Here is a 59,984-nt window from a genome sequence, read left to right on the forward strand (position 1 = left end):
AAGGACTCTATATTGTAGATTTCTATATCCGTCTTAATAATTGTATATAAAGACCATAGTTCAAGCGTCGCACTCTAAACATGTTTATATCGTTTTGTAGTGGGGCTCAATGAATTACTTAATCTGAATAATCCAACGGCCAAATTAAAATTGATGATCATATGTGGCCCACTCAATAGGAGTCTTATAGGATGGCCTAGAGCTAGTCTGAGCTATATATGAACGTACCTTGTTCGTCCAGCTTGCCCAAGGCAAATCGAGATCTTGTTGCATCTTCTGCCCAAACAGACCCTTAACAGGAATATAGAAGAATCTAGGAAAAAACTACATTAAATCGCAAAAAAAGATAGTACAAGGAAGTTTAATGGCCTCCACCGAGTTGGCTTCTTTTTCACACAACAACGTGTAAGTCACGTGCAGTAAGGGGTGGCATTTTGGCAATGGGCCGGGTTTGGTCTGGGCCAGGCCAAGCCTTACACTATATGGCCTGAGGCCCAACCTATCATGGGACAGAGCCCAGACAATGACACGGCCCAGTTTGAAAGTTTCTAGAATCCCCATTTCTCATGGGAGTGTTCCTAATCCATCTGTTGATCAAGTGGACAAAGAAATATACATTTAGAGAAAAGAAACCCCCAATGTCGTGCTAAAATTACTCGAGCCGAAATCAAACCCGGCCCAATGCCAGACCCGACTTGATGCCCGGTTGCCGCCTTAACAGTAATGCATGTGAATAGCTGGCGTGAGTTTCCTACATGATAAGGCAGCATGGACAACAATCGCATGCACATGCGTCAATCTGAACTGTTCAAATCATAGGCCACAGTTTGGTGGGAGCATAGGCTATTTTTCTTATTCTCCCCTCTATTAGATGGTCAACAATCAAGCTGTGAGGACCGTTTGATCATTTTGATCCATCTGCGATGAAGCCCAGGATTTGCACGATCTTGGATCACACACATGTATGTATGCTAATTATACTGTGGATGTACTGCTAATGCTCCTTTAGGTGTACCAAACTCACACCCTGATCTACGTCATGGTGGAAACATTACAATTAGGTCGCATATTCGCAATTGGGTTTCATAAAAGAAGTGAGCTTGTTCGAATCGGATAAGTCCTCTCTCTTTATAATTTCTATTTTCATAGTGAAAATCTGTTACTTTGTGCCGTGGTTTTTTACCAAAAGAGTTTTTCCACGTTAAATCTTTATGCTCTCTTATAATTGTTTGGTGCTCTTGGATTGATATCCTAAATCCATATCTGTGTGATTTCGTGGCCCAAATCCCAACAATATTTGCAATTTGTTTTCATTAAAGAAGTGGGCCCCAGTTGATCGGACGCAATGACTAATGTACATTTTGATAGTCCCTCAGGTTTGATGCACTGACTCTTTTGGAGATGTTGAGAGGAAAAAGATTAATGTTCGTAGGGGACTCGATTCAGAGAACTCAATGGGAATCCATGGTATGTCTCCTTCAATCCGTCATCCCTGATGGAAAGAAATCCGTCCACAGAAATCCCCCAATGAAAATCTTCAGAGCTGAGGTAAGTCTCCGCCGTTGGATTCAGATAACATTTTTTATATGGTCCTTTCTAATGCTATAGATGGTCCACAGGAAATAAATAGGCAATACCATCTTCATCACAGATGTTTATCTTCTGGATTTCTTGGTATGGCTTCTGGCCTTTGGGATGATAATTTCAAATCCCCGGTTTGTTTTTCAGGATTACGACGCCTCCATCGAGTTCTACTGGGCTCCTTTTATAGTACAGTCCAATTCAGACAACACCAGGAATCACACCGTCCATAAAAGGCTCGTCAAGCTTGATTCCATATCCAAACATAGCGACCGTTGGAAAGGAGTCGATGTGATGGTGTTCGACAGCTATGTATGGTGGATGTACAAGCCTATCATCAACGCAACGTATGTGCCTTTACACATTGTATTACCCACAACGTTTCTGATTTGACTTAAATGTGATAAACAATATCTGGATATGTCGATAAAGAATCTCTACCGTCCAATCAGTGACCATGACATTTGATAAAAAACCCAATCAATGGGCCACCTCTGGGATATCCCAATGCAGAACATTTTTTCACAACTTTCGCTAACCAACCAAATGCCAGTTACTGATAGGATAACTAAAGATAATCCAAACAGAGCAATTTTAGGACTATAGTCCATACATGAGATTGCCTATAAAATAAATGGTCTGATTCGTCAATCATGCGCACTGATGGTAGACCAAAAGATATAGAAGCTTATAATGCACTAAAAATACTTACTTTGCATTACTAAGTCTTTGCTTAAATATCATTTTACAGAACTGGGCGTCTTCACAATGTCCAAGAATACAATGTTACTACTGCTTACAGATTAGCATTGAAGACATGGGCCAATTGGTTAGAATCCAATATCAATCCTACCACACAAAAGGTGTTCTTCATGAGTATGTCTCCAACACATCTGTGGTGAGTTTCTTTAGAATTGGAACTTGGTCTGAAATTTTTCAATGATGGCGGGCTTCTTTAACGGTAATTTTGTATGAACAGGAGTTGGGAATGGAAGACTGGAAGTGATGAAAACTGTTTCAATGAATTCTATCCGATCTGGGGATCGTCGTATTGGGGGACCGGTTCTAATAGAGATATAATGGGAATATTGAGAGATGCATTGAAAGAGCTGAAGATTAACGTTACTCTTCTCAACATCACTCAACTATCCGAATTTCGAAAGGACGCGCACACATCAGTTTACACGGAGCGGAGAGGAAAGCTCTTGACCAAGGAACAGAAATCTGATCCGAAGAATTATGCGGATTGCATACATTGGTGTTTGCCTGGAGTCCCTGATACATGGAATGAGATATTGTATGCATTTTTGTTGTATGATTATCCTCAATTTAGTTGATCATGAGTCTTTGGAATCTAACCAGAGGAGAGAGATTTTCAGCGTTTTTGTTGCAATTTGCCCACCTGCATGCAATTATGCCAATCTAGACCGTTCAAATAGTGGATCCCATAATGAATGGAGCATATCTTATGTAGAGCAGTTGCAAACACTTTCATGGCAAAGATAGACCAGAGAAGGCTCAATCGGAGGTAGAAATGAGTCAGACGGTCAAAATCTTAAAATAGTCATATCTCAGCAAAGTGGAATGAGTTTTTAGCCGTATCATATGTGATCTTGGATATGAGCTACTGTAGCTAACCAACCCTGCTATGCCAGCACACACGATTTGCCAGATTCCATCGGAACAATGGTCAAAATTCCATTTTATTTTATTTTTACTATAAATAGTAATTTTTAACTTTTGATGGTTAAGCCAAATTTCACGCTTTTTATTTTTAGCCAAAAACCATAAAATCTAATAGGAATCATGACTGTTTATAAATATTAAGTTTACTTAAGTTCTATTTTTAGGGAGTTTGAGTCTAAAATTTTGTCCTAAATTAGACTCATTATTATTTAATGATTGTAATTTTTTTTATCATCAATAAATTTAATTTTGAATTTATTAGAAATTATTTCTATTTTATCCCCCCTGGCTTCGAGGAAACTCGGTGGGGAATCTGGAAGTAGTTATTCATGAGAAAAACGGTGATAGGCCTCATCGCATCCTTACCTGTGCCAATATCCCAAAATCATGATGATTGTTACTGCTGAACACATCTTTCCAAGCGCCCGTTTGCCGTTACCACCTGAATAGTCAGGATCGTCCAATCAGTTTAATTTTCGGGCCATGCTCCTCTACATTAGGACCTGCAATTTGTACGGTTCAGATTGTATACATGCTGATCAAATGGATGTTGAAAATGTGAAAAATCAAATGTCAAAATAAAGAAAGTTTTGAGTCACCACTACTATGTGACTTTCTTTAAGATGGTATGCGTCTTCGGACAATTCATTCCAACCGTAAGGTATTACAGATCTGCTGCTTCCTCATGCGTGTGGAGCTCTTCCCATCCACAAGCAGGCACACGTGACAATATGGAACATACCTACAGATCTGTGCTTCCCATCCGACAGCAAATTGGTCAGATCTTCTGCGGAAAAAAATCTGGCCATTTCATTACTCATTTGGCCCACAATGTGCAGACTAAATTGACCATTTAAATTATTTTTCTAGCCGTCCACTTGGTTTGTCAATTGTGTTGGGGGTCTTGCACAAAACCTTAGGATCTAGCCTCGCAAAACAAATCAGAATTATGATATAATAAAGCAATGAAATAAATGAAACCATAAATCACACCACACAAGAGATTTTTACGTGGAAATCCCTCAAAGAGGTAAAAACCACGGGACCTCGTCCAAATCAACAACCACTATGAAGTAGAACGTTACAACCTTCTTCACTCACGCAAGAGTGGATAAACAATAAAAGAATAAAAGAAAAACGGAGAGATCTCACCGATTACGAGGACGTGCAAGCGCTGAGATATAGTAGATCACCTCTACGAGCATAACCTTCATTCCACAAGCTTCCTCTCTCTCTCTCTTTCTCTTTCTCTCTCTCTCTCACACACCTTTGATAGCCCTAAACCTTTTAACTAACCCTTGTAAAGCTTTAGGAAACCCTCTTACATTATCTGTAAAGCCCCAGGTACCTCCTATTTATAGTTTAGGAAACTCCCTTTCACACCCTGTCGCGAAAGGCCTCGGATTTCCACAGTCCGCACAAGATCCGGACTCAAATCTGCATAAGTTCAACTGGTCGAGCCGAGTCCTTGACCGGTCAAGCACCCCGGAGAAAAATATTGGATGGCTGCTGGACTTTGAGTCGAGCGCCACCCACAATCAGTCGAGCAGCCCACTTGACCAGTCGAGCAGCGCGGTGAATTACTCCGCTTTTTCACCCGTTGCTCCATCTCTCCTCTGAACTGATGAGGAAAAATCCCATCAAATCTCCCATTTTTGACTCAGGAGGGATTCACCTTCTTCAAGTCAGCCTGGTTTCTACAAACCTCAAACTTGCCCTTAAGCAAAGCCTTGATAATCATGCCTGACCCATTATTGTCCGTATGGACTTTCTCAAGCTGTAACACCTTCTGTTCCAAGATATCCCCGATCCAGTGATACCGAATCTCTATGTGCTTCGACTTGGAATGCTAACTTAGATTCTTGCTCAAGTGTATAGTACTTTGACTATAGCAATAGACCACATGTTGCTCCTGCTTCAGGATAAGTTCCTATAGGAACCTATTCATTCAAAGTATTTCTTTACATATTTCTATGACTGCAATATACTCGGCCTCTGTCGTCGACAATGATACGACCTTCTATTGCTTGCTCTGCCAAGAGACCTCTCCCCCTGCAAACGTGAACATGAACCCCGATATAAACTTTCTGGAGTCTATGTCACCTGTCATATCTGCATCTGTGTAGCCCTCTAACACGGGTTTTCCGTCACTATAGCATAGGCTCAACTTGGATGAGCCTCTTAGATACCGCAGTATCCATTTCATCGTTGCCCAATGCTCTTTGTCAGGATTGGCAAGATACCGGCTGATAATAGCAACCACATATACTATATATGGGCGTGTACACACCATGGCATACATCAAACTTCTTCCTGCTGACGTATAGGGTATCTTCTACATCTCTTTCACTTCTACCTTCATCCTGAGACACTGCCTGTCGCTCAATCTGAAGTAATGATCTAGTGGAGTACTGACCAGCTTCACTGCATTCATATTAAACCGCTCTAGGACTTTCTTAATATACCACTCTTGTGACAGTCAAAGCTTCCTGCTGCTTCTGTCACGGGTTATCTCCATTCCTAAGATCTGTTTAGCTAGGCCCAAGTCTTTCATCACAGACGACTTGCTCAACTCCTGTTTCAGTCTGTCGATCTTCTTGATGTCTTTTCCCATGATGAGCATGTCATCAACATATAATAGTAGAACTAAGAAATTACCATTTGAGAACTTACGCGTGAACATATAGTGGTCCGACTCCGTTCTGTCATACCCATACTGTAACATTAACGAGTCGAATTCTTATACCATTGTCATGGAGCTTGTTTTAGCCCATACAAGCTCTTCCTCAGCCTACACACCATATGCTCATTGCCCTTGACTTCGAACCCCTCTGGTTGATACATGTAGATCTCTTCTTCCAGGTCACCATGGAGAAAAGAAGTTTTAACATCTAACTGCTCTATCTCCAGATCCATGCTAGCCGCCAACCCAAGCAACACCTGTATGGATGTCATCTTCACCACTGGTGAGAATATCTCCTCGAAGTCTATACCTTTTTTCTAACCGAACCCTTTCACCACAAGTCTGGCCTTGAACCTTGTCTGTGAATTCTTCTGCTTAACCTTCTTTCTGAACACCCACTTATTGCTCAAAGCTTTCTTGCCCTTAGGCAATTTCACCATATCATAGGTATGGTTCTTATGCAAGAATTTTATCTCCTTTTGCATAGATTTCAACCACTCCTCCTTATACTCGTTAGCTAGGGCCTCAGAATAATCTTCTGGCTCTCCCCCATCAGTCAACATAATGTACTCATGAGGCGAGTACCTCTTGGACGGCTGTCTATCCCTAGATGACCTCCTCACCTGTGGCTCAACAGGTGGATGAAGTGAGGGCTACTCCCCTGGTCCAAGTTCTGAAGGAACTCCCTCATCTTCTGCACCTTGTTGTACTCCCCCGTCATCAGGCACCACGGGAGGAATAATCGGATCTATGTCCTCTAGCTCACCTGAACTAGGCTAGTTCTTCTCTGGCTTACTAATGTCTTTTGTACACTGATCTTCAAAGAAAATCATATCTCTACTCCTGAAGAGCTTCTTCTCGGTCGGATCTCACAATCTGTTACCAAACTTTTCATCACCGTACCCCAAGAACACACACTACCTGATCTTTATATCGAGTTTGGACCTCTCGTCCTTTAATACGTGAACAGATGCCCTGCATCCAAAAACCCTGAGATGACTGTACGATGGATCCTATCCAGTCCACACATTCTCAGGTACTCCATTCAACGAGATTGATGGAGACCTGTTTATCAAATACACCGTCGTATGCATTGCTTCTCCCCAGAATGTCTTGAGCAATTTCGCATGGGATAACATGCATCTGATTCTCTCAACAATGGTGTGATTCATTTGCTCAGCTACACCATTATGCTGAGGGGGTCTTAGGAACCGTCTGTTCATACCGTATACTCAGGGACTTACAATACTCGTGGAAGTCACCGATGTATTCACCACCATTGTTAGTGCGAATGCACTTCAATGATCTACCTGTCTCTCTCGACCATAGCATGAAACAATTTAAACACACCAAAGACCTCGTCCTTAGATTTCAAAGCATAAACTCAAACCCTCCTAGATGCATCAATTATAAAAGTGACAAAATACAATGCCCCACCCAAGGTTTTTGTCCTCATAAAACTACAAACATCAGAATAAACCAAATCTAATGCATGCACTTTATTAACATGAGAAGCAGATTTAACAAATAAAACTCTACGTTGTTTCCCTGATAAACAATCAATACATGTTTTGAGAGATATACCTGTCACGTCTGGAAAGAGCCGCTTCCTCGCTAGTAGATGAAGCCCTTTTTCACTCATGTGGCCTAGACGTCTGTGCCACATGTTAATAGTTAAATCTTCTGCTGCGTTCAACCCACTCTTGTACACACTGACACTTACCTTGTAAAGGATGCAACACTTCTTTCCTTTGGTTGCAATCAACGAACCCTTGATGAGCTTCCAGCGCCCACCAGCAAACCAGCTTTCATAGCCATCATCATCCAACCTTCCTGTCGACATCAAGTTGAGGCAAAGGTCTGGGATATGCCTCACATCCCTAAGAACCAATGTACAACCCACATCGGTCTTCACACAAATATCACCGACTCCTACAATCTTTGATATACCAGAATTTTCCATCTTCACGGTCCCAAAGTCACCTGAAGTGTAGCTTATGAAGAAATCCCTACGTGGAGTCGCATAAAACGAGGCTCCCGAGTCTATCACCCAGTAGGTATCCTGACTCGTAGCCATAAGACATACATCGTGGTCTGCTGAAAGAATAACTACAACGTCGCCATCTAAAGCGACCACAATAGAATCTGATTCATCTTCCTTCTCCTTTCTTTTTCCTTTATTGTCATTTTTATTCTTATGACATTCATACTATTCTTACAACATTCATACTTATAGTGGCCCTTCTTGCCACAATTCTAGCATTCAACATCCTTCCTGGTAATCGACTTGCCTCTTGATTTATCTCGGGCCTTCCCGCCCTTCCTATTCTTTCCTCTCCCCCATTCTTGTGTTATAAGGGCCTCTTACTGAGTAGACTCCTAAGACTTTCTCATTGTATCCTCATTGAAGAGATAACTGGTTATATGTTTTATGGATATCTTTCCGACTGGCGTGGAGTTACTTAGAGACACCATCAATATCTCCCAACTGTCAGGCAATGAACTAAGCAATAGTAAAGCCTGCAATTCATCATCCAAGACCATCTTCATAGCGGAGAGCTGGTTCACTATATTGCTAACCTTATTCATGTGCTCGGCCATAGAATCACCATCTTTGAACTTGAGATTCACAAGTCGTCTTATCAGGAAGATTATTATTGATTGTCTTCCTCTCATACAGCCCTTTCAATTTCAGTCATAAGCTAGTAGCTGAGGTCTCCGGAGACACATGGTGAAACACAGAATCATCCAGCCATTGTTTAATAAACCCCACCGCCTTCTGGTCCAACCTTTCCCAATCATCATCAGACATATCTTTGAATTTTGCTGATATGCCTAAAATTAGAGAATATAAGTCCTTGCAATAAAGCAAGTCTTCCATCTTAGTCTTTTATATGGTTCAGTTAGAACCATTGAGGCTGATCATCCTTGATGAGCCACCTTCCGTAATTCAAAACCGATTCTACCCGTTCAATGAACTTAGCTCTAATACCACTTTGTTGGGGGCCTTACACAAAACCTTACGATCTAGCCTCCCAAAACAAACCAGAATTATGGGATAATAAAGCAATGAAATAAATCAAAGCATAAACCATACCATACAAGAGTTTTTTTACATGAAAAACCCTCAAAGAGGTAAAAACCACGGGACCTCATCCAGATCAATAATTCACTTTGAAGTAGAACGTTACAACATTCTTCACTCACACAGGAGTGGATAAACAATAAGAGAATTTTTTTTAAAAATGAAGAGATCTCACCGATTACAAGGACATGGAAGCACTGAGATATAGTAGATCACCTATACGAGCATAACCTCCATTCCACAAGTTTCCTCCCTCTCTCTCTTTCTCTCTCACACACACCTTTGATAGCCCTAAGCCCTTTAACAAACCCTTGTAAAGCTTTAAGAAATCCTCTTGCATTACCTAGAAAGCCCTAAGTACCTCCTATTTATAGTTTAGGAAACTCCCTTTCACACCCTGTCACGAAAGGCCCCGGATTTCCGCAATCTGCACAAGATCCGGATTCAAATTTGCGTAAGTTCGACTGGTCGAGCCGAGTCCTCAACAGGTCGAGTAGCCCACTCGACCGGTCGAACACCCTGGAGAAAAATATTAGATGGTAGCTAGACTTTGAGTCGAGCCCCATTCGACCGGTCGAGCGCCACCCATGACTGATCGAGCACCACCCACGACCAGTCGAGCAGCGTAGTGAATTACTCCGATTTTTCACCCACTGCTCCATCTCTCCTCTGAACTGAGGCGGAAAAACTCCATCAAATTGGGGCTCATCTAACGTGTTAAATGGCTGAATATTTATGCTACAAGATCTAAACAATGTATCCCACATGATGGAAGATCTAATCGAGTACATAGTCTGCATGAGGACGAGCAGGGGTCACATGTGTGTGGAATTAGCAAACCTAAAACGATCGTTTCACAGGAAACATCCGACAGTAGAGGAGCACCCAATACTTGGAGATTATACTCTCTTCATGATAAATCATAAAATAATAGGAAAAATCATAAACCTCGTTGTTCGGACGGTCCTAGACTTTCTCTGTTTTCCACTGTTACTTTGAAAGCCACTGATCTGATGGCTACGATCATCCAAACTAAAGTACATTTTGAATCATCTACCTTCCACAACAAGGCAACTACCTCATTTTCACCTTGGATAACAAAAATAAGCTTGATCCAGGTCTGAGGTGGGCCACACAAAGGTCACAATGAAAAATCACAACTAAAACCTCTAAATTCATGAGGCGTGACCCATCTAAGTTTGGATCGAAATGAGTTTTACGATAAACTGTTCACAAAACGATGGCCCTAAGAAGGTTAGCAAGGAGTTATCCCCATCCCAACTGTTCAGTGTAGTGTTGCCCACCTAAGTTTTTGGATATGCCTGATTAGTGGGTCACGTCTTAACATGAGGTGCTGCAATTGATGGGTGGAGTAGATTTTGTACACAAGTGACGATGGGCTCACATAGCTCACGAGTTGCATGCTTCCTTTACCGTAGAGATTCATGTTGGGAATAATTTTTTTCTCATTTTTAGAAAAATAGGTTTAATGAAGAAATTGATGTAGAGCAGGTCGCTGACAGTTCATGGCCAAGATTGATCAGAAAAGGCCCGGTTGATGATAGAAGTGATTCGGACCGTCAGACCTTAAATCGGGCATATCTTGCAAACCGCAACGAGTTATTGGACGTAAAATATATGATTTTGGAGTAGAACGAGCTACTTTAGCCACCCCAACCTGGCACGGCACAAGCCAGATTTATGAAATACTACAAGATCGACAATCGTTTCTTTATTTTAATTCTGTTTTTACTATAAATAGTAAGTTTTAGTTTAATTATACATCTTCATCCATTGGGCTTTATGAGTTGCGCCCAACGAGAAGTGCTTAGAATAATTAGAAGAACAGCTTGGTGAAGCCAAATAGGACACTTACTATTTTTGGCCGAAAATCTTGCACACTAGTAGACATCACAACCATCCATAATTAGTTAGTTTACTATTTATAGTAAGTTGCGAATTACGGGAGTTTTAGTTGTAGTTTAATTCTGATTTTTCTCCCATTGCGTGGTATCCCTATTTCAAGGCTTGTGAACTCGTTTTTTAATTCATCAATCAATTTACAAATTTATTAGAATTTACTTTTATTTCTTTGCTTTCTTTCCTTGTGGATTCAAAAAGTCTCTGTGACGAGTCCAAAGAAATTTCGTGGATTTAGAGTAGTTATCCCTGAGGAAGACGGTGATCAACCTCATTACGTTCATCCCAGTATCATAATTACAACCATATATTTGTTGGACCATCATAGATTGCTTATTGACGTAGGGATGAACGTGATGAGGATAACTACTCCGAATCCACGGAGCTTCTCTAGACTCCTCACAGAAACTTCTCGAACCCACGAGGAAAGAAAGCAGAAAATAAAAATAAATTCTAAGAAATTCAAAATTGATTAATTGATCAATAAAAACGAGTTCACAACCCTTTGAATAGGGGTACCAAGCAATGGGAAAGAAATCAGAATCAAACTACAACTCAAACTCCTAGAATCCACGACTTACTATAAATAGTAAACTTACTATTTATAGACGGTCATGATGTCTACTAGTGCGCAAGGTTTTCGGCCAAAAATAGTAAGTGTCCTATTTGGCTTCACCAAACCGTTCTCCTAATTATTCTAAGCTCTTTTCACGTTGGGCGCAACTCCTAAAGCCCGACGGATGAAGAATTATAATCAAACTAAAACTTACTATTTGTAGTACAAATACCGTCGATCCAGGCGTTTTTCACAATTCCGGGCTAAGTAACCCGGCATGGCCATTCTACCCCAAAATTCTACCCCAAAATCATATATTTTACGTCAGATAACTTATTCCGGATTGCAAGATACGCCCGATTTAAGGTTCGATGGTCTGGATCACTTCTGTCGTCGATCAGGCCTTTTCTGATCCATCTTGGCCATGTAACTGTCCGCGACCCGCTCTACATCACTTATGGTCCAAATGATCGCTTCAAACAATGGAAAGGGACGGCTTTGCAAAAAGAAACTAGGCCAACTCATGGTTGGGTCAGACCTTCCCATGGCCATGATTTCTGAAATGGTAGCCCATGAAATGTGGATGCATCTAACGGACATGTTGTCTGAGTGGGCGTCCAAGTGCCTCATGGTACCTACCAGACCCGTTACAGGCCACCGCCTAGTGAACTGTACCAGGCACATCCAGGCTGTTGAAATGCAACAGATTTTGGGCCCAATACCAAGCCTCACGGACGGGTGAATCTCATCCACATTAAGTCGTTGCCACCGTGCAAGCAAAACTAGTACTCCTAATGTAATCTATAAATACACTTGATGGGCCACTTGGTTATTGAAAAGATTCCATTCCGACAACTTTGTCCACACATAATGCAGTGCTTAAAGCTTGTCAATAAAACAAGTCGGAATTCAAGTTTTGAAAAAATTTAGGACATTGTAACCAGGTTAGAATCTATAGATGTTAAGTGTGCTTTTGTGAATTATGTATAAAATAGTGAAGTTTATAAACTCTTAAACTTAGAATCTAATGTAATCACAGAATCTAAATGTATAGAGTTCTTTGAGAATATGTTATCTAAATAGACAAAGGATACTACTCCTAGTGGTGATCATATATAAAGAACTCAACAAAATGTTGATGTTTTTAATGAAAAAAGTAGAAGTCAGAGAGTAAGAGTAGAAAAGATTATTAGTCCTGATTAGATAAACTCTCAGCGTATCGTGTTTCATTTTGTCTCAAGGGTGGTAGAGAAAATGTTATTAGAAAGATATTTATAGTTTTAACTGTAGGAAGTAACCCTAAAACATTTGATGATGTGATGTCTTCAAGATATCTTGTCTTTTGGAATGAGGCCACCAACGATAAGATGGAGCCAATTACATCAAACCAACCATGAAAACTAGTAGATCTACTTACTAAGTTCCAAAGGTATAAGATGCAATTGGGTATTTACCAGATGGAGTTAATTGTATCAAACCAACCAAGTGGAAACTAGTAGAAACAATAATGATTGAATTCCCACCATTAAAAACTTCCTAAGGCCCATTGTAATATTTATTTTACATCCAACTTGTTGATTAGGTTACATAGACCAAGAAGAGAAGAAAACATAAATACCAGTTTGATCCAAAACTTTTGTAACCCCCAATAAGTTTTTAACAATGGGCATTCAATCACCAATGTTTCCTATGGTGTGGTCCACTTGAGATTTGGATCCCCCTCATGTCTGGGCTCATGCCCTAAAATGAGTTGGCAAAATGAATGGACGGCATGGGTAAAACACATACACCATGGGAGTCCACGGAGCTTTTCTAGGAGCACGTGCTACAAATGTTTTGTTGCGATGCATTCCTATCCGTTTTTAACAATTGGATGATGGACATGCACCCTTGATTTTTAAGGGTCCCATTACGATGTGTCTGAAATTTACTCCAACCATTTGATGTGTAATCACACAATATGTATAAGACCAATAAATTAGGTTGACATCTAATTCAAGTTTGCCACACTAAAAGAAATAATTAGGAGAAAGACATCTACCCTTGATTTTTATAGAGCCCACTCACAATGATGATATGAAATCCACTCCAGCAATTACATGCCACACCAAAATATAGGCCCAAAGGTCAATAATAAGGTTAATACGTGATTCAAGTGGGCCACGCTAAGGGTTATCGTTTGGAGGATAAGAATTGCCCTTTAAACTCTTTTCAATCATGAGATCCATCTAAATCATAGATGAGTTTGATTCTTGGGCCTTAGAATTACATGGGTGAAGCACCCAATGAATGAGGTAGATTTCATATAAACATTATGGTTGGGCCTACCTGAGTGGCCCATACGTTTTTACTTTCCTTCTTTTGTTTATTACCTCATTTATTATCAATAATAGCATTAATTACCAAAGTGGTCGTATGATCCAACCGGTTAGACTAAAGAGTCCCTATGTGTATGGTCATTAACTCATTCTTCAATAGGCATGCGGTCAAAATTTTCTCCTCTCATTGCTTGTGAGCTCACCTTTCACATCCTATTGCTCTATGATTGGGGTTCTTTTCACCTTTCCAACCTCTCAATATTACTTCACTATTGGTCACTCAAGAGTACTTAGCTTTGTAAGGTGGTCCTCGATGATTCACATGTTATTTCACATGTTAAGGTCTCTTGATACACGTTGATTGAGCTTTGAGAGTAACCAATTGTTTAACATGCTATCAAAGCTGAAGGTACTGTGTTCGAATCTTAAGAGCTTATGGTGTGAGTATACCTCTACCCTTGTCCGCTATATTCCCGTGCAGAGTTCCACCCAGCACTTGTGGGGAGTGTTAAAGTCCATTGATATACATAGATACACTAACAGCTCAAGCTTTTAGATAATGTGGTTTGTTTGACATGGTATCAGAGCCGCTCTACAACTTGTGTTAGAGCACAAGCTAGTGATGTGTTAGGCTATTGGACTCTAGCCATCAAGGGTGCATCACTCCACCACTTTGGTAAACAACACAACTATTGTATTGCTCTCCCACAATTCTGCTTTCTTAGTTTAGGTTGCACCTGTTTCGCATGCTCAGCTGCAATAGAAATCTTTTGTTTTTTTTTACACATGCAACCCCTCATAATACCTTACATATGCGGAAGCGCGGATTAGTCATTGCCCGCATAATACCTTTAAGGTATTTTTATATATCTAAGCCTTCTTTTTCTCATCTCATTTTAGGATGTGATCTCAAACCTGAAAGAATATCCAAATCTCAAGTGGACCATACCACTAGAAATAGTGATGAATGACCGTTAAAAACTTCTCATGGGCCACAAAAGTTTTGGATCAATGTGTTCTTTGTATTTTCCTTCATCTATGTCTTCTTGGCATTATCAACGGGTTGGATGGGAAATAAAAATTATCAGGCTATTTTGAATTTTTTATGGTGAGCAACTCAATCACTACTCTTTCCCCATGGCATGGTCTGCCTGAGATTTAGATCTGTTTAGATTTTGAGAAAATGCCCTAAAATGGGCTGGATAAACAGATGGATGGCGTGGATGCACAAAACATCATCAAGGTGGCCCCTACGGCAAGGGTAACACCCACTATCGTAACACCTTAGTGGATGGGTGCTTAGCTGTTACCCGAGTAACACCTCAGTGGGTGGGTGCTGCCCTTAACCGTGGAGCTAAATGCGACTAATGTTTTGTATATCCACTCTCTCACCCTTTTTTTCCTCATCATTTCACGGCCTTATTAAAAAATTAAGCAAATCCAAATCTCAAGTGGGTCATTTGTAGGCCACATGAGACTTTGGAATCAAGCTGATATTTGTATTTTCCTTGCATCAAGGTCTTTTAAAACCGGGTTGGAGGGCAAATAAACATAACAGATTCTTTTACAGTGAATCATAGGAAGTTCTTAATGGCAAGCGTCCAATCACCGTTATTTTCTGTTAAGTAGGTCATCTGAGATTTGAAGCGCTTAATTTTTTGAGCTGCATCTTAAAATGAGTTGGAAAAAGCGTGATATTTAACACATCATCAGGGTAGCTTCTACGGCAAGGGCAACACCCACTAAGGAGTCGTTTAGATGCGGAAAGTCCCGAAGTTGTGAAGGGATTGTAGGTTATTTGATTAGTGGGGCTGTTTGGATGCATGTATTTTTCTGTAAAGAAATTATACATTATAGCTGTAATCTAAATCTAAAACATGATAAAAAGCCATATAGTCTTTACCGTTAAAAAGACATTATACACGTTACAACACAATTGTTAATATATACTCATAATATGTGGGGTCCACCTAATATGTATGGTATATTCAATCTATCCAACATGTACTTCCCTCGATGCTCCGTGGCTTCAAAAAAACAGCTCATCGATTATCAAATGGACCATATAAGGGAAGGATGGGACGTCCACCATTAAAAACCTCTAGATTGCATTTGGGGCCTATTGTGATGGGTGGAAGACATCCAATCCATTTTGTGTGTGCATGCTTTAATACTTTATTAGGGCTCTAAAAAAACCAAGTAAATTTTATGTGATTTCTAGATTTTGAAAGGTTCACCACCCAAGCTCTATGATATAAAAATTTATTTTATTCATTATAAACAATTCACAGGCTAACCAAAAACACTATCTGTTTACCAATAAACAGATTACCACTTAAAATGCAAACAAAATAGCATGTAAACTGATTACACCTAAAATATTTTTCACAAGTAATGTATTTAAAATTTTAAAAATTACTGGCATCCAAACTACCCGAGCAACACCTAATCAGTGAAGTTTTGAACTGCTCCACTAAAGTTTTGAACCACTCCATGGACGGGGATTGTATACTGAAAGTGTACTAAGTGAACTCTGTGGGGGCAACCATGATATATGTATCTCATCCACTCCATCCATCCGTTTTTTCCAGCTCAATTTAAGGATGAGCCCAAAATTGAAGCAGATCTAAAGCTCAAGTGTACTACACTATAGGAAGTTGTGGGAACCAAAAGCCTGCTGTTGAGAACTCCTAGAAAGCCACATAATTTTTGGATCAAGCTGATATTTGTGTTTTCTGCTCATCCATGTCTCCGTGGCATTATGAACAGGTTGAATAACAAATAAACATCACTGTGGACCCTACGTAAGTTTCAATAGCAGACATTACTATCCTCACTGTTTCGTGTGGCGTGCTATACTTGAGCCTTGGATATGATTCAATTTTGGTTCATGCCCTAAAATGATGGATGGACGGCGTGGATAAGCTACATACATCACGATGGCCCCACAAAATTTACTCAGTATGCAGCGTACTTAGTCAGTACACAACCCACGTCCGCACTGAGTTAGGAGTGTACATTGAGTCAAACCGAGTCGAGTTGGCCTCAGCTCGACTCGGCTCGGCTCAATCCTCAAGCCTAACTGGCCAGCTTGGCTCAATTCGGTCAGCAGCTCAGGCCAATTCGAGCTGAGTTCTCCATTGTAGCATTTTCACAAACACCTTGACTGCACCTTCAAAATCTCACTGTATTTGAGACAACAGCAATAGTTCTATAGGTATTTTATCAAACACTTTCTAAGCAACATAAAAATCAAGAAAAAAGGGTATTGGTTTCATATACATACCTTCCTTGTCCCCAGCCACACTTCTTTAAGTCATTTCACCAAACACTTGGTGAGCAACATCAATATCAAAGTAATTAAGTCATCGAACTGGTTTGATCTAAGTTTGATTTAAGCTGGGTTCGATCCGAGTCAAGTCGAGCTGGGGCCAGCTCGAACTTTACTTGAACTCATTTTCGAGCTCGAAAAATCAGCTCAACCTGACTAGAACTTAGCTTCGAGTAGACTAGAATCGAGCTTTTTCGAGTCGAGCGAGCTAACCGAGCTAGCTCGGTTCGTGTGCACCCCAGTGAGTAGGACAGAATGGGCCTCATCTAAAATGGCATGATTTAATTACAGAATGTTTGTGCAGCCCACTGTATGGGAAGCTCAGATCTTGCACACGCATCACCATGCTTCTGCGGGTGGATGTGCAGGGCTCTCGCACGCGTGTGGAATTAGCAAGCTCATCCTTCGTCGTTGCAGCGAATGAGTCGAACGAGCGGGCCAGGAAGCATGGCGAGTAGTTGCCTTGGCTGCGCGGCGTGTAAGGCTCTCCCGCTCTCCCCTTTTATGTTCTCATTTCCTCTCCTTCGCCTCAAAAAATCGATGGCCGTGCTCCGCAGCCCTACCGCTCTCCGTGCTGTCTCCTCATCAAACCCTAGCCAGCCTTCTTTGGTCGTCTTCTCAGGTCCGTATCTCTCTCCGTGCATTGGGTATTGGACCCTTCATTTTTCTGGAATCATCTGCAAATCCATACCAATCTCCTCTCTCGACATTTTCTTCTGGATTCCATGTAATGGTTCCTTTCTTTGATGTTATGTTCTGAGTAGACGTGCTTTCGAACGATAGAAGTTAGTACATTGGAGTTCTGAATCTTATGAGCTGAACAATGAATGCAGGAATTGGAATCTATAAATGTCAAAAACATGGGTTTAGGAAACATCCTCCAATGTGGTCCTGTGGGGCCTGTTGAGAAATTCTTCTCAGGGATTTCGATCCAAAAGCACCCTGAACTAGGAATTGTTGATTATATAACTGATGCAAACCCAAAAGGGAAAACAAATAAATCAATAAGAAAATAAAGAGATTGTGGAAAAGATCCAACAATCCTCTAGCCAGATGCTAGAGATCACAAATGCAAGACTTTGAGCAAGCTCAACAGTCCTCTAGCCTAGAACTAGAGATCACTTTCCCTCCCTTCAACAACCACCGTAGAGAAAAGAAGAAATTTCATAAAGAGAATATTGATTAAGTTGTCTTGTTCCATAGGACATAGGTCCTATTTATAATCAACCTTACAATCTGTAATAAAAGATATGAAATCTAAAAATCTATGAAATTGGAAAGCACCTAAGTAACAAAGCATTTTGTAGTTAAGAAAATGCCTGAAATAAGAAGATACTTAGATAAGAAAATATTTAAAATTATTCCCTGCCTTAAAAAAAAAGCTATGAAAGAAAGAGCAGATTTCCTAATTTAGAAATTTGAAAAAAATGGAAAGTGATGATGGCTAAAAAAAAAGAAGGAAAGTGGGCATTTTCTTGTGCGGAGCGTGCTTGTGTGAGATGCGGGCCTTTTCTTCAAATCTTGACCAATTGGCACGTGTGGCCATTTGGTTGCGTCAATAACTTATACCTACTAGCAACCAAATGAACTGGAATGTATGTATTGATGGTTTTTTTTCCCCCTTTATTCTTCCAAAGATTGAAGGTGTCTGTTTGTTATTCCTAGTAATTTAGGTCGATGAGTGTGGTTTGTATTGAGTTTTTTCCGGTGCAAGGTAGTGGATCACAACATTGTAAATCGATTCGGGAATTATTGGTTTGGAAGCCTTGTCAATTTTAATTATTTTCTCCTTGTTGTTAGGGCTGTCAATGTGTCTGAAGGCTCAAATGGCCGGGTCTGTCATGACTGTGCTTTGAAATGCATGCTATGTATGCTGTGCTAGAGCTGCCATAGATTCAGTGTTTCATAAATAAATGGGTTGTGCTGAGGCCTAGGTTTTGACCATTTCTCTATTGAGGCCAATGTTTTTGGATTCGCCAACTTGTGCTGAGTCGCAACTCGCCCCAGTCGGGGTTGAATTGGCCCAAATCGCTCGAGTCAAAGGTGACTTTTTCTTTGGGGGGGGAGGTGTTGACTTATGGTGTCAAACTGGATTGTCCGATCCAGTTTGAGTCCAAGTTGTAGGAGTCGTGTCCCATCCAACTCGTCTGTGTCTCCAATCCTTGATTGAGGCCTGGCATGTGCCCATGTTTAGGTCATTTCTGTGACGATCATGGGCCATGTTTAGGCCTGAATTTTAGGCAAGCAGGATGGATCCTGGTCTAATTTGTAAAAGAAAAGGTCTGGCCAAGCTTACAGAGAACCTGATCAGAACCAGCTTGTAGATATCCCTACTTGAAGGCATAGCAGCCTGCTGAAGTTCAAGTCTCGTGGTCAGGGAGGAGCATTATCAGAATTCGAGCATTGAGGAAAATGTGCCTTCTAAATTAACTTTGAAAACAGGCTTTCAGTTATAAATGGCTTAAATTACACGACAAAAGAACTGTAAAAAGGCTCGTTCCTGTAAAATTCGCAGTATAAGTTACAAAGAAAAATAAAAAATAAAAAATCCTCCAACACTATTCTCTGGAGAGTTCAAGGCACCCATTCCTAGGATGCCTATTGAAAGGTAAAACCTCTTCTTCCCTGCATCTTTGTTAAAGATGTCATCAAATCAGTCTTCGCTTCTACCTTTCATCATTGTCATCTTCTAAGCCCTAGCCCAATTAATTGGAGTCAGCTACTCTTCACTTATTCTTCCAAAAGGAAAAAAAAAAGAAGAAGAAGAAGAAGAAGAAAAAAAGAAAAAAAAAAAAAAAAGAGGAAAAAACTCTTCACTTCTACCTTAAAAAATTACTAAGTCTTCACTTCTAATATTAAGCATACCACTCTCTTTCCTCATTATCCATTTCACACAAAGTCACAATGCACCTTTGTTTACTTGGCCCTTCTGTGGAATACATAGACTGCCCTTTGAGCGCATTTGCATTATGATTTGTCATAGGCTCTCTAGTAGACTTTTTTATTTCACCAGGTAGCAAGTTGAACTAGGCAGGCTCAGATACAATAGTAGCCAAAAATCTTACGCTTACCTTCACAATAATGTAGATCATCATCATCTCTGCGGTGCTACCTTGTCACAACTATTTGAGGTCAGCTTTAACCTTTATGGATCCTGCTTTGCCAATCTTCTGAAATGAGTTGTCACGATTGTTTGGCAAACATTCAACGAGGAGCTGCCGACCTGACGTAAAGGGTCCTCCTCCTTTACCCAAGTTTACATGCTGATGCTAGCGACTTTTTCTTTACACAAATTTACATGCTAGAGACTATTCTTTTCCACTTCCATAAGACCGAACTATCTCAAATAAATACACACTTGATCTAGCCTATTTCGCATCTGTAAAAGCTTTGCCAGTAAAGTTGCCTTTGATTGAGATAAATATGCCCTCCCAGTGTATTCGATGTGATGTTAGAGTCTATGCATAGGCTTGAGAAGAGGCTTTCTTGGTTCATCCTCAGGCTTGTAACAACCCCAACGATATAGTCACTGTTAAGCTGTGCTGTGGCGATATACATTCCACCTATCATCATCTGGACACAGCAATACTATCAACTGGATGGTGATAAGCCCAATTGAGTGGCTAACAGGATTCTACGATAAAGGCGATTCACCATTGCCTCTCCTTGTCTAAATACAGATAACATCCGAGGAATTGAAACTTGGTTTTGGAGAGCAACTCGCATGATGATTGAAACTACTCAGACTGGCTGTTGGTACGATTGGGAGTAAAAAAGTACATGTTATGGGTGGTGGCTTGTTTTTATTCTCCATCAAAACTGAGTGTACTTGGTCTTGGCGGCTTGTTTCGCTGTTCACAAAGCTGACTTGACTCATTTTTGGCTGAGTTTTGATTCCTTGTCAGATCATAAATTTCCACCATAAACGAAATTTTGAGGTGAAAATCCTAGCAAAAATGATGTTTGGCATCTCTTTAATGACATGGCATTTTATGCCTTCACCGTAGAGTTCTATGTGCATTTTCTTGAGTAAAGTTTGATTTCTTTGATAAAAAGGAGCTCAGAGCTTCTGTTTGGTGCCTTGGTATTGTTTTTAGGTGGAACTGCATTTAATGGTGTTGTGGAAGAATTAAAAAAGTTTACAACTCGTGTCGCACATGTTCTCCCTGTTTCTGATGATGGTGGAAGTACGGCGGAGATCGTTCGTGTCCTAGGTAGGAGAAGTAAATTGCGTTGCATGTAAGATTTAATTCTTATCAATTTTGTGAAGGTTTGTTTCTCTCAAGATAAAAGTAGAGGTAAATCAATAGGTATGCTACAGGTGGTCCTGCAGTTGGAGACATACGATCGAGATGTTTGAGATTGTCAGATGAAAGCACTGCTGAAGCTCTTGCTGTACGGAGGTTGCTTGGTCACCGTTTACCTCTCGATTCTCTACTAGCGAAATCAGAATGGTAAACAAAACCTGATCATATAATGGCTTCTTTATCAGCCAAGAAATGCAGTTTGTCATAGTTCAATAGTGTTAATACATATGCACACACATGCACTTTTTTTTTTTTTTTAGGGTAGATAACTTTTAACATTTTGGGGGTATTCTTTATTGACATTTTATCTTTGTAATGGATTTTTTTTTTCTTATTTCTTTTATTGTTTTTTATATATGTAACATAGACAGACATTTGTTTTCATTATATGTTTGTTGAGAGCATATCTGTTCCCTATGTAATTACTAATTTACAGGATCAGTAAGTGATACATGCATATTAGTTTAATGTTCGCAGCTGCATTGGATGGAATTGGGTATCGGAATTTCTAGTAGCTCATTATTTCTTCTAAATTCTCTTTAGTTCATATAATAAGCATCATGGTTTATTATTTTCTGAAGTTGCTGATTTTCTGGTATTACAGTGGTAGGGTGTTGAATGTTTTTGTGTTGAGTGCTGACTTCAGAATTTGACAGGTATAACATTGTTGAAGGAGAACATTCTCTATGGAAAGGTGTATCAGGACCTTATAGGGAAACAATTCGTGCTTTTCTGGTTTATTTTCAAAACCAGGTATTCAATTTTGCCTTAAATATTTCTTTCAGCAGTGTATTATAATTCACTATCCCTTTGTCCATCTCTCTGTTTGTCTCTCTCATCTATATTGTGCACACATTCATGAGCATATGCTGTTAGCTTTGGGTAAGCGACTAATAACCACATGATTGGTTTATATAAGCAGTCAATTGAGTGGAAAGGGGCACCATAAATGGATGCGTTTCTACTGCTTCTGCAGACCAATCACCACACATTTGTGGGATTAGCAAAATTCATGTTAGTCATCCACGTTAACTATTTTTAGATTTAGAAAGGTTGACAATTGACTTAAGGTTCAGGCTTCAAACAGTATCTGCTTGGAGTTAGTCACATCTCTAACTGAGTAGACCAACTTGATATTGATAGAAAAGGTAGGTTAGCTTGATGTTTGATATTTTCATAAACTATTAATAAAAAAAGGACTGCAAAATGGAAATGGGAAGGAGGCATGGAGCTAATGGTATCTGAGGAGCTAGGTTTGAAGTGCTTAATCAATAGAGCCCTGCCTTGTGACATATTACATGAAATATAGTCACAAGATGTTGAAAGTAGCCTTTGGCCAGATTAGTCATGAAATCCCTCAATGATGAACCTTGACGGCTGACACTGTGCAATATGACAAGCTAGTTTCCTAGTAGTCGTCCAAAATTGTTTTCTCTGGAATTTTATGGGTGAGAATCCAATAGAGTTCCATCATCACTTCCTCTCATTCCCTTGTTTATGTTAGTTTGAGTGCATGTCCAACCACAACCTTTTGTTTGAATTATGTCATGGTCCAAACAGTTATCAACTTATACAAAACTTCAAAATACTGAATCCAACTAATGTGGAATAGCTTTCTTCTCAATCCTATAGTCATTGCTAACAGTTGGATATTATTTCCAAACATTTGGGCAGATCTTTTGTTATTTGTATGGGTAACTCAATTGGCAAGTTTACCTTCATCAATCGTGTGGCGGCTACTGCTATTGGTACTTGGACAATCCCTCAGTAACATGGTTTTGATTTCTAAGAAGTGCGTTGGAAATAAAAACTTAATTTGGGGAGGGGGATTTTGTTTATGTTTGGTGGATTTCTTTCTGATAACAGTTATTTTGTTTTTGGTTTATTACTTGGGATCAATAACTCACTGAATCATGCATTCGAGCACATGTAATCTTGATGCAGGGACATGTGATGACCTAACCCTAGATGCATGTATTATCAGGTTAAAGAATATTCAAATAAATACACCAATTAACTAACTATTTTCAATCAAAGAGATTAGGTAAATCTCAATACAAAGATGACGTTATTTCGTCAAGATCATGCCTCTTAACATAAGATCACGTAAACAGTAAAAAAAGACCTAGAGATATGAGGATATCCCAGATCTAGCATAAGTCAGTCCACGATTAAGCTTGGATCTGATTCTACTGACTAACCATCCCTTTTTTCCGTTCGAACTAGAAAAGGGTGAAGGATGAGTGGTTCGAGATGAAGAAGGGATAGGTCATTTTGTCATCAAAAGAAAAGGAGGTGGACGATTCTTACCTTTTCCTGCACCTCAAAGATTTTAGAAAAAGGGAAACCTGAAATCAGGGTGGAATCCTCAACATCGAAGGGCCAATCTTGAAACCTTAATCTCTTGAATAAAGAGGAAAAAAAAGAAATGAATTTCTATTCATTCAATAATAATAAAATTAGGGTTTCTCACAACGTATATATAAGCTATGAAAAAAAGTAAAAGTGCACTAAAGCCCCCCTGGAAACAAGAAAAATAATAAAAAGACGAAAAATAAAGAAAGTTACAATAAAGTCCCTGAAACAAGAAAAAGAACAAAAAAGTCTAAAACTAAAATACCAGTGTAGTAGGGTGTGAAATCCGACCCATGGATCTATGGTTGGGATGAACATCCGCGTGGTACTGTGTGAAATCCGAACCATGGATCTATGGTCGGGGTGCGGTCATGCCGCTCTTGCACTCGTAGCGCGTTAGAAAGTGGGTCCGATAGACCCATCGCCCATCCACATCAACTCCTCCGCTCTGGTACTCCGTCGGCGACGCCTCCTCCTCTAGTACACTCTAAAGGGTGCACCACTGATGTCCACAACAAATCTACTCCCAGGAATGTTCTCGTATGTTCCTTTTACCATGTTTTGTTCCCACTTTGAATGAACTTGCGCTTCGACTCCAACTCCCTCATTTATTTCCCTTCATAGCAGATGATACTTGCTACATCTGGAGATGGATGCTTCCCATTGTTTGAAGTCTCGGTATCACTACAAGTTTCGCTGGACGGGGATACAAAAACAATATCGATATCGCCAATAATTGGAAATGTAGTGAAATATTAGGGAAACATGGGGGAAATGGTGGAAAATTTCAATGAAACTTCAGGAGATGCTAAAATACACATGTTGCATATTTAGGAATTAAAATAATAATAATAATAAATAAATAAATAATAAATTGCAAAAAGAATGCATACAAAATAAGTTTCCATTTGATGGAGGCCTAAAAGTATGTGTTGTCGTAAGAAACCAGTCCAACCATAACATCCATCTCATCTATCCATCCAACCATCCCATCTTTCCATCCGCCCATCCATCCAAATATCCATCGATGTTTTAGAATATCAGCAACACATGATATTTTGGCGAGAAATCATTGACACTTGGAAAGGAAACGAAAGACTGTGGTTGCGATAACGCCCATGTTGCGATAACGATAATATCGCGTTATGATCAATATTATCGTCAACAATTTGAACACCGCATACAACCATGTGCCCATAAAAAAGTTTGAAATGGATTATTTTCTTTACTAAACAGATTTTTTGATATGCAATATCGATGCATTGGCAATATTATTGAAATATTGTCGATACATTGGCAATACAAACGGCATGTAGAATTTACACTATAAATTTTTTTGGCGATATTGATACATTGGTGACACAAGCGACGCCCAAAATTTACATAGTAAAAAATATTGTTGATCCATTGGTGATACTTACTGATACATCGCTGATTCCTAGAATTTCTGAGACTAGCAGTGTTATCGGTATCGCTACCAGTGTTATCAGTATCGGCAAGCTGAAGATACGGATAATATCAGGGATATTTCGATAATATTGGGGATACTCCGAAGTCCAAACAATGATGCTTACATTTCCTGCACCCGAATTTGCTGCAACTTCTTTTCACATATTATAGAACTATAAGCAGGACTCCCCATTATTATTGTTGTTGTTGTTGTTGTTGTTGTCGATGTTGTTTGGTGATGAAAGCTTTATTAAAAGAACTGGAGGCAAATATAAGGCTAACGCATTACAACAATTGATAACTGACCAAAGAGAGAGCTGGCCCCTGGACACGGATGAGAAAGGAGGCCCGAAGATTCTGCCTAAGAGCAAACAAGGCATTTGACTCATAACTATAAGATTCTGCCTATATTACAAGTGCAACCATTCCTTTCTTTCCAAATAGACCATAAGATAACCACAAAACAAAATCCCCAAATAAGATTCCACTTCACATCGGCATTGTCGTCGTCATCATCATTATTTTGAAGATTAGGACTCTACATTATTTTGAAGCTGTTGTGTTTAGATGACGTTACTGAAGTGGTTTGTTAGCTACAGTAAACTCTATCAAAATATTTTATCCTTCCTAACTTTCATGGAATCTTCTTGAATCTTTGAATAAATTAGAGTTTCTATAATTTAAAAAGGTTCTGGGCTCCAACCCATGGCTCAGTGGTAGACAGAGTGTGTTTCAACATTGAATTCATGGGTTTGAGTCCATTTTACCTTTCAAAAAAGAAAAAGAAAAAAAAAAAAAAAAAATGGGGAAAAAAGAAGAAGAAGAGGTTCCTATTGTATAATGAATCTTTCAGGAGATTATTCATGCAATACGAGTTCTTCTCCTCCGTTCGTCTATGATGGTGCAAGATATATTTGTTCAAGTGGCATGCCATCCGATGAGTATGCCCTATTTAATTGTTTATGATGATTGATTTCCAATATTTATTATTACAATTCATCTGTTCTACAGATCCTGCGGCGTTCAAGTGAATCTTTTTCTTTCAGCAATGGGAGGTATTCTTTGTGTGGCATATAAAAGCATTCTTACCATTTTGCTCTTTCTGTAACTAACATGCCTAACTTTGAGTGGTAATGATCTCACCATATTGTATTTTGGAGAAGATGATTTGGAGTAAGTTTATGATGATTATGTTTTGTTTAGTCTTCCTCGTAAGCATATGCGTCGAGTCTTAAACAGATTCTATTGCTCTCTTCTTTTTTTCCATAAAAGGGATGGCCTCAAGCTTTCTTAAATATTGGCACTGTTTGATTTTATCCATATACAAATCTAAGAAATATCAGTGTGGTATTACTTTATTCTGACTATGAATACTATACTTAAATATCAGTGTTGTATTACTTTACTCTGATTATGAATACTATACTTAGTTTCATGATCCTTTTGACCACTCTGAATCGCACATCGGACTTGCTGCTCCAGCTTTTGAGCAGTTTATACTAGGTAACATTTTGACACAGACACTTTCCTGCAAGCACACCCAAATCCATTGCCCTCAAATCTGTCACCGCTTTGCTTCATGATCTGTGCAAATATAATGCTAGCATTGTACGGTAAATCATTGAGGTCCACATCTGTTCTGTTCAAGTATGTAATAATCCTGGTATAAGTTGAAAGAGTTTAAGCAGACATTGGTTTTTCCCCTTGTGGGAGAACCTTTACAATTGAGTATAGGATAGTTGATTTTAAACATTCAGTGAATTAAGTTAATCTCAATAGGTAATAAGATAAGGGAAAGTAAACTCGGATGGTTTGGCTCATCAGCAACGTAGACCAAGAACTGTGCCGATGCTGAAGGCTCTAAAAGGGAAAGGGAAGGCCAAAAAGATGTGGATGGAGGTTATAAGAAAAGACTTGATGACCTATGGGCTAACTGGAAGGTCTGGCCATTGATAGAGTGGAAATGGCGGAACCGTATTCATGTAGCCGAGCCCAATTAATTGGGTTAAGGATTAGATGATGATGGTGAAATAAGTTCATAATATCTGGGATCCTGTTAGAGTTGACATCTTTCAAACGAAACAAATTAACAGAAAACACGTTAAGCATGAACATGTAAACCACTGCTGTTGGATATGGCTAGGCACTCAGTCCGCTCTATGCAGATAGTTGGGAATGTCCTAGAAAGGGTTCATGAGAAATGGATATTTGATTGACTTTGTTTGCCCCCTCATTTTTTCTGTGTTTTCCTTTTGTAATCAATATTTTGAGTGTTTTTTGTCCCGTTTTTCGTTATTTAAGCACAAGTGGTCTTAACAGGCTGGGTTTGTTGCTATAGCCAAACTGACCTCAATAATGCTTGCAGCATTGGAAATTTCTTTTTTGCAGGGGCACGCATATTCTTCCAGTCTTTAGATGCTGCAATATTTTTGTTTTCACGTGTTTCAGATATTCCCACAGAGAGTCTTGTTCTCCCTGTGATTTCAACCAATGACAGACTCACGCTAGGTTGCGAATTATGGGTATAATTTCCAATTGATATTATTGCTCTTTATTAATTCCTTACGGATACATCCTTTAAAAAAACATTAATTGTCATTCTTCAATAGATTGATTTTCTCCACCTAATGGTATTGAGCCATCATCATTGTTAACCATAGCTACATAAAATGAATGATGGCGCTGTGTATGGTTCAATCTGCATAGTTCTTCTACATATTCGTTGATTTCTGTTTTTCCCTGTCAATGTCAATTATATGGTGAACCAGAAGTGATGAGTTGTGTCCCAATCGTGTGGATGATGGCCTAGACATGGGAATAAGTGATAGGCGTTAGTTGGAATCAGTATTCTCTATGAGTTGCCCCAGGAAATAAGTCCAGCCTATTAAGTTGGAACTTGGAAGCAGTAGTCTCTATGAGTTGCCCAGGGTCATGCTACAGCTTGTATTTTTATTATTTACTAGATGCGAGTCATCTACCTTTCCCTGAAACAATTACAGCACATCCATATTGTGTTGATGCACGCTATAGATCTCCAGTTGCATGAATGTAGGGGTTTACCTAATCTCACATAAGATAAACAAGCCTGTTGTTATACAGTCACAGGGGCTAAGTTGAACTCTGTTTGTGGGTCTGATTTTTGAGCAGTTTGGCTGCGGGAAAGCAGCATTCACTTAGCAAAAGTGGAAGGAAAGGACTGGAAGTTTGAATGTGGTTTCATGGAGAGAGATCGATCGATTGATCGAGGGAGATTGAGATCTTTGGAAGTAGTAATTATTATTATTATCATTATTACGGTTTTACTTTATGTGGTAGAGCTTTTGAAGTCAGAAAGTGTACATTGTCTAATTGATGTTGGTGTTTCATCCTGATATCTTTTAGCTCACTAAGTTCAAGGTTGGCTAGTGTACTGTATAAGGCATCATACTCTCTTGCCACAACTTGGAGCAGGAATATTCTTTCTTTTCTTTTTCTTTTTCTTTTTTCTCGGTTTCCTCCTGTTCACATGTGCCATTCATGTTTTATGTCTTTCTTATATGTTTGCATAACTCTTCAATCTAATGCTATCTTTGTGTATTGGTAATATTACTGTTTAAGGCATACTTCCAGGTTCAGGAAGTACATGTATTTGAACATACTTGTCGTATACCCCCATCAGGAACCTGTTCTTTGTTGGTTTGAGATTTTCTCTAATAGTAATCAATTCACTTACAGGATGGAACTATAATACGTGGTCAAAATGAAATTTCTCATCCAACTACTGGTACCATGGAACCCATAAATAAGGTATATGTGCAAAGTGCTTCTCTTTATAGCACACCGATTTAGGGGTTTAATTGGGATTAGTACTGTTTAAGTATTGTTATGTGGAATGCTTTCATATGTGAAGTTTGATCATCGATAATTTTTAGCTATTTGAAGAAACTAAGAACATTATTATGATGCTGCAATGCAGAAAATAGTCCAGTTTGTCTTGATGGGTGGAAAATTGTTGGCCCTACAAGGTGGAATGAATAAAGAGCAGCCCGTGATTGTGCTGGTAAACCCATGTGGGCAACCATCACTAAATATTGATTTGATTGGACAAGTGCTGCTGAGAAATACCATTTGCTTCTTGTAAGTAAACCCCGGGGTAGGCAAAATTTGGGGTCGACTTCACAAAGTACGAGGGAGAACACATATGCTCTAGCTGGGTTCATGGGCATGTCAAAATGCAATAGAGGTTAATCATATTGTTTGAAACTTGAGAAAGTGCTCTGGTCCAGGTCAAGTCAGAACTCAGTTGATAAGCCTCTCTCTCCCAAGTCGAGACTCAATTGATCTACCATATTCATCTAAGGCATGAGGTTAATCATTTTTTTTTTAAGAATTGGAAGACAACCAAGGAAGTAATTTGAGACGGCTTAAACAAAGTGTGAATATGCTTCACTTTTGATTTCTTTTGATGCCGGACATGGAAATTAAACATGATATGCAAAAAAATAAAAAAAAAATAAAAAAATCAGGCTTTATATCACACTAGTTCAGAAACAGTTACACAATATTTAACATCCCACACAAAAGTTCAAGCACTCAATCAAGGGGAATCTTATGCGAATCCAGGCCTACACAAGCTAGGGCTAGATCAATCAAAATTATAGACCAAACAGTAATCAGAGGAGGGTAAATTCATCCACACATGCACATAAATAATTCCTCAATCTAATAGATTCACAAATTTCAATTCAGGGAACCCTAAAGTTGAAGAAAGGGCATAAAATTGGGGATTTGAATAATTTAGGGTTGGGGTTAGGGATTTTAGGTGAAAGAGGAGTGAAAGAGAGAAGAGAGACGAACCAGAGAAGCACCGTATGCTTGTACAGCAGCAATGGCCCAGACGCACGTGTGTGTGATCCCGCCCGCATATGTGTGGGGCCCACGAACCCAAAATCTCCCTCCTTGAGGCTGGTCGGCCAGGGATGGGCTACAAAACCCCCGAATTTCGGCCCGTCCGATGCACGGTTTGTGTGCAGTGCTCCGCCAAAGTTTTAGCCCCCCTACAGGGCCAGATTTCGAAAATCTGCTGTAGAGAGAAAAACGGCTGCAATAGAGGTTGGAATTAAAGCGTAGATGACTGTAGGAAGAGGTGAATATGGAAGGTAGGAGATTGGGCGATTTGGGATAAGTGTGGCTTCGCACCACGGTAATTAGCCTTTTAAGGAATTGAGGGTTTCACACCCAATTGGATTTCCACAACTCAGAAATTTAGAGGAGTAGAAAAAAACGAAGAAATTTTATTAATATTCAATAAGAATAAAAAAAACTACAAGGGGTGCCTATTTATAATAAAATCTTATACCCCAAAACTCGCGTCATGTGCGTACCCTATTACTTGAAGACGAAGTAATCAAAACTAACAACTAATCAAAGCAATTTAAAACGTCCATGATATTCTTAATAACAATAATAAGCAAAACCTAAAGTACGAGATTATTTAGAATAGTAGGGCACGATCATGAGAACCCATAGTGGGATTCACATGCCGATTGGGTCCACTCCAACAAACCAAAACGCAATCCTCTAACTAGGAGGCCCTCCCTGGACGTCGTCATCGATCCAAATTAATGGTGGGGCCATCCTCCTTGCGTACATGCGTAGGGGGCGTGTGTGTGCGCGTAATGTCCCCATCATCTTTTCTGGATGAAACACAAAATATATCAGGCCAAGAATAGTTGGACATAGAAATTGCATGATTTATCTTTCAGAACTTTTGAGTTGCTAAGGTAAGGAATAAAGGGGCTAGATCTTGAGATTTGGGACTAACTAGTCAGAGATTTAAGTCATAAGTTGTGTTGCAACGCTAGCATGGGAGAGGAAAAAAAAAAGATATAGTAGTAGATGGAGGGAAAAAGTAGGTTCACTTATTCTCCACTAATGAGATAAAATGTCAGCAAATTTTTTTGAAGAGTTCAGCGAATTTTTATTTTTTTTAAATTTCGATAAAAGAAAACTCTGCAATTTTTATAAAATACTTGAAGGTTCATCTAATAAACAAATTAAAAGGTTCACCTAATAAATGATGATTCAGTGATTCTCTAAAATGTTTGAAGGAGCAAATAATTAAAAGAAAAGGTTCACCTAATACTTTTGTGAGTGCTAAATTTCATTTTAATGAACGGCGTGAATTTTATTATAAAAAAGAGCAAAACAAACAGAAAGCAACAACGCTGGCGCCAAACCACTGAGAAACAAACACCACGGCACTCCATATACAAAAGACAACTGCATATTATTAGATTACTTGATGTTGTTACAATAATGAATATATGTATAGAACTAGATGTGATAATAACAACCTAATGGGCCTTGTCTGTACCAAGGTTGGCCCACCTTATCATGTGCCTACAAATCAACCCTAGGACATGCTCATGGGCTATCAAGACAAGTCAAGCTTAGTCTGAGTTGGCTTGGCGCTCAAACTCAAGTTCCTGTTTATAATTGTCATTTTGACATCATAAAATATTATTTGTGGTCATATTTGTTATTTTTGTTATTACGACGTGTGTTATTTCTGTTTTTTTGTCTTTTGGTCTTCTTGTATTATAAATTTTCTAATAACTTGAAAAGAGGCTAAGTTGGAACCGTGGTGTCATCAAACATTTGAATTGACATTTCTAATTTGCCACGTGATTATGTACTTTGGAAGGATATAGAATTGGCATTACTTTTCTTGTTATTGTTACTTTCAAACTTCAGTCTTTGAAGAAATTTTATTCATTTTGGGCTGAAGTGACTGGGTTCATTGATTAGATAAGATAGTGGATTATTACATATATTTGTTGATTCATTCAATACAAAAATATATTTGTTGGTTTATATTGTGGGACAGTGGGTGAGCTTTTGGGGACATAATTTTGCTCATTTGTTCGTAGTGGATTATTATGAACAGGAATGCTCTGCAGCTCCAACACTGCCCTCAAGAATAAAGCGGGTATTCTACATGTCAAGCGAGGGTAGAAACTTGTTGCATGAGGTGAATGAGGCATCTTGTTTTGCTTACACTGTGTGTGGGTGTGCGCGCACTCGCGCGTGTTAATGCTTGTTTATTTCCCTGCAAAATCAAATTGCTTTTTTGTTGGCATTCCTCATATCTGCAATCCCTTATCTTCTACTTTGTAGGTCTTCCCCATGGCTAACCCTACAGTCCTCGAGCAGTTGAGTGAAGTGGATTGCATTGTCTATGCTATGGGCTCCCTTTTTACATCAATCTGCCCTTCTCTGGTAATGCCCGAGGCCTATATTTAACTTCTTATGTTCAATTATGTGGATCTGAATACTCTGGCCTTTGCTTAAACTCTTACTATATGGTAACCTAGTTTATAATTTCAAGAACTGCTGATGAATTTTTTGCCAGTCAATATGTAGTTGGTATCCCCTGCACTTGCATCACTATAAACAATTATTATAAGAGTTTTCCTGTAAATTATTTTTGAATTGCATGGTTCATGATTGATTTTTGAATTTCATTGTGTAATGGTTGTGCTAAGGTGCAGCCTGGGGTGTGACCATGTTGGCAGATGAGTGGCATTGGTGATCATGGATAAGTGAGTTCCCTGCTAGTTTGTGCAGCCAACTACTCTGGAACAGTGTTTCATGTGTATGGATGGTTCATGCAGTCATGCTTAGCACTTTGCCTAGCAACTCTGTCCATGACCCTACTTTGTTTGCTCTCCCTTCGGGGAATGTGCATGTCAGTCGTGGCAATGTGAGAGAGGGAGGGAGGGAGAGAGCATTAGGCATTACAGTTTTTCAAGCAACAATGTTTTGTACAGAGACCATGTTAGACTTTGATTTGGATAGAGACCATGACTTTGCTTTTGGTTGGACGCTAACCCAACATTTGCCACGTGCTCAGTTTCCTTTTACCATCATCATCATCATCATCATCAACGCTGTCATCATCATCATTATTTAAGTTTTCTGGCAAGAGGAACATCTTCTATCTTTGGATATTCACTGTTTTGAAGCACAAGACAAATTGGCTGCTTTTCTTTTATTGACATGGGGACATTTGCAGGTATTGCTTGGTATTGGGGAGATAATTTCCTCGAGATCCTGCCCCAAGGTATTCCCCAATCAAACTAGTTAAGTACTCATTAGTTTGAAAATAGTGCAGCCTATTATGGAGAAAATGCTGAATTGTTTGCTCGTTTTCTCTTTCAGTTAAAAAGTTGATTCTTTTAATAGAATTAAGGGTTGACTTGTCTTTGCACAATAATTTTCACTTGAAAGGACATTTCAGATACTGGAACTCATTAGATGTTGAACAATGATGATTTGTCTAAACATACTCAAAGCTGCTAGCACCTAATATCTTATGGGACTAATGGATAATATGACGATGTGTTTACTCAACTCATTTCAACTTAGGTACTTTTGTTGAATGGTTCACATGATAGAGAAACTACTGGCTTATCTGCTTCTGGCTTCGTGACCGCCATCACAAATGCTCTAAATCGGACTTATGGAGATCCTCACAATTGTCTCAAGAACCTTGTAAGTGAATATATGCACATCAGTTCATGATTTGACTTGTAAGATATTTTGATTCTGTTGGTATTATGAATTTTCAAAATTTTGTTTGTACATTCCAAGGAGTAGAATAAAACACTTTTTTTTTTTTTTTTTGAAGAGTGATAGTATAAATTACTGTTTGGAGGAAACACGGTAGTTTTGTTCCCAAAGACAATAAATGAGCAAAATGAGTGTGAATAGAACTCCCCCCTTTCAACTTGGAACTGGGTGTTATTGAATGCAATGGAACTCTCTAACGATCAAATCATGAATAAAATTCACACTAAGGAAAGGTAAGTTCAACCTCAAATAGATAAGCCTATTTCGACGCATAAAATCATAAAATTTCTTTCTGAGATTTTAATTCTTGGAATTATGCCATACTAGTCCTTGGTTATTGTTCATAGGTCCTTCCTTGATTGCTTGGCTTATACCACACATCAAGAAAAGACAAGTATAATAGAATGTCATGTTCAAGAATTTTTTTAAGCTATGTTTGTGAGATAATCCCAAGTACATTCTTTCTATCAGTAGGTAAATTTTATTGACATGACCCCCAAAAGGGAAACTGAAGGGATATTTCCTAGAACATTAGGAAAGGACGCATCTCCTAAGCATTGTGACAATATTTTGAAAATCTTGTGATATTTTTTCTTTTTCGGAAAATCAACTAACAGATGTTATGGCTTAATATCATGAAATTTTCAAAATCTCTTGATTTTTATTTATTTATTTGTAATTTCATTGCAAAATTATCCTGATATTAATGCGAAATTGTTTAAAATTATTTGTTATTTATAATAATTATTTTAAGTCCTTTTGGCAACATCTTCCCAAACATATCCCAAGAAAAGCCTCAAAATTTGGAAGTTTCTGAAGAAATTCCTGGACCAAGAAATTTCTGATAAGGAAATTAGTCACTATGCTCCTATGGAAAGTAAATACCCAAAATTCTACCTGTCGAGTTGAGTGTATCTCTGGCATAATTGAAATTTTAGTAATTTTCCAAGTCCAGAAAACAGACGGGATTCTAGGATTCCTCCTTGATTGGGGCAAAAACATTTATGCATACCTCTTCAGGTTGATCCACACCATACCATGGACAAGCAAGGTGTTCAATAATGGTAAAAATGGCCATAATGGCCACCGCCATTACCGTTACCGTTACGATATGGGTCGTAACGTTTTTTTTTTTGCTTGAAAATTTTTGTTTTGGCCCCTTTACAGACCGTTACGGGATCATTGCGGAGCAATTAAGAACTATTTTTGTAATGGCCATTTCAGCTTTGTAATGTGTAACGGCTACCACCGTTACATGACTGTTTTGGCATACCATGTGGAAAAGTGAACCGTTCATTGAGTGTAGGATGGCTTCATATTTTAGAAAATATGCTTTTAACTTTACAAAAAAATCTTGTGGCGAGATCGAAGAGTGTTCATATTTCCTTTATGGGGTTTTCACCAGTGTTTTATATAGCGCATAGCATATTGCATAGCATTCAGCCCCCTATAGCATGTAGCATAAGCTACGCAATACTTCTATTTTTTTATATGAAAAATAAAATGATAAATAGTAAGAATAAATATTAAAAAATGCAAAATGCCTACAAATCCTTCATTTTTCAAGTAAAAGCAAGCCAATCCACATCTCCCTCTTTTTAGTTTACCGAAAAATTCACAATGGACAGTCATTTAAACATAGTTTACTAGAAACAAAAACTCACAGATGGACAATACGTAGTTGGCGTAGTACATACTATACTATACAGGACAACCGGTAAAAAACCAGTATACTACACTATACTACACAGTTGACATTGGACACTACACATAACACACACTACACTATACAGTTGCCAGCAGACACTCTAGATTTGTGTTCCACGTGATGGACTGAACCACTGGATTCCATGCCATACACCACAGGGGACCCCACACATGTGGGCCATGGCATAGAACACAATGTGCAACCAACCAAACATAGCATGGTGGTCCACGTGATGGTTAGATGGGTTGCAGGCATGTCACACACACACACACACCACAACATGCTCCACGGAGAAAATTATCGGAAAAAAATCCTATCCGTAGGAACCGACCTCCTAAAAGGAAAAAAAAAAAAAACACAAATCTTCATCCATATTCTTTTCTTAACCATCTATTTGCAGACAATTCTCAGAAGGGTTAGGATTGTCCTGTTGGGAGATTTTGGGGCATGTTCCATCCCAGCCCACCAGATAAACTGTCCAGGATGCCACACGGAGTAGGCCATTTGTACAGATTCAGCTGCATATCCTCAAACTGGGGACATATAATTCAAATCATCCAGAATATGCGATTTTTAAATTAAAGGTCTGAAATATCAAAAGAACTTTGTCAACAACTGCCGTATATGGCAGTTTGTCTCTATGTCCATACAGCTTGTTAGTCTTGATATTTCTTTTCTAAGTTTTCTTGAAATAGCTATCAATGCCTTGTGTAGATGCCTCTTATATTATTATTTTCCTTTGGCATTCTGTCACCAACACAAGCATTGATCCATCATTGGAAGGCAGCTCTGTAAATATTTTTGTTGCTAACGCCCAAACTATTGGAATCTTTTCATTTGTGAATATAGATATAGGAAATTGATATCTATGCGCACCGTGATGGATTTGCATACATTCATTTTCCATTTTCGAAATTGCATTGGTATATAGAAGTGCATCATTTCAATCCCCAAAATGGAAAGTTGGGTATGCTGATTGTGTGGTGACGGAATGGATAATTTTCATCACTGGAAGGTTATTTTTACAAATCCATGCCATTTTTTTAAAGGAAAACCATGCTGATTGTTGCCTGTTTCTCTCCAGCCAAGGGCATACGTCAATGCCTTGTTGGTGCCCAGGGATGCTCAAATTTCGGTAGATGTTCAGTGTTTGGCTGCCCAAGGAATCTTTCATGTGGTATTCTACACCTTTGACCACCTGTCATTTTTTCCAGCAACCTGTTCATTTTTGTTAGCAAAGCATCGATACAATGTTTCAGCTTACTGAATGCAATTTCCTGAGTTGTTGAAATGCATTATTGCACCATGATTATACTATGTATTTAATATCATGAAGCTTGTTAGTTCTAGGAAAGTAAAATAAAGCATCACTTCTAGCGCTTGCTTTTATAACATTTATAATTTGTTTAGGGAGCATTCAATTGCAGGAAAGATCATGAAATTTTATGATATTTGCAACCAATTAGACTGACTAATCATGGAATATTATGAAATTTCAGGATATTTGGTGCAACAAATCATTCATAATTTGTTCCATTTTAATCTATAGTTGCAACACCCTTTTCCTACTAGTCAATGTAAACTAATGTTTTGGAACCGCCTTGAAATAATTGAATCTGCCCTCTTACCTCTTATAAAAAGAAGTCCTTGGCTACTGCATCTAGATTTACTGCATGCACTATTTTTACCACTGTATCTAGATTTACTGCAGACACTTTCTGTTATTATTCTTGGAAGTCCTTCACAAAAGAGGACTAAGTTTTCTTCCATGTTGGACAACTATGCTACATACACAATTTGCTAGCATTGGGGATGTTCTTCCTCATCTAATATGTTATTCTTGCAGATTACCGTGGACTGCCTGCATGATCCAAAAGTAGGGGTCATCTTTGATCCCAAGGCTTTAATCCAAGCGCTTGCAGATTTCATCAGTGAATTCACAAACACCCATGCTGTGGGGGCTATTCGGTGCCAATAGAGTATTTGGTGCGAAAAAAGGATTGGTGATTGACTCATGATTTCTTGGAGCATCTCTTGGCAGCATTGGTCCTTTCAGGTGTGTCTCAGAAATTCTCTGTTGCATAGCATTTGTTAATCTTGTTGTTTGATTCATAATCTCCTTGAAAGGAGCTGTAATCCCACCTGTAAATCAAATCATATCTGTAAATTTCTCCATGTCTCCATCATTAATATTAGAGAAATCATTAGGTCCTGATTCATCTGAATGCAAATTTTCCCCTTACGCCCCATTTCAATTAAGGGCCTGTTTGGATATGAGGAATCCATGTTGTGGACATGGATAGCTGTAGTGATTACGTTTTCCAACATCGTTCACCCTGGGTTTGCAAAAGGGTGGTCTGTTTATATAGCAACTGCAAATTCCATTCTCATTAGACAATAGTTAACTTGTATCTTGCGCCAATGGTGGAAAAGTCTAATGGTTACCACGCTTTTCTTTGCAATCTAAAAATCCCATAAGCATTAAATCCAGGGAAATTTGGTTATTTTCCTGTGGATTCCTCATATCCAAAATCCAAATAGGCCCTAAGGTTCTCTTTTAGGCATTCAGCGACTCCACTCTATTAAGGCGTATAAGCAATTGCTTAATGAATTATACCATTTGCTTCACACATTCATTAAATTCCTTAGACATGGTCTCCTTGATCACTCCGAAGCACTTGGTAGAAGTAGGTAGGTAGTTTCTGCTTCAGATTTGTATGCTTTAACATAGACAATGTTTATCCTTTGAATGAGATACACATGTTTTTAGAGCAGTCATCTATAAAGCTAATAAAGTACTTTTTGCCTCCTCTAGTCACGGTTTTCTTGAGATTACAAATGTCCTAACATATCAATCCTAACAATTCTGAGTTTCTTTTGATACTTCTTGAAAAGGTTTTCTAATTATTTTAGATTAATTCCAGACTTAGACGGTTTTTAGTTCTGCATTATCGATATTAGGGATAATTTCTAAGTTATTCATGCTATAATATATTTTTGATTAACATGACACAATCTACCATGCCATAAATCAATATAACACTAAATATAAAGAAGTAAAACCTTTATTAATGTTCTCAACACACAACTTAAACATGCTATCAATATCCAACCTCTTCCCTACAAAAGTTCCACGTTTTGTGATGATATGCTAGTGACATTGGATCGCTTGTTTGAAACTGGCCATGTTTACCAGATAGTCTGACACTAGATTCTCACGCATATCTGCAATGTGCAATACATAAGTCAAAAAAGCCTTACCTGAGGTGACTTTGAGTTCAACTTGGCCAACACCAACGGCATTTGATGCAGCAGAGTTTCTCACTCAACTTCTTTGCCTTCCAGCAGTGGTCCGTAGGTATTTAACCAGTTTCGGTTGCAACAGATGTGCTTCTCTGCCATGGATTGGAATGTTAGTACCATATTCGTCAATACAACTGTATCACATTCGTATTGACCGGATACGAGACGCAATATGTGACTGTATTGGCGATGAAAAAATGGTACCGTATCGATCCGTATTGGCCTATTGGGCCATATCATCATTGATATTTTATAGCCATATCAGTTAAAACTGATACGATTATAGCAGGCTCCAATGTTTTTTTTTTTTTTTTTGCATTCTCTTCATTTTTTTCTTCTTCTCCTTTTGATTTATTTGTAGTGAGGGATTGTTTAAGAGGCATTTTTTACTAGATCTAGGTTAGAATCGAAGATCGAAACCTTTTTTTTTTTTTACACTAATTTGAATGATCAAAGCTCTTAAGCCTGGTTTTGTTATAAAAAAAAAAAACTTTTTGTTTTGATATTCCAATTTAGAATCCCATCAAAACAACAGTATAAACTATTTTTATCTGATTGTGGCTGATTTGGTATGGATTTTGGGTGTTTTCTTTTCTTTTTTCTATTTTTTTAAAATTTTCTTTATTTACATAGGTATTTCTGAAATTTTGAGAATATTCTTGCTATGATGCTTGAGGAGTATTAAAACGCTATGGATCTACTGATTTGTTGAAGATTTGGGAGCTTTTCTTTTCTTTTCTTTATGTAGGTTTATTTGAAAATTTTAGGGAAAAAAATTAGTTAGTTTTTTTTTTTTTCCTTATTGCTTGAGGAACATTAGAAGACTATGAATCTACTAATTTGTTGAAGATTTGAGGGATTTTTTTTATGTTTTATTTACGTAGGTATTTTGTAAAAAATTCGTAAGTTTATTTTTAATTAGGTAAGTATTTTGACATATGTGAGTTCTCCATGCAGTCACTTGATATTGCCAAACTTGTGCTTAAAATAACTCTAACAGTAAATATTACAATAGTTGATGGATTATTCTTTCCAAAGAATGGTTTGATACACCATTGAATACATAGTCAAAACACACACACACACACACACACACACAAGAAAGATAGATTTTTGGATATTTCACTTTTGTTCCTATTTTTCTCTCTCTCTCTTTTATTTATTTATTTATTTATTTACTTCCAAAAAAAAACAAGAAATTTGATTGATATGGTCTTGATACCAATACATGATGCTGTATGGTATCATTTTTTGACTGGGCTGGGCTGAGACACCCCCACTGATACCAATACTCAGAGCCATGCTCATGCACTATTTATCAATTCAGCATCTCTCTGATACCAATACTCAGAGCCATGCTCATGCACTATTTATCAATTCACCATCTCTCGTTGGCCTCTAAGGAATCCCTCAACTAGGAAGGTCTCATCCATGGTGCTTGCTTCTTTCTTTGGAGCACAAATGCAAGTTCTAAGCAACAAAACCAACTCCAAAGAAAGAAGTTGGTTTGTCGTTTGAAACTTGCATTCAGTGTTCAAAGTATCAGTATCGCTACAAGTTTTGCTGGCCAGGGATACAGAGACAATATCGATATCTCTGATAATATCACTAATAACCGGAAATGCGAGGAAACATGGGAAAACGGTGGAATTTTCAGCGAAACTTCAGTGGATGTTAAAATGTACATATTTGCATATTTAGAAATAAAAAAATTGCAAAAAGAATGCATACATAACAAGTTTCCATTTAATGGGGCCTTAAAAGCATGTGTTATTATAAGAAATCAGACCAACATCCCATCCGGCCTATTTAACCATCAAACCTTCTATCCAAACATCCATCAATATTGCAAAATATCAACAATACATGATATTTCACCAAGAAATCAACAATAATTGGAAAGGAAACGAAAGATTATGGTCTCAATATCGCGCATGTTGTGATATCGATAATATCGAGATATTATCTATATTATCAATGACAAATTGAACACTACATACAACTATGTGCCTAAGAAAAAAAATTTGAAATAAAATTTTTTCTAATAAACAAAATTTTGATGATATCAATACATTGGCGATATTATTGAAATATCGTCGATACACTTATGATACAAGCATTACCTAGAATTTACGTGGTAGAAAATATTGGTGATACATATTACATTGGCGATATTGATCCATTGGCAATTAGGGGTGTACACGAACCTAGTTAGCTCACTTGACTTGGTTCAAAACTAAGTTCGAGCTGAGTCGAACTGATTTTTTGAGCTCGAAAAAATTTCGAGTCAAGTTCGAGCTTGCCCGAGCTCAACTCGACTCGGATTGAACCCCAACTCGAATCAAACCAGTTCAGTGACTCGGTTATTTTGATATTGATGTTACTCAACAAATGTTTGATGAAATGACTCAATGAAGTGTTGGCTGGCAGTGAGCAAGGTATGGATATGAAACGAATACCTTTGTATCTTGATTTTTATGTTGTCTACTGAGTGTTTGATGAAATACTTGTAAACTGATGCTACCGCTTTACATTCCGTGAGAAATTGAAGGTGCACTCCACGTATTTAAAATACCTATAAACAGCATATTTCTTAGGCCCTACTTTGATTTTGTATTTGTATTTTTGAGGGCATCCTACAAATATTTGGATTTTCACGTTCACAGAAACAATCATATTTTTTGAAATTCCGATTATACGAGGATTTTTTTTACTTGTTTTCATTGGCTATATTTATCTTATATCTTAGGAGCTGAAATACATCTTATCTTGAATTCGGGCTTCCTCTGGCTTCCTCTTTAACACGCAGTCCAAAGATCAATCTCTCCACGGATATCTTCTTAGGCCCTACTTTGATTTTGTATTTGTATTTTTGAGAGCATCCTACAAATATTTGGATTTTCACGTTCACAGAAACAATCATACAACTGATGAGATAAAACCACCAAGAATGTATGTCTCAGTTTTTCTTCCATTCTTTTGTCAGTACACACACTCCATGTTAGCCACCCCCGCAAGGGATCGATGCCAAGACCTCAAAGTGTTGAAACGAGGTATCTCCACTCAGTCTGCAAGTTGAGCTATGGATCTGGGTGTCGATGTCGTGCATGTTGTTGATAACATAGGCATGGTGAGTGGGAGGTGTCAACGGGTCGGGTTAGGGCCGGGTCAAGCATGAGGGAGGGGATGATCCATGATTGATTCTAGTTAATAGTCTGGCGGCAACAAACGATTCCTGCGAATTATGTTTGGCATGTTAGGACAGGTTCCATGTCCATTTTGAGCCCATTTGGACTTGATATACTGTGCATCAGAAGTCAGAATTTCACCCCGATGCAGTTGGCCGAAATGTCGAAACCAACAGGATTCCAAGCAGATGAAATTTGTCTGGCATGTCGATATGGGTGCAAGGAGGCTCCACGTCCGTTTCAAGCCAATTCAGAGTTGGTATGCCGCACATCAGAAGTCGGCATGTTGCCCACGACACAGTTTGCTGAAATGTCAAAACCAACAGGATTCCAAGCAAACGATCTCATACACATTCGAAATTTGTCCAGGGAGACTTTATGTCCGTTTCGAGCTCATTTGGAGTCGGTATACCTTGCATCAGAAGTCGGCGTGTTGCTCGCGACGCAGTTGATCAAACAACCCACAGACTTTTCTTCATTTGGATTTGGACCGCTGGTCTATTTATTTTTCTTAACCATCTATTAGACCACGAATCAAATGATTGTGATTGTCCCCTCAAATCTTCTGGATGGGGCATATGTCAAAAATCACACAATCACACTGATCAAGCAATTCAAACCATCCAATTTTGTGCCAATCAAATCAATAGTTAAAACTAAAATAGTAAGTTGCCCAATTTTCGAAGTGAAAACTCAGATGGTAAGACTATTTATTGAGTGCAATTTTTAGGGATTCCATTTGAATAGTGGTAAATGAGTAGTGGTGTTGGTTGGGCCTGAGGTTGGCCTTGGCTTAGATTTTGAATTGTTTTGGACCTGGCTGTCAGGCCGGGCCTATTTAAAATTTTAATTTTTGCTGGACGAAGCCCAGCACATTTACAGCCCAATAAATGAGCGTAAAAAGCAATTATCATTTATCAAATAAATTCATGCCAGCCCCCCATGTGACGTGTACAGCTAATACATTTTGACCCTAATAATGGGGAGGAAAAAGCTTATGGGGTCCACTGTGATGTATGTATTTGATCCATTTTATTAGCTCATTTAAGAGAGCGAGCCAAAAAATGAGAAGGATCCAAAGCCTGAAACAGGGGAATTGAATACCTACTATTGAAAACTTCTTTGGAGCCTTAGAAGTTTCAGATAAAGCCAATATTTGTGTTTTCTATTCAACCATGTCTATCCAACCTCATTAACAAATCGGATTATCGATAAATGTCACCGTGGGCTGTGGGCCTTAAAAAGATTCCAAAGTTTCAAGGGTAGACGTTATTATTCATTCTATTTCCTGTGTTGTAGTCCACTTGAGCTTATACTCTGTCTCACTTTTGAGTTCATCAACTAAAATGAGCCGGTAAAATGAATGGACGGCGTGGATCAGACGAGTTCATTATGGTGGGACCCCGTGCAATCTCTGCTGCCAAATTAAGTAGAGTAAAATCTCGGGTGGACCATAGAACTAAAAAAAGGGCGAATGACAATTAAAAACTTTTTTAGGCCCAAAAAGTTTAAAATCAACCTGACCTTTGTATTTTTCCCTTAACCCAAGTCTGTTTGACCTTATCAACGGGTTTGATAGTAAATAAACATTACGGATCTACTTACAGTGGGCCTTGAAAAGTTTTTAATGTTGGGCATTCAATCAACACTGTTTCCTATGATGTGGTCCACCTGAGATTTGGATTTGCGTAAGTTTTGGGATCACGTCCTAAAATGGGCTTCAAAAAATGGAAAGTGGGCCCCAAGCCGTAAGGGTAACACTAACACTCAGTAAGGTGTTACCCTGGTAACACCTAATCCGCTTCTGGATCGACTAATGAACGGTATGGGTTGCCATTCGAACTTTGTGAAGTATAGATTTGATAAGCACACTACCACCATTTAAGCTGACACGTAAGAGTCGAGTCCCGAGTCTGTGCTCGTTTGCGCTTTTTGGGAGCATCGCCCCCAGGCTAATCAGTGAGTGGATGGCAAATATTCCAGGCCATCCATCTAATGGGCCCTACTTATGATGGCGACTGATGCTTACCTTTGGTCATGTGCCCACGAGAATTGCTGAAATTGTAGAGGTGAATCTCAAGACACGTGTCGCTTGGTACATTTAATTTTAAGCCAGAACAAGGCCATGTAGTGTGAACATGCACCCTCATATTAGTCAAGGTGGCCAAATTTTTGTGTATATTGACCGTGGGTTATTTTAATCATAGGTGTGATGCACCTGTTCGGCATTAACACGGGCGCCATGATTCACCCCTCGTGTCTCTACAGCCGCAGATCTTGACGATTTTATCCAGGGCCCATCAGATGACAGGCTCAAAATCATTGGCCCATCATGGATTCATACGTTGAAGAGAGGAAGTTGGGTTTGGATCAAATTGGGTTCCTGAGGTCTCAACCCGACTTAAAAGTTGAATTCCTAATAGAAGTTGTATGAGGATATTCGTTGGTTGCAAATGTCTTTAAATTCCATGTTGAAATTCCTAATAGAAGTTGTATGAGGATATTCGTTGGTTGCAAATGTCTTTAAATTCCATGTTGAAATTCCTAATAGAAGTTGTATGAGGATATTCGTTGGTTGCAAATGTCTTTAAATTCCATGTTGAAATTCCTAATAGAAGTTGTATGAGGATATTCGTTGGTTGCAAATGTCTTTAAATTCCATGGACAAGACTATGGTGATAGGTCACTGCCATCTATTGAGGCATTCTATTCACACATGGCATGCACGCATATCAATAGGAACTGTCCAAATTATAGGACCCATCACAAATATCAATACGACTCTCATCTATCAATTTTTAACAATCATATTGGCAGCTATGGAATAAATGGTAAAACATAAAATGGTCAGCACAGCAAACCAAACTCAACAAGGGAAATCAGATGGTTAAGATCATTCAATCCTGGGGCTATGCTCCATAATCAATGGCACCCATGATTTGGACAGTCTGGATTGACATGCATGCATGCCGCATTTGTGCTTGATGAAGTACGGCAACTTAAAAAGATGGTGCCAAACTATCACCATACCGAAGCCCAAGTCCCATAAACGGATCCAATTCTGCCTTCTTACACCACAAGCCTCAAAATAGATCAAACTAGCAAAAGCACACAGACATGGCAACTCACAATTTCAAATACAATGCACCTCTCCATTTGAGCCTGCACATGGTGTGAAAAAGCATGCGCTCTAGCACCCATATCAAGAGATCGTGGCAAGAGTTGGTCTTGGTGCATGCCCATCGACAGAAAATCTTTGCGAAGCAAAAATCACAAAACAAAATTTGGTTAAAGAACTGTAAGTAAAATGCTATAATGACTCACAATGTCGTTTAAGATTTATGCTCTCCAAAAAAATATTTAAAAAAAAAAAAAAAAACCACTCACGAGAACAGACTCATTTTTGCCACCATCGCGGTACAATGCTATGAAGACTATTCCATTGCTAGAACGGCTTAATCTTGAAGAACGTGTTTGCTTATTGTTGCTTTATCTGCTTGGAATGAGAACATAAGCAAGGACATCACCTTTATGTGGAGAGCAGCCACAAGACAAGTTGGATCACTTGGTTGTTTACAAAGCATTCGCCTTTCATTCACAAAAGCTCCCAATCAGAATCGATGCTCTCGTCCGTTTGCATTTTGTTCAAATCCCCTCTTTGTTTGGTTTTATTATTGAAGTCTCTGTACCATGCCACCATCTGTTCATGATCATGTTTCTTTACTGCCCGTATTCTTGAAATGAAGGCATCCTGAAGTTTTTTCTGGTAAAGGAAAATAGCATTAGTTGGTGGTGAGAATTGAGGCGCTTGTGTAATTGTGCACACATGAGAGACCACACATGTATGCATGCATGCATCTGCCAGTGTCTGGAAGTGTGGAATTACCTTGTAGGATCTTTTCTTGCTCGCCTGGAGGGCGATTAAATAAATTTCATCCCTTTCCTCCTCTGAGTCCAAGCTATCATCATCGAGTCTCACATCCTCAAATTCTACAGTCTCAGCACTTGGTCCAACTGCATCTGCACTCCTGGATGCGTCTTTGCAATCATAACCATGCAAACTTATGGGAATGGCTGCAACCACAACAGTTCATAAATCCCAAAATGACAAAACAACATTCTCAAGCACAACAATCCTAGAGCTCAAGCCCAAATGCAGGGGCAGTCATTACTCCAACGAGTTTGTTTTCCCCCTTTTTTGCTCGAAGGGGCAAGAATGGTTAGATATGAATATCGAGGGGGACAAGCTCCAATTTGCATTTGCACATCCAAATCAGAATTGAAAGGGAATGTAACTTCAATTTGGGGGCCTACTTCAGTGTGAATTCTAAAATGTCACTAAAATTTTATCATTCCTCTCCATGTACCTCAATTTCAAAATTAACTTAGGGCCTGTTTGATAAGTGGGAAAAGAAAGGAAAAGAAAGAAAAATGAAGCACTTTTCTCATGTTAGGTCGTTTCACAATGTTTGGTTACGAAGAAAATAATGGATCCTACATAGCAATAGTTACCCTTTTCCATATTCAAATTATCTAGCCAAGATACCAGGTGACCATTATCCCCCATATAGGAGATTTTCAGTTGCTGATCAAACAAAGCCCTAAAAATGGAATCAATGGGACTCCATGTTTCACTTGTGATCATCGAAATCGTCATTGGATAATTATTACCTTCTATTTTCTTCTCATTCCCACTAATCAAACAGGCCCACATCCAAATGTGCCCTAAAATGGTATCTCCTCGATGAATTCTTTCACTATAGATAATGGAGGATAGCTCACAACTTACACTTTGACAATCATAGGCGCAACTCAATTCCATGCCTTTATAGAAAATGATAAATGGCTATTTATAGTGGATTTAAGGGATTTCTCTGTTGAGGATTTCCACACGAAACAAAGCTTTTTTTAAGTTCTAAAATCATCCCACCATCGAATGACAAAAGCAGAAAGCGACCTGAGGCCTGTGTATAGCTATAGAATCTTGTAGAGCAGGGGATAAGCTGGTAGACATGGAATAACCTAGCTTGACTTATATGCTTGTCTATCTACATTCAGCTTTACATGGGAGGTAATTTTATTTTTTTCCATGGGAGAAATTGCTTCGAGGAATTTCGAAATTAATATTCATTATCATCATCATCTAAGCCTTATCCCAATTAATTGGGGTCAGCTACAGGAATCCTGTTCCACTCAGATTCATGAAGGAAGTTATGGGATAAGCTTGACACTAGCTGCTAACCTAATGCAACCCTCCTTTATACGGGCTTGAGACTAGCAATGAGAGCACAAAACTCCCACACGCACATTGTAATAGGCTATTACACACGTTGATTACAATCAAGCGCTATCTAATAGTCGATTACATAGGTTGTTACAAGTTGCAACCAACGAATTGATTACAATCAACAAAGAACTTGATGTATTCAGCTAAATTTCCAAATTTTCTATTTTAATATACGCTCCTTGACTGTTAATTTCGAAAACAGCCTCTAAATAAATAAAGGCTTCATTTCCTCAAAATACTAGAAATGTTTTCAAAAAGATCCTATATGGACTACATGCATTTGGAGAACTTGAGAGAAGTTTTCATGGTTACAGTAATAGATTATTCTTTTCTTAAAGGACATCCGAAATAGCTTTGAATTGTACTATTCATGGAAGTCTGTTCCAGACACTAGGAATTTTGAAATTAATGTTACTTATTATTATTTTTTAAAAAAAAAAATTGCTATTGGAAAGCAACACAAGAAAATTGCTTTTGTGAAAGCATTACAAGAAATTCCATTCTGTATAGTCGGTTGATGTGTGTGACCTTTTGATAGTCCAAATTGATCTACCTTGAACTGTGAAGGATCGTTTGATTGAAGATTCATAATGAGGAAAATCTAAAAAGCAACAGTCTCTTCATTGCAATAATTAAGACCAGTCCAGATGGTCGGACAGGAACCATCCACAAAACGGGTCACGTTACCGGAACCCAGGTGAACTAGGTTGGAAACTGTTTTCATGTGAAAAAAATAAAAATAAAAATAAAAACCCAACTTTCAAGGATTGAACCCAGGAGCTCTTCTTATAAATTAAACACCGAAACCACCATGCTGGGCATCAATTGTTTGCTATTTCCTTGTTTTCTAATGATTTTATATTAAGGAGATTCCTGGGCCAGCTCGGGTCTAATAGGTTGGACTGGCAGTCGGACCAAACTGCCCATGTCGGGGTTGGGGTCAGGTCCAGTTTTTAAAACTCTGGTTAAGATAAACGAACATATTCTCCAATCATCCAGAAACAAGGATCCAGGATATATTAGAAAAATTACAGGGTTCTCATGCTCATAGTGTCCTAATGTCCCTAAAGAAAAAATACAGCAATGGTTTAGAAGGCCATAGATTTGATAGTTCAGAACTTCTAATCTTCAGAATATTAGGGCATCTTTGGGTGGGCCCATCAGTTCAAATGATCCGGATCATCAAGATATGGGTTCCATTTGTACAGAAGATGCATCGGGACAATATCAATCATGATAAATATGGACTCCATTCATACGGGCAGGGTGCATCAGGACACTATTGACCACAACGCATCATGCGTGTGAGTGTAATTTTCTAAAACCTTTTTTTAAGTTCCATAATCCATTTTATTCATGATTTTCTAAATCCTAATTGGATTAATAATTTAAAGTCATTCCACAGGAGGAGACTCTCTCCCCCCAGTGCATCTAAGGGGCAATCAAAGTGCTTTTTGAGAGGGATACACAATAACAGGTTGGCCCTACATGATGGATAATGATCGAACTTTTCTTGGTATTGTAAATATAGACAGTCAATTTCCTAAGCTTCGATTGGATGGTTAGCATCAAAGTGCTTTTTTGGGAGGGCTTAACAATCAAAGGGCTTAGATGTGGTCCAAATCTCTGATTGGACCTTTTCTAGTGTAGTCAATATGGACCATCCATTTCCTATCCATTAATTGGACGGTTAGGATCACCGCATCAGAGTGATTTTTGGGAGGGATGCACAATCCAGGTGGGCCACACATCACAGAAAGTCCAAATCAATGGCTTGACCTTTTCTACTATAAACACTATCGACCATCCACTTTCAAACTGGTTTTTGAGAGAGATGGGCATTCAAACCAGCGACACATGATAGTATGGCCTAGATCAAATGATTGGACATTTTCCAATATGATCAATTGAGTTTGAGACCAACAATTTCTTTGGCCATCAAGATGGTAATGGAGTTTCCTTTGGCAGTATGTATGGCAACTACAAGAGGGGCCCAGCATTTGGTCATCTAGACCATTGATCTGATGGGCCCGACCATGGATGGATCGGGAAATGAAAATCCTCTGAGGCCAATGGGCCACAGCATTGACGGCCGAGGGAAATAAAGATGTCCTATTGAGACAATTATTTGGGATGCTCAATCCACCAAACTCTCTTGGATGGACAGATCCTAGCTACAGCCCTAGCGATATATGTTTATTATTTCTTTATAATCAATTTTATAAGTAATTATTAACCAAACAAGTAAAAATAAAAATAAAACTGCTTTTAATTCAAATCAGAAGTCAGCCAACCAAATAGCCTGTAATCTTTATGGTAAATTGTGGGCACCTTTTGATGATGGTATAATAGATTATAAATAAAAATAACTTGAAATCTTAACCACTGTTCAAGTGGGACCCTAATGAATTATAACAACTCTTAACACATTTTGGATAGCAAGCTGCAGATGAAAATTGAATAGATAAAAGATAGAATGCTCGACAACATGACAAAAACCAAGAGCGCAAGTGGAATCATCACGGATGAGAGAAAACACCATACAAAGGAGAAATTGTCTGGGAGTAAATCATGTTCAATAAAGATCACTATCAGATCTTAATCTAACAACAACCACCGTAGAGTGCAATCGAGCATCATATAGTCAAAAGACAACAAAGCGAATCATGATGCATGAGATTAACAACATGAGGATGAGCATGCCTAAATCAGGGAGTATCCCCTAGAAACATGATGGTTATGATAGAAAATGACAACCCATCAGAAGGTAAATGCAACAGAACTAGAGGAAATGGTGAAAAGGAACTAATGAGTTATGCATTATTACAAAATATACCAATTTCTGGCGGCCACATAGAAGCCTCCAGTACAGAAGGTTTGCTGCGTTGTTCACGTTTATTCCATGAAGATTTCAGTAGAGATATTGTCCCAAGTGATTCGCATCTCTCTGCCGCATAAGCAGTTATCAATCTCAGCGCATGAATGATAAGCAAAATAATAGATAAAGAACGAGGAAAAAAAGATAAGCGGTGAAAAATAGCGACTGAGAAATCAATACCAGTTACATCTGTTGGCGAGATCAATCCATTCTCCACTACCTTTTGGGGGGATACAACAGGAAGAACTAACTCAGATTGGATTACTCTCAAGCACGAAACTTTATTATTTTTACCAGCTCTTTCTGGGTGATTACATTCAGTTGATTTCTCAGTCGGTGTATCGCATGCTTCTACATGATTTACACGCTGGGGCCCATCAAGTAATGGTTCTGCACCTGAATCTTTACCCAAATAAAGCAGTTACAGCGATCTCATAAGGATGTGAGAATAATAAGATAAAGAAGGGGGAAAAGGCATTGAAAAATAGAGATCTAGAAATCAATACCAGTTACATCCACTGACGAGACAAGACCCAACGGTATCAATCCATTCTCCACTACCTTTTCGTGGGATACAGCAGGAAGAGCCAACTCAGATTGGAGAACACTCGGGTGATCATCAATACATGAAATTGCATCTGAATCATTACTATATTCTCCAGCACTTTCTGGGTGTTTATGTTCAGTAACTTCAACTGGAATCGGGGTTGATTTCTTAGTTGGGGTATCACATGCTTCCACATGATCTACTCCCTGGGATCCATCGAGTAATGGTGCTGCACTTGAATCATTATCCATAGAAACGCTTGCCTCCAATTGAGAAGGCAACAATGGCTTCTCATTCAAGGGACATTCTTCAAAATCGACTTTTGACTTTTTACCCATAACCATGTCATGATCGTAAATTAACGGCATGTCAGAACCATGCCCTTTAACAGAAGATGTGGATGGTAAGGGAATCAACTCCTGCATGGCTTCTGTACAAAGCTTTTGGACAGTCTCACAACTTGTTTGCACCTGGCTTTTGACGTATTTGACTTTTTCCTGTCCAATAGACAATTCAATTGATCATGGAAAAAATCCCCACAATCGAGAGAAGACAAATCATCGTCTTAAGAGTAGGGTCCTGAGGTTCCCAATCCCCATACATGTGAGCCCAATGGTTCGACGATCAGCGCAGTTGGTCTGACAGGACCTACTGTAAATGGGGATCCTAGCCCTTCAATCCTTGGCCCTTTTACCCCACTGATGTGGAATATCATTGCACTTTCCTTAACTGTATATTTTAGGCCAACAAATCTAAGGATTAAGATATTCCAATTGAAGGCATTTAATGGCATTCCCCATTGACGGCTCGGCCCATCATTTCATTGGTCTGAATAACAAAATGGGGGTGGGGGAGCATTGGTAAGAAAATGGGAGCATCACCAAAGAGTATGCCTGCTAAAGAGTAGATAGCATATAGTTCCTCATAAATAGAATAGCAACATGATCATCCCTATATTAAATAAAAATGGGATGATAATATCCTCAATCAACTAAGAGAAGAGAGGGCTCTCTACAAGTACGCAAAATGATATCTATCAAAATAACTTGAACAAGACAAGACTAGCAGTTGCATACCTGAGACATAAGACCGTCCACCTCCTGGCACATAGATTCAAACTTCTGGTATATGTTACCAACCCATGTTATTCCTTTGGATTTCAAATCCATCTTAAACATGGATAGTCTCCCTGAACATAGATTTCAAATCATTTTCACTGGATATGCAGTTTCCAGAGGTGCATTTGGAGCGGGATATATCAATGCATTATGATGAAGAACCAACCTGAAAGAAAGATTTTTCACATCAAACAAGCATTCTCAGATAAAAACATTAAAATTGATGACCAAAATGTCAAAATCGAAATCCTTTTATTTTCCAATGTAGAGGTTTTAAAATAAATGGTCAAACCATGATTTCACACCATTGCTGCATTGAAATTACTAAATACCCAAACGAACTCTCCCAATCAAATTCAGGACCATGTTAACCAGATATCAACCAACTTCAAACAACCATGCCTTTACCTCTAAGGCATGTCCTTATCAAAACACACAGGTTCAGCTCCCTACCATTACTAGTACATCTGCTCTCTTTCAAAGTTTTCATACGAGCAGGAAATGGATTTTTCATATCCATACCAATCTAAATTTACTGTAACTATTGCCTAGACAAGAACAGTGCTCTTAAATCTAGAAAGAGCACCAATGACAACTGCCTGTGTGATCTGAGATTTTTAGCTTACATGATCATCATTGCACCATAACTTCTTTTGCATGTCTCCCACATCTAGCGGGGGTGCATGATCTATTTTGAAGTGTCTGCATGGCTTTGATACCTAGGAAGGGGCAACGGTGGGTACAGAGTACAGACGCAAGTGCAAATGGTATGGCAATGGCACAATATCCTTAGAAAGCCAAGATGCTTGTACAAGCATATTCGTACAGATATTTCATAGCACATGCATATACACATACAATACAATAAACGTTATAAGAATCCAGTGCAAAAGTGGCATAGTGATAAGAAATAAATAAATAAATAAATGGGTCTGACGACAACAAAAGATGGTTTCATGTGATGGATACTCATGAACAATTTTTTTTTCTTCAGAAAGTGTAAATCCTCCTTAAATTTCTCTTGAATGCATCTCAATGTGAGCAGGATTAGATTGCCTAGCAGCTATATTGAGGTCATGAATTCGAGCTCAGCTTACCCATCAAAGAAAAAAGGTGCACACGATGAATATGATGGCCAAACCAGCTACTCAATTGGCCAAAAACAGGATTCACAGCATTGCACCAATTTGCATGAAGAAGATTGTGTTTCCATTCAAACATGGACGGTACAGCTACTTGCCCAAAAACAGGATTCCCAGGTTTTGCACCGATTTCCCAATGAAGATGATTGTGATTCCATTCAAACACAGAATTATGTTCCAAATTCTTCAAATGTTCATCAACAGTGGGCCATGGACATCCAAAATGGAATTCTTGCCCACTTTCAAGGAAGACAGCAGGAACCCCATTATGAAAGTGCAAATAGACTCCGCTTGCTGCCAATGACAGAGGAATAGTCTGGAACACAATCTCCAGAATTCCAACAGGAAGACCGAAGTCGGACACTAATAATTTAGTGGATAGATTGTGAATGGAAGGCTACAACCTTGACTAAAACTTCCAAGCACAACAAGGCTGTACGTTATCATTTCTCAGCTTGAGGAATGATAATGTACAATTCAGGATTTTATTTTCCTTAGGAGGTATCGGGAAGGAAGTAGAATGTAATAATATCGATTCATACAGAATAAAAGGTTCTCTATTGATTCAAACACTATACCTATGGGACAGGGATAGAGGAAGAGGAAAAAAACCAAAGATTTCACATAGTATTTTTTATCGAAAAATCAAGCTGACTTATTTCGTACTCTTCGTTCGATGAGAAAATGGGTCTGATAATGTATCGCCCCCAGCATCAAAGCCTACCAAAGCTGCATCCTTTATCCTGCCAATGCATCACATCAGTAGGGCATCCACAACATGCAAAAGGTGAGAACCATCATGAAGGCCACCAGACACAAAACCAGTCCAATACGATCACCAAATCGGCCACACTATTCAAAACGGTGGACAATCCATGATACTACCCAACGTACAGCTGAGCCAAATGGCCTCCTTACATTCATGCCAGGTGATTTCCATGATGGTTCCCACCCTTTGCACGTCTCAGATTTCCTGTAGACATGACAAGTTGGTGGGGAAACAAGTGGGGCATAAGGGGTCATTTGGATCCCTGTAAATTTTGTAATTGGTAAATGAATTGCAGGTAATTGAATCACAGGTGTAAATTGTTTACAGCCTGTCCTGTTTGGCTTTAAGCTGTAATCTATTTACAGGTAAATAGTTGTCTCCATTTAGATAACCTGTAAATTGTTAAAGCAATAATCTGTTTACAGACAAATTTTAAAATTCTAGCTGTTATGCCAAATTTCATCTGCAGGTAAAAGAAATCAGAGCTTTTCAGCACGTTTTCATTTACAACTAAATGCTTTACAGCCTGCAAATCGTTTACAGGCGTTTTTCAGCATCGAAACACTCCTTGTAAATCATTTACCTGCAATTCATTTACTACTAGCCCAATTTACAGGCATCCAAACGACCCCTAAAACTGCAACAACATGTCCCAAAACATGCATGCTTGGAGGCGGACTCAGTTCGTTTTGCAGCAAACTGAGCGGACCGGTTTATGAAATTTCAGGGCCCTGTATGTTTAACAATTCCAGGCTACCACTTTTTTTTTCCAAACTCGTGCAGTACTAGTTTATGAAATTCATTCCCCCAATTTCACCTATTGGATTCAAAACCAGCTGCGCAAGAACACTAGTCTTTCGATATTCTTCATAGCTTTTGTTGTTATATTAAAAGAAACCATCTCACAAATTCAAGAGGAAAAAAAAAAATTCCAAAAGAGACAACGAAGAAGTACAGTCGATCATCGAGGGAAAAAAAAAATCCCCAATTCAGAAACATTAATACAAAGCAATATATCAAACGAAAACAGACCCACAAAGCTAAAAGCAAAAAATAATAATAATAATAAATAAATAAATAAAAATAAAGGGAAATAGAAAACATCCATAGCCTTGGATGCTGAGATTTTTCAGTTCAACGGAACTTACAGATTACTTCAGAAGAGAAGATGTTGCGGCAACTGAAGCTTGGGTTTTGAAGAAACGAGATGAAGAGAAGAGAGGCCGGAAATTCCATAACTACAGTGGAAGACAGAAATAAAGAGCCGTCAACTTGTACGAATGGGCCCAGTTCAGTAATCATACACGTTGATACGATGGGGCCGCACTGTCGACGGCCTTTGACCGTTTATTGGTTGAGTGGGAACCCTCCATGTCTTTCCTTTAACCTTTCCTTTATTGGCCACCTTTTGGAAGGTTTAGGATTTTCCATCTGGGAGCTTCTTCTTTTTTTATTTTTTTGAGCGCGAACAATCCGTGATAGGGCCATAATATCAACGGTTTGGATCACATAAGAATGGGCCTCGCTCTTACAAACTAAGAAACGGGACCGTATTGTATTCTCTCTCGGCAGGACCACCAGATAATACCTTTTCTTTCTAACCGTCCATTTTGATGGCAAGCATCACCTGATCAGCTAATAACGGGGCCCACGATATGGACGGTTAGGAATTGGTGTACACGCACGAAAGGCGTGTGGTTTATTTATAAATATGTGGCGAAAGCCCACCCTATCTGCCGTTTGGACCTTTGAAAAGGATGTGTCATGGGAACCGATTATGAGGTACCATACACAGCTCCGGCCAAGGGATAATACAAAGAAGTTGGGGGTTTCCATTTTCTACAACCGCGACATACTTTCGCGATCAAACCGTTAATATAATGGACCACACTGTGAATAATCCGTGCACCGTTCATCTGGCAGAAAGTCTAAAATTTTCAAAAAAAAATGAGTGTTGCGAAAGTAAACAACAGTTCCCATCCAATCGCTAAAAAAGGTCAACTACTTTTGATCCAGATCTTGCAGATTTTTGGTGCATGGGCCATCTAAGGTGTGTCCTATCGTATCAACGTCTTAGATCACTAAACCATGGACCCACCTACACAAAAGGAAGCCCTCAGGTGCGTACAATATCTGGACCGAGCATTGTATAATGGAGAACTACTTTGGTGGAGTGTGAGGCTTGATAAGAGGGCACTTCAAAACTGTACACGTGACAACGATTAACTTAAATTAGACGGATTCCATTGTTAAGACACATACCCAAAATCAGATAATTTGAACAATCCCACCATCTGATTCGTAAACACTTGCTTGTTGAAACAGGACCATTTGATATTTTTCATTTTTAACCATCCAATAAATGTCCACCATTACAATTATCTGATAATAAATAAGCGTAATTTCCCATTGGTGTAGAGTTTTTTTTTTGTTTTTTTTTGTTCTTTTTAAGTACAATGACTTAGAGAGTTTTTAATCAAGCGAATTCTACACATTAGGTTGAGGTGAAGAAACAAACATCCGCATGATCCAAAACTCAGGTGGGCCACACCCAATGTTACATTGTTCCCATTGCTATCGCCTGTTGGAGTTTCGAACCAGGATGATTTTTTGCATGCACACTTCAAATAAGGGTCCTCCCCTGATGGACAGATTAGATTTTACACATTCAACATGGTGGGCCCACAAAGCTTTGGCGTTTTAAGTGCTGCGTAAAACAGGTTGGTACCTGTGCATCATCATCATACTCATGGAACTGAAGTGGTTGAATTAAAAACGACTTCCCGCTTTCATGGGTGGGTTAGGACTCATGATCAGCTTATTCCACAAACGTTGCCAGTGGGGGCGCGGATTAGATACTAGATACCACACCGGCCTGTTCGGAGCTGGGGACAGGTGGAGGCTCTAAGGGCCAAAGAGAGGCACCTTAATGTATGAATTATATCCACACAGTCCATCCATTTTACATATTATTTTAGATTACTACTCAATAGCTAAGATCCAAGGCTCAAATGGACCACACAGTGGGTATTAAATTCCTTCCGTTGAAAATTTCTTGGGAACGACAGAAGTTTTGAATCAAGTTCTTTCGCTTCATCCAGGTATACATAACCATATCACTTGATACACTGGTTGGACCTCACTTGATGGAAATTCCATCTTTATGGTGGACCTCACTTGATACACTGGTTGGATTGCACAAAAACGATACATTAGACCACACCATAGAAAACAATAAACCGCCACCCAAAAACCTCCAATTGACATGGTGGGCCACATGATTGTCCGCACGTCACACTTTCATGATGCGCCCAACAATTCTGGACGGGTTAGATGCCATGATGTTCATGGTAGTCTCCATGCGCAAAAGTTGTAGTTCTGCCCTCGTTGCAGACAATCGGGCCTGAGAATTCAATCCATACCGTGTCCGTGTGGTCCGTTTTGATGGGCGGCGTGGGTATTCAACACATGCATCGAGGTGGGCCTCACCCACCTGTCGCACCCAATTGGCGTCCATGCTCCAAATCCCTAGGTTTCTTGTTCATCGGCAAACATGCATTTTGCTGGCCGAGAATTATACGATACTCGCGGATGACGCTTGATACATAGGCACTTGAAAATTATCCGCGTCATATATTAACTCAAACAGACCCGGCCAAATTCTGAAGCCCACCGTCTCCAACTCACAATCCCAAGGTCAGATTCGTTGAGTAATTGAGCCAGGTTCGTGAACGAAACCGTCGGATATTTTCATTTTAAACTGTCCAATATATGTCAGTCAAATAATCCAACAACCTAATGAACAGGTTGGATAGCAAATAAGCATCACGGTGGGCCTAGAAAGGTTACAACGGTGAATGTCATCATCCACACGGTTTCCTGTGTTGTGGTCCACTTGAGCTTTGGATCTGCTTCATTTTTTGCCTATGAGCTGACCATATGGTTGGACGGTGACACAAGGATATCCCTGCTGGCTGACCAGGGCATCCGCTTCCATTTCTAAGTATCTATAGTTCCGTACGTACGGAAAGGACTTCTAGGTAACCTAGACCGTAGATGGCCATCGCTTCAGTGTGGAAGTAACCGTCCAGTTTATATAATACAAAACCTCCGGTAATAGGCCTTTCGTCCGTTCATCCCGTACAAGAGATCTTCAACTCATCAGATGCAAATCACTGACGAGTAGGCCCCACATGCACGTCAGGTAAGTGTACGTTTACCAATGAACAGACGCGAGTATGTTTTTTTTATCATATTCGCTCCATCCATCCTTTCTTCAACTCATTTTTGCCCATGAGCCCAGATACGAAGGAGATCCAAAACTCAAGTGGACGCCAAAGAAAACAGTGAAGTTGGAAACACCCACCATCAGAACCTTCCAGGGCCTAAAGTGATGTTTACGGGCCATCCGACCGTTTAACAAGGCTAATCCCACCGGGATGGAGGGAAAACACAAATATCAGCCAGATCCAAAACTTCTATAACCCAAGAGTATTTCAATGAAGGCGCTCAACCCAAGTTTTGAATCTGCCTGATTTTTTAGATAATCCAAATATTCCAATGGGACGAGTAAATGGAAGAAATTGGAATGCATTGACAATTTTCAATATATTAATAAAAATGTGTGATATGCCAAATCATCTTTAATATTTCAAATTATTGTACATGTGATATTTAACACAATGGTTGTAATAAGCCAATTGAAATATATAATTTAGCAAAAAATGAAGAAATTTGGAGCCATAGGAGAGCCAAAAACATAAGGACCGCAAACAAGCAACTTGCCAATGTTTTTTAACCATCCATTCAAATGACCAACTTTTGAATGGTTTGGATCATTCTATTGGTATGATTCTAGTGATATTGCCAATAATTGGACTCTTTCAAAGTATCATCACCATGCCTCATGTATGGCACACGTATGTAACAACACCTTCGTAACTCTTTCAAAGGAGCTCAAAAAAGAATTTGGCCTTATTTATTTACAAATCCACTCTCATGGAGAGGATTTCATCTACAAGCCCATTTACTCCCATTTCATTTCATTTCTATGCATTTACTCCCATCGAAAAACACCTCAAATGCTATTTCCCTCCATTTACTGCCAATTCCCCCGTTTACTCCTCTGTCCAAACGGCCAAACAGGTAAGTCCTTAGACTGATGAACAGCTTAGTGGATTCAGTGAGGCCAGTGGAAACACTTCAGTGAGGCCATGCCCATTGGGCACACCTTGATGTATGTATTGTCTATCCATTCCATACATCCACTTTGCTAGCTCATTTTAGGGCACGATCCCACAAATGAAGTAGATCCTGAAAACATCACAGGAAAAAACAATGGTTGAAAAGCCACCATAATGTTTATTTGCCATTCAACCTGTTCAGAAGGTCATGCAAACCTAGATGAAACGAATACACATAAGGGAAAACACAAATATCAGCTTCACCAAAACTCGTGGCCCACAAGTTTCTAATAGTGAGCATTCAATCACCATTGTTTCTTGTGGTGTGGTCAACTTAAGATTTAGATCTGCTTCATTTTTGGGCTTCATGACCTAAAATGAGCTGGTAAAATGGATATAGAACACATATCAAGGTGGGCACCATGGTCTCACCAAAGTCAATGTTTCACCGGGACTTGATGTCTAGGGACTTTGTAGCTCCGTGATCAGGTGCAACTTCGGTGAGTCGGAACCAACGATGTGGGTGAGACCCTGACGTGTCACCACCCCACTTGTCCAGCTGGGCGAGCTCATACAACACTTTCCGCATGTGCCAAGCGCTAACGGCCGTGTTTGGGGTCTCAACCCCCAACTCTCTCTCTCTCTCTCTCACCCACCCACCTAGCTTGACTCTACGTAGCACAGATCCATAGGTTCAGATCTTTAAAGATCATGGTCTCGAGTCAAGACAAGAAGGCAAAGTCAGCATGCCACAGCTCTATCTCTCCTCGGACCTACTCAACTGGCTCCACTTCGCGGTCATCTGGGTTGATTTTTGTAGAGCGATCAAGGATTGAGAAGACAAGGCTGATGGTTTCACCACCACGTATGATCTCAGGTGTGAGGCTGACAGTCTCCACGATAGAATCAGGCAATAGGGGAGAGAAGGTGAGAGAAGAGGGCCAGAGATAGAGATCCGGGAGAGGAAGGGAGAGCAA

The 59,984-nt window shown here is 39.1% G+C and overlaps 3 protein-coding genes across 9 annotated transcripts in view; 2 read left to right on the forward strand and 1 right to left on the reverse strand.

Moving 5' to 3' along the window:
* Positions 1 to 3,036, forward strand: part of LOC131245359 (protein trichome birefringence-like 31) — a 3,707-nt gene extending 671 nt beyond the window's left edge. Inside the window, exons 2-5 of the mRNA XM_058244759.1 lie at positions 1,377 to 1,548; positions 1,729 to 1,928; positions 2,333 to 2,479; positions 2,561 to 3,036. Of these exons, the coding sequence (XP_058100742.1) occupies positions 1,377 to 1,548; positions 1,729 to 1,928; positions 2,333 to 2,479; positions 2,561 to 2,918 (877 nt within the window). The 3' untranslated portion in view covers positions 2,919 to 3,036. The remainder of the gene's footprint in view (positions 1 to 1,376; positions 1,549 to 1,728; positions 1,929 to 2,332; positions 2,480 to 2,560) is intronic.
* Positions 3,037 to 17,465: 14,429 nt separating this feature from the next.
* On the forward strand, positions 17,466 to 37,817 carry LOC131245360 (uncharacterized protein YNL011C). Of its 4 annotated transcripts, none has more exons than XM_058244763.1 (13): positions 17,466 to 17,782; positions 21,258 to 21,374; positions 21,482 to 21,614; positions 22,124 to 22,220; positions 26,283 to 26,326; positions 27,637 to 27,793; positions 28,986 to 29,057; positions 32,200 to 32,283; positions 32,430 to 32,531; positions 33,328 to 33,375; positions 33,710 to 33,806; positions 36,677 to 36,766; positions 37,439 to 37,817. In XM_058244763.1, the coding sequence occupies exons 1-13, from the start codon at positions 17,581 to 17,583 to the stop codon at positions 37,459 to 37,461; spliced, it is 1,266 nt and encodes a 421-aa protein (XP_058100746.1). In that variant the 5' UTR covers positions 17,466 to 17,580; the 3' UTR covers positions 37,462 to 37,817. The 4 variants fall into 4 exon arrangements, with proteins under 4 accessions (XP_058100746.1, XP_058100744.1, XP_058100745.1 ...); XM_058244761.1 differs by having other exon boundaries at positions 17,468 to 17,782; positions 33,681 to 33,806; XM_058244762.1 differs by having other exon boundaries at positions 17,468 to 17,782; positions 36,677 to 36,769.
* A 7,536-nt stretch (positions 37,818 to 45,353) lies between these two features.
* On the reverse strand, positions 45,354 to 55,089 carry LOC131245361 (uncharacterized). 4 transcript variants are annotated; one of them, XM_058244767.1, is made up of 9 exons: positions 54,973 to 55,073; positions 53,895 to 54,028; positions 53,722 to 53,798; positions 51,872 to 52,079; positions 50,755 to 51,292; positions 50,429 to 50,650; positions 50,207 to 50,317; positions 45,970 to 46,157; positions 45,354 to 45,846 (listed from the first exon to the last, which is right to left on the reverse strand). In XM_058244767.1, the coding sequence occupies exons 4-9, from the start codon at positions 51,971 to 51,973 to the stop codon at positions 45,679 to 45,681; spliced, it is 1,329 nt and encodes a 442-aa protein (XP_058100750.1). In that variant the 5' UTR covers positions 51,974 to 52,079; positions 53,722 to 53,798; positions 53,895 to 54,028; positions 54,973 to 55,073; the 3' UTR covers positions 45,354 to 45,678. The 4 variants fall into 4 exon arrangements, with proteins under 4 accessions (XP_058100750.1, XP_058100747.1, XP_058100748.1 ...); XM_058244764.1 differs by lacking the exon at positions 53,895 to 54,028 and having other exon boundaries at positions 54,973 to 55,089; XM_058244765.1 differs by lacking the exons at positions 53,722 to 53,798; positions 53,895 to 54,028 and having other exon boundaries at positions 54,973 to 55,089.
* Between the last annotated feature and the right edge of the window lie 4,895 nt (positions 55,090 to 59,984).

Source organism: Magnolia sinica, chromosome 5, assembly GCF_029962835.1.
Source record: "Magnolia sinica isolate HGM2019 chromosome 5, MsV1, whole genome shotgun sequence".
NCBI lineage: Eukaryota > Viridiplantae > Streptophyta > Magnoliopsida > Magnoliales > Magnoliaceae > Magnolia > Magnolia sinica.

What these genes read in the sequence shown, in the direction of transcription:
- LOC131245360 (XM_058244760.1), top strand. Translation starts at nt 17,581, where the DNA reads ATGAGTCGAACGAGCGGGCCAGGAAGCATGGCGAGTAGTTGCCTTGGC. An exon ending in TGGTTTATTTTCAAAACCAG is followed by an intron (nt 22,221 to 26,282) that starts GTATTCAATTTT and finishes TCTGTTCTACAG; the next exon opens with ATCCTGCGGCGTTCAAGTGA. An exon ending in CATCAATCTGCCCTTCTCTG is followed by an intron (nt 32,532 to 33,327) that starts GTAATGCCCGAG and finishes GGACATTTGCAG; the next exon opens with GTATTGCTTGGTATTGGGGA.
- LOC131245361 (XM_058244765.1), bottom strand. Translation starts at nt 51,973, where the DNA reads ATGTTTAAGATGGATTTGAAATCCAAAGGAATAACATGGGTTGGTAAC. An exon ending in CTCGTCAGTGGATGTAACTG is followed by an intron (nt 50,651 to 50,754) that starts GTATTGATTTCT and finishes ATTTGGGTAAAG; the next exon opens with ATTCAGGTGCAGAACCATTA. An exon ending in CTCGCCAACAGATGTAACTG is followed by an intron (nt 50,318 to 50,428) that starts GTATTGATTTCT and finishes CTTATGCGGCAG; the next exon opens with AGAGATGCGAATCACTTGGG.